Genomic DNA, 72089 nt, shown 5'->3' with positions numbered 1-72089 from the left:
TCCCTTTTTATGAGTTCAGAGGAAGAAACCTGCTTCAGCATTACACAGGTTTTATACTATATAACTCACAGGCACAGGTTGGTAACAGGCATTATATCTTAGTTGGGATCAAGTACAGGTACTGTTTTATTATTACAGAGAAAAGGGAATCATTTAACCATGAAATAAACCCAATAGGGCTGTTCTGCCCCCAATAAGGGGTAATTATATCTTAGTTGGGATCAAGTACAGGTACTGTTTTATTATTACAGAGAAAAGGGAATCATTTAACCATTAAATAAACCCAATAGGGCTGTTCTGCCCCAATAAGGGGTAATTATATCTTAGTTGGGATCAAGTACAGGTACTGTTTTATTATTACAGAGAAAAGGGAATCATTTAACCATGAAATAAACCCAATAGGGCTGTTCTGCCCCAATAAGGGGTAATTATATCTTAGTTGGGATCAAGTACAGGTACTGTTTTATTATTACAGAGAAAAGGGAATCATTTAACCATGAAATAAACCCAATAGGGCTGTTCTGCCCCAATAAGGGGTAATTATATCTTAGTTGGGATCAAGTACAGGTACTGTTTTATTATTACAGAGAAAAGGGAATCATTTAACCATGAAATAAACCCAATAGGGCTGTTCTGCCCCAATAAGGGGTAATTATATCTTAGTTGGGATCAAGTACAGGTACTGTTTTATTATTACAGAGAAAAGGGAATCATTTAACCAATAAATAAACCCAATAGGGCTGTTCTGCCCCAATAAGGGGTAATTATATCTTAGTTGGGATCAAGTACAGGTACTGTTTTATTATTACAGAGAAAAGGGAATCATTTAACCAATAAATAAACCCAATAGGGCTGTTCTGCCCCAATAAGGGGTAATTATTGTTGGGATCAAGTACAGGTACTGGTTTCCTCGCTGAATCCATGGGCAGATACACGGCGCAGCACTGACAAGGTTGTCCGGGTCAAAACCAGACCCTATTGTGGTTTCATTCTTCAGGGTGTGCCCCGGACATGGCCATTTTACCTCTATCCGATGCCCGTGCTTATGCGCAGTGTAGAAATGGCCAATGGCATACATGCGTGCCCAGGAAGACACAGGGGAGGATTGGGAAGAATATACAAAATGGCAGCAGTACACTCAGGCCCAGATTTGTGGACATTAACTTCTACATGAACGACATGAAGTTTTAGCTGGCGAATTGTTGAATTTGGATTTTTAGTCGTATAGATGCACAGTAAATCTCGAAAAAGTTGCAGCGTTGTTTCTCTGTGACTTTTTGCAACTTAAATTCGATTTGAGTAAAAAAAAAAATAAATCAATAGTTAGTAAATGGGCCAATTCATTTATTAACTGTACTTTTTATTACCAACGCAGGAGTGGGACTGTGTAAGAGCGCCCTCTGGTGTCAGAATGGTTCACTTGCAGCCGTTTCATTTATTGTATAAAATCTAATATTATGGCCCAACATGCAGATATAGATTATAGTTTTGTTTGGCCAGTTGTCCAGGGGGTCACGGAATGAGAGACTGGGAGATAAATAGAGATTGGAGCCTCACAGAGCAATATACAGAGGTGGAATGTTCCAAATGGATATAACTTTGTGTCTATTAACGAGAAGTAAATGCAAACTATATGACATTTACGTGTTCTCTCCCTAAGTTGCCCTTTAAAATCAGAGAATCTTCCCATGTGGTTTATCTAGGTGAGAAGTAAACTCCCCATTTACAGATAGTGCCAACATATTCCAGTGAGCTGTACAGAAACTGAATATGATTCCCATCAGTCCCTGCCCCAGTGAGCTTACAATCTAAGGCCCCTATCACATTCCCATCAGTCCCTGCCCCAGTGAGCTTACAATCTAAGGCCCCTATCCCATTCCCATCAGTCCCTGCCCCAGTGAGCTTACAATCTAAGGTCCCTATCCCATTCCCATCAGTCCCTGCCCCAGTGAGCTTACAATCTAAGGTCCCTATCACATTCCCATCAGTCCCTGCCCCAGTGAGCTTACAATCTAAGGTCCCTATCCCATTCCCATCAGTCCCTGCCCCAGTGAGCTTACAATCTAAGGTCCCTATCACATTCCCATCAGTCCCTGCCCCAGTGAGCTTACAATCTAAGGTCCCTATCACATTCCCATCAGTCCCTGCCCCAGTGAGCTTACAATCTAAGGTCCCTATCACATTCCCATCAGTCCCTGCCCCAGTGAGCTTACAATCTAAGGTCCCTATCACATTCCCATCAGTCCCTGCCCCAGTGAGCTTACAATCTAAGGTCCCTATCACATTCCCATCAGTCCCTGCCCCAGTGAGCTTACAATCTAAGGTCCCTATCACATTCCCATCAGCCCCTGCCCCAGTGAGGTTACAATCTAAGGTCCCTATCACATTCCCATCAGTCCCTGCCCCAGTGAGCTTACAATCTAAGGTCCCTATCCCATTCCCATCAGTCCCTGCCCCAGTGAGCTTACAATCTAAGGTCCCTATCACATTCCCATCAGTCCCTGCCCCAGTGAGCTTACAATCTAAGGTCCCTATCACATTCCCATCAGTCCCTGCCCCAGTGAGCTTACAATCTAAGGTCCCTATCACATTCCCATCAGTCCCTGCCCCAGTGAGCTTACAATCTAAGGTCCCTATCACATTCCCATCAGCCCCTGCCCCAGTGAGGTTACAATCTAAGGTCCCTATCACATTCCCATCAGTCCCTGCCCCAGTGAGCTTACAATCTAAGGTCCCTATCCCATTCCCATCAGTCCCTGCCCCAGTGAGCTTACAATCTAAGGTCCCTATCACATTCCCATCAGCCCCTGCCCCAGTGAGCTTACAATCTAAGGTCCCAATCCCATTCCCATCAGTCCCTGCCCCAGTGAGCTTACAATCTAAGGCCCCTATCCCATTCCCATCAGTCCCTGCCCCAGTGAGCTTACAATCTAAGGTCCCTATCACATTCCCATCAGCCCCTGCCCCAGGGAGCTTACAATCTAAGGTCCCTATCCCATTCCCATCAGTCCCTGCCCCAGTGAGCTTACAATCTAAGGTCCCTATCACATTCCCATCAGTCCCTGCCCCAGTGAGCTTACAATCTAAGGTCCCTATCCCATTCCCATCAGCCCCTGCCCCAGTGAGCTTACAATCTAAGGCCCCTATCACATTCCCATCAGCCCCTGCCCCAGGGAGCTTACAATCTAAGGTCCCTATCACATTCCCATCAGTCCCTGCCCCAGTGAGCTTACAATCTAAGGTCCCTATCACATTCCCATCAGCCCCTGCCCCAGTGAGCTTACAATCTAAGGCCCCTATCACATTCCCATCAGCCCCTGCCCCAGGGAGCTTACAATCTAAGGTCCCTATCCCATTCCCATCAGTCCCTGCCCCAGTGGAGCTTACAATCTAAGGTCCCTATCACATTCCCATCAGTCCCTGCCCCAGTGAGCTTACAATCTAAGGTCCCTATCACATTCCCATCAGTCCCTGCCCCAGTGGAGCTTACAATCTAAGGTCCCTATCACATTCCCATCAGTCCCTGCCCCAGTGAGCTTACAATCTAAGGTCCCTATCCCATTCCCATCAGTCCCTGCCCCAGTGGAGCTTACAATCTAAGGTCCCTATCACATTCCCATCAGTCCCTGCCCCAGTGAGCTTACAATCTAAGGTCCCTATCACATTCCCATCAGCCCCTGCCCCAGTGAGCTTACAATCTAAGGCCCCTATCACATTCCCATCAGCCCCTGCCCCAGGGAGCTTACAATCTAAGGTCCCTATCCCATTCCCATCAGTCCCTGCCCCAGTGGAGCTTACAATCTAAGGTCCCTATCACATTCCCATCAGTCCCTGCCCCAGTGAGCTTACAATCTAAGGTCCCTATCCCATTCCCATCAGTCCCTGCCCCAGTGGAGCTTACAATCTAAGGTCCCTATCACATTCCCATCAGTCCCTGCCCCAGTGAGCTTACAATCTAAGGTCCCTATCACATTCCCATCAGTCCCTGCCCCAGTGGAGCTTACAATCTAAGGTCCCTATCACATTCCCATCAGTCCCTGCCCCAGTGAGCTTACAATCTAAGGTCCCTATCCCATTCCCATCAGTCCCTGCCCCAGTGAGCTTACAATCTAAGGTCCCTATCCCATTCCCATCAGTCCCTGCCCCAGTGATCTTACAATCTAAGGTCCCTATCACATTCCCATCAGTCCCTGCCCCAGTGGGCAAAGAGAATTTTCGCCAATGTGAGGTTAATTCTCCAAAACATTTAGTAAACTGGTGATTTTGTGGGGAATTTGCAATTTGGGTAAAAATACTGCAAATCTTCACTCTTACTCGTAAATAGGTCCCTTTATGCAGGTAGAACTCTAGCTGGAATAAAAGCAAGTATTTTCATTGGTGAAACACACTTTGTGATTGCTGAATTGTTATGCTCTGCTGCCCTCTGCTGGAGGATATGGAATCGACGCGCTACACTGCAAACTTGTATCTGCCCATACACCAAGCCAATCACACCAGCGCATTTAGCCAATAGTGCATAAACCTTTTATACTTCAACCTTCACACAGACTGGTGTCTATTTCTACATCACTTCCACAACCCGAGGGGCGCATTTAGGCCCAATGCCTGGGGTAGCACCGGAGCTAAATACACAAGGCCCCGCAGTAAGCAGGGCATTCCATCCGCCAAGGGGGTAGTTATTAGTCCCCTTGTCCCAATGGGCCCAGACAGCACACAGTATAAAGCCTTCCTTACCACACAGTGGGGCAGAGGTTTAAATAGAAAAAGTTTTAGTTGTGTATTGAATGCTCAATGGGAAAATCTGGACCCCGGGGGCCGGAAATAGGGGTAGGCAGAAGAGGCAGTTGCCTTGGGCACAATGGGGGGTGGAAGCGCTGGGCATTCCCTTCGTTTCTGCCCTTCTGTAAGTCCAGGGGACCGAATCTCTCAGCTCATTGATGCACTAAAGGGTTTCCAACTTTTTGGGTGGGGGCGGGCACAAAAGGGGTTGTGATGCAATTGGGTAGGGTTATGACATCATAGCAGCGGAGTAACAGCATCAAAGGGCCTGAGCTGCATAATCCAGTGTGGAATCCAAAGAGCATTAGGTGAGTATGAAAGCTAGAAAGGGAAGAAAGGGTTGGGCTGGGGGTGAATCTGGCGCAGGCTGGGGCCCAATTCACTAGTTTCATTACCAGCACGTACATTGCCAGTAAATTTGTAATTTGAGATATACATCCGGTCTCCATTGCCCTTTCTTGGCAAAACCAAAATGTGAGCTGAAACTTGCAGAGATCCATTCAAACCGACAACTCTCAAACAGTTATTGTAAGGGACTGACTTTCTTTATCATTAAAAGCTACGGGAACCCTACGGAAATCTGACGCATTTACACAAGAAAATCTAGGCAACAAATCAAAATGAATTTTCAAGTTGGAGTAAATCTGCCTCTGTATGTGCCCAAACCATGCACATTTCCAATGTGATAAAGAATAAAAATCTGGTGACTGGACTCTTAAATTGTGGTATGCTGAGGCCATCTAGTGGAATGTTTCATTATTGCTATATAAGAATTGTGGATTATTCATTATATAACCATTACGATTCCTAAGAACTGGGTTTAGAATATATAATGCGCTGCTGCCATCTAGTGGAACATAAAGAATTTATATTCCTGGTTAATCAGCCAGACCCAGCAGAGCCAGATGCTTACACAATGTCACTAGATTTCCCCATTAAGAGAGGAAAAAACAAAGCCCCCAAGTTTCCCAAGTTTTATTTACCATTTAGGCACCCAAGGGCCACACCGCTTGGCACACCATGGCATAATGGAAAAGCAGGGTCGGACTTGGGAATCCAGGCCCACTGGGACTGCAACTTAAAGGGCCCTTTAAGGGGCGTCTGCCTGACCTTACCCTCCCCTGCCCCCCTCGGGTGCCATTATGGTAAATATGGCCCTTGGCAATGCTAATAACCGCATACAGTCAACCTTCTTGCACCTTTGGCATACTGGAAAGGCAGGGTTGGGCGGCCAGGCCCACCGGTACTAAGGAATCTCCATGCATAGGCTTTCCAGCGTCTACCTGACCACCCCTTCCTCTGGGTGCCGCGTATCTCCATTCCATTTGCCTTTACTTTGTGGTTGTAATTAGGGGAGAGGAAACAGGCAGAGTGGGCCTGTTGTACACAAACAAGTACAGGCCCACTGCACATTCCCCAAAGGTATGTGCCGTATTGCATCATATACCCTTGTCAGATGAGCAGAAGACCTTCATAACCAGAGTAAAGGAGATCTTCTCCTCACATGTGAACAAGCTCAGAAAAGAGAGACCTTCTGTAAATTCTTATATCACAAGATAATCAGATGGTCACAACTGCCAATGGTGGGCAGGGCCAGATTTAAAGTTGCAGCACCCCTAGGCTGGTCGCACCCCCTTGCACCTCAATGCTGTTACTGCACCAATCGTCTTTAATGGGGACTCCCCAGTGCAGATGTGGCCATTAGGCCACATGCAACCCCAAGATCTTTGCTGCCCTAGGCCCAGGCCTCTGTGGCCTTCTTCAAAGATGGCTTTGAGGTTCTCCAAGAGAATTCTGCCATTTTGTGCCCAAGGATAAGAGAGATTCATTTTTCGATTGTGCATATGAACATTAAATAAACTAATAATCACTCAGACAAGTTATTTAAACAGCTGTGCCAGCAGCTTATAATTGTTTTTTTATGGAAAAACTGGGGAAACGCCTTCAGCTGGCGTGCCATAACTTTGATCTAAGAGATCCATTCCCTTCAAGTGCTAAGTAAGGATGAATCTAATGACTCTAGCTGCTCTAATGTTTGCCAAGCTTTGCCCATAAGCGACAGTTTAATAAATCATTAGTATCGAATGACATATTCATCCTAAAGAGCAGGATTTGCAGGACTGAATACAATCAGCAGGATAGCCAAAGGCGCCGTATGTCAGGGCGGAGGTGCTCCTATGTTTCTTAAGAAAAGCAAAGAAGAAAAAAGTAAATATCTTAGAGAAGATTGGAAAATTGAAAATGTTGAATGTCCAGATGGAAGAGCGCAACACCTGGTTTGATGGTAGCGTAACACCTACGTATCTTGGTTTTTGATGGTAGCGTAACACCTACGCAGCTTGGTTTTTGATTGTAGCATAATGCTTACGCAGCTTGGTTTTTGATCGTAGCGGAACGCCTACGTAGCTTGGGTTTTGATGGTAGCGTAACGCCTACGTAGCTTGGTTTTTGATGGTAGCGCAACGCCTACGTAGCTTGGTTTTTGATGGTAGCATAATGCCTACGTAGCTTGTTTTTTGATGGTAGCGTAACGCCTACGTAGCTTGGTTTTTGATGGTAGCGTAACACCTACGTAGCTTGGTTTTTGATGGTAGCGTAACGCCTACGTAGCTTGGTTTTTGATGGTAGCGTAACACCTACGTATCTTGGTTTTTGATGGTAGCGTAATGCCTACGTAGCTTGGTTTTTGATGGTAGCGTAACACCTACTCAGCTTGGTTTTTGATCGTAGCATAATGCCTACGCAGCTTGGTTTTTGATCGTAGCGTAACGCCTACGTAGCTTGGTTTTTGATGGTAGCGTAACACCTACGTAGCTTGGTTTTTGATGGTAACGTAACGCCTACGTAGCTTGGTTTTTGAACGTAGCGTAACGCCTATGTAGCTTGGTTTTTGATAGTAGCGTAACGCCTACGTAGCTTGGCTTTTGATGGTAACGTAACGCCTACGTAGCATGGTTTTTGAACGTAGCGTAACGCCTATGTAGCTTGGTTTTTGATAGTAGCGTAACGCCTACGTAGCTTGGTTTTTGATGGTAGCGTAACGCCTACGTAGCTTGGTTTTTTATCGTAGCGTAACGCCTACGTAGCTTGGTTTTTTATCGTAGCGTAACGCCTACGTAGCTTGGTTTTTGATCGTAGCAGAACGCCTATGTCACGCCTATGTTTTTTACTATAGAAGAATAAAAACCAAAGGTGAAAAGTAGAAACCATGGAGAGGCCTCCTGCCCATTCCCAAACCTTACTAGCACCCCCCACCATTACATCCCCTTTTTTGTTAATTGTTGAGAAAAAGCAGGATTGATGCCATCTTGAGCTGAAAGATCTCCTGCAGGTGATTCCTGGACAAGCTGAGCTAACCAAAAGGGTTCTGTGCATAGGGATTGTGTCAAAACATCTGAAACCAACTGCTCAACATCTCCACCTAACACTTTAATGAGAGCTTCTCATAGCCAACATCTATAGTAGATGATAAAGTTAGGAGGCAGAATATTTATATATATGGAAAACTCGTTCGAATAAAAGAACTCAAATACCTCAAATTTTCGAGTTTTCAAACTGGAAAATCTCAAAAATGGCGAATTCAAAATAGGGCTTGACTTTGCCTAGGACAACTCCCATTGGCTTCTACATGAACTTGCAAGCTTTTTAGTTGCTGAATTTTTTAATTAGAGTTTTCCGTGTTTTCTCAATTATAAATACCAAAAAGTTTTTGAACCGTAACTCGAATTTTAGCACTACGAAACGTAGTTCCCGATAATTTTCGTACCATTGCAATCAGTCATTTAGTCGGACAGGTTAGAAAATGTAGGTGGGATAAGGATAAAATCTGCGCACGTATCTGTGTATCTGCCGATCCCCTTGGGGGCCCTACAATGGGAGTCACTTTCGTACGATTGGTGCCTGTAACTATTTCATGTTCAGAACATCCTCCCATTGGTTATAGAAAACAACAAACAAAATGTCTGTGTAATACTGGGGGAAAACAAAGGAAAAAAAAGAGCAAGTTGCTTTGTGTGGCTTTTATACTAAAACATTATAATAAGGAATATACACGTGAACTTTACAAAACTAAAAAAAAAAACTCCACTCAGTGGAAACAGGAGGTTCTAACTAGCCAAGAAGGCAACTCTCTTGGCAACATTATCAGCACCATATTTTTGGATGAGCCTTTTCAGAGTCTCTGCATCATCTTTCTGCAAGTCCAGGTCGTCCTTTCTGACCCATATGGGATAGCCATCAGGCCTAGAGCCAGTCTGAAGGAAATGTCTCGTGGCAGCCAGCTCCCCGTTGTTTTTAAGTAACGCTTGGGTTACATCACACAAGCTGAGTTTGAACTCGGACATCATGCTGAGCAAAGCTTCTTGGAGACCTTCACTCTCAGAAGCATCTGGGCTGGAGGAAACTTCATCTACCTGTGTCTGACTCTGAGAGCTGGGAAGGTCCTCTCCCATCACAAACTCTTTAAGGCCAAAGCTCCTTTTTGGCACCTCAAGCTCTGGGGTATCCTCCACCTGTTAAGAAGAGAGAAAACATTGATTGTAAAAATAAATATAGAGCTATTGTTACATTGCAACCATATAATTTGCACATAGGGAAACCAAAAATTTCACATGCCCCCCCCCCTCAGCAGCCGATCAGCAGAACAATGGGAAGGGAGAAAGATAGCAGCTCCCAGTAGGTATCAGAATAGCACTCAATAGTAAGTAATCCAAGTCCGGCTTGGGACTCCTCCAGTTACATGGGAGTAGGAGAAACAATAGGTTCGCTGAAAGCAGTTCTAATGTGTAGCGCTGGCTGAAAGCTCAGACTCAGGCACACTTTACTGCTGCGCTGCAAGTTGGAGTGATATCCCCCCCTCACCCCCAGCAGCCGATCAGCAGAACAATGGGAAGGGAGAAAGATAGCAGCTCCCAGTAGGTATCAGAATAGCACTCAATAGTAAGAAATCCAAGTCCGGCTTGGGACTCCTCCAGTTACATGGGAGTAGGAAAAACAATAGGTTAGCTGAAAGCAGTTCTAATGTGTAGCGCTGGCTCCTTCTAAAAAACTCAGACCCAGGGACACTTTACTGCTGCGCTGCTAGTTGGATTGATATCCACCCCCCTCTTTTCTAAATAGTAATTACATGAAAGCATTAAGTCAATGGGTGGTTTGTACCCCCAAACATTATTTTGTCGTCACTCTGTGGCGAAAATTAATGGCCTTTGCATAGTGTGTGTGGGTCCTTATTTTGTTTTTTGGTTTTGCCATTAAGACAATTGCCACTGAGATAAAGGAAAAGGATTTCAGTTGTTTTGTCTGCCTCTTACGTGGCCATACACGCCCCGATAGTATCGTTCTTAACGAAGTACATGTATATATACATACAAGGTGAACGATATCGGCCTTGGATATTGGTCACCTCGTCCAATGGTCGCAGGAAAGATAATATTTGTAATGTGTATGGCCCCCGTTACAGACGGATGATCAAAGTCATCGTTTAATTAGTAACTAATCATATCTAGTATAAATAAATTTAAAGCAACTGGACTTGTTTGGTAATCATTGAAGGCGTTTCACTACTCATCCGAGCAGCTTCTTCAGTTCAACTGAGTAGAAGCTGCTCGGATGAGTAGTCAAACGTCTTCAATGATTACCAAACAAGTCCAGTTGCTTTACATTTATTTATTCTAGATATACCATGACCTGGATGAATGAAAATCTTCATAGACAGTAACTAATCATATTGCTCCTCCCCAGGCCCAGTCCTCCTTAGGGTACCTTCCAGCCGCCAACTCTGCCCCCATGGAGGCCATTTAGGCCAGGTAGAACATAAGGGATTACAGTTACTGGGGGTTACCTACCAAATCAGCACCCCCCAAGTGATTTAATGTTTCCTTCTCCTTTAAAACAACAATATTGTGGGAAAATGCGGAGCTTAAGCGAGTTCTACACTTTCAGATAATGGCTCCGTCACTACTTTTCTACATAGTTACATAGTTACATAGGGTTGAAAAAAGACCAGAGTCCATCAAGTTAAACCTTTCCAAGCCAGCTGGGTCTGAAATTACCAGCGATTTTCTACCTCAAATTCCAAGTTGGCAATCTCAAATATGTGCAAATCTGCCCCATCGTCCTGATTCTCTTTAGATGATGCGCTGACCGCTTCCTCGTTCATCTCAGTAGATTTCTTATTCCCTGATTGATAAACAGACAGTTGTAAAGTAAGGCAAGCAGGGGATAGAGATTAGCAGGTAAAACCTGTGAAAAATATTAATTATATCTATTAAACACAAAACACAGACTAGACTGTATTTCACCCACGGACCAACATATTTAAAGGGGAACTCCACACAACAGCTTTTTGAAGAGTAAACATAATCTCAAGCAACTTTGCAATATACATCAATTAAACAATATGCAGCCTTTTCCTGATGTTTAATGTAATAATCTGGTTTGGAACAGTTCCCTAAGCCCTGCCCCCTGTTCCCTAAGCCCCGCCCCCTGTTCCCCTGCTGATCTGGCTGACTACTTTGTGACTCAAATAAACTGTAACAGTAGCGCCTGTCCCTCAGCCTGCCTCCTCCCAATCCCACAATTCCCTGCTGCACACGTGATGTCAATAAGGAAAGGAACATCCCAGTGCAATGCATTGTGGGTTATGTAGTTCCTGCATGCTGTCTGTAAGCTGTGGAGAAGTTGTTACAATTTGCAACATCAGTGTTTTAGTCCCTCCTCCCCTGCCAGGATTACAAATGATGCAGAAAGAGAAGAACAGTTTTGCAGCTGGATTTCAGCATATAAAAATAGTATTTATTCCTACTGTTTGAAGGAACAGATTGCAGGGATAGGGATATTAGGGGTTTTTGTGCTGGTTTGGAAGGTGGAGTTTCCATTTAATTTACTAGGATCCATTCTAGGCAATTTCAACTGAAAAGTTGCAGTTTATATTCAGGATTATTCACTTAAAGTTGCCATTTAGTATGATGCAGACAGGAGCATTTAATGACCATTTGGAATTGCAACTGCTATCTGGTTGCTATGGCTTAATGACCCTAGTAACAGCACAAACGTGTAAATTAAAAAGGAAGGGCAGTAGAAGTGGGCCAGAAAAGGTAAATACAGAACAAACAATAAAACTGAAGCACCAGAAATCTGTTTGTTTATTGGTCGCTCACCTTCTGACCGCTTAATGGCACCCTCAGTAACTTCCTGCCCCCTTTCCTCCACGGGTAAGTTTACATTGCTGGTTTTGGCAGCATCAGATTTTTCTGTAGAGGGCCCTTCCACTGAAGTATCTGTGCTTAATTTTTCACCCGTTTTCTCTGCGACTCCAGGCTTTTCAGTACAAGGGGTTGAATCGCTGATTCGAGATTTCTTTGTTATTGGTTGAGGACATTCCTCTTCGTCATCTGAAGGCTCTTGTGAGGAGGAATCATCAGTAAGTGGCAATACGTAGTTACGTTTGCCTTTCAAATACCTGAAGTAGCGATTTTTAATTGCTTGCCACGTCCTTTTTACTACTTGCTTCTGCTCCATTTCCTTCCATAAGCTTACGCCAGTGCCTCTGTGTGGGGCGTTCTCTCTCACATACAGCAGGATAGCTACATCTTCCTTCTCTGTAAAGACATTTCTTCCTGTGAGATAAAAAGGGGGAGATTTGGGAGGCAAGATTTTCCGAATCACCTTCTGAGCCCCAGAACAGTCCATCTTATTCTCTTTGTTGTCTTTCTCCGGCTGCAGTTTGTTACTGTCGGGTTCCAGCTCGGATTCTGCTGCCTCTTTCTGCACATCTCCCAACTTCTGCCCCACGTTCCCCTTCTCTCCTATGATACATTCTTCCTTCTGCTGCTCACACTCCCCTAAACTTTCTTCATTAACTGGTTCCCCTGGGTCAGATAGCTTATCTCCCTCCTCCAAGTCTCCCCCAACTTTAGCCTGTTGTTTCTGATCACTTTCTTGGCTGCTCTCGCCTACTTTTTGCTGAGGAGCCCTTTCCTCCTTTTTACTGCCCTGGCTCTTCCTCGGCCTTCCGTGACTTCCATCCAGCCGGTAATCATCTACGTCGAGAAGTTTATCTATTCTCACACAATCCATGATGTAAGCAGTGGATACATACTGGGCTCCCTGGGCACTGCCAGGGGCAGAAAGAAGCAGAGCCCCAGGTTGCTGCATCCGACACATTTCCCCACCTCCGTGAGTAATCAGAGGGTACAGCTGCCGCTTTAATGGGCCAGGTGGTACATAGAAACTCATTGGGGTCCCATCGTCATCAACAAATAAAGTGCGAGAATGTGTCAAACCCCCCAAGGCGGCCATTTTGCACCAGAAGGTGTCAGGTGATTCTGCAATAGCAATAGTTGGGGGTTAGCATTAGTCCTACTACATCTCCCAGTCCTTATATTAAATCAGGGGTCCCCAACCTTTCTTACTTGTGAGCCACAGTCAAATGTAAAAAAACTTGGGGAGCAACACAAGCACCATAAAAGTTCATGGAGGAGCCAAATAAGGGCTGTGATTGGCTATTTGGTAGCCTCTATGCACCCTATCAGCTTACAGGAGGGTTTGTTTGGTAGTACATCATGTTTTTTTGCAACCAAAACTTGCCCCCAAGTCTCTTTTTATAACTCATTGACCTGCATAAAGAGCTGCATCTTAATACCCCTTCATTTTTCAACTGTTCCATCCCTAAAACTTACTAAAGATGACTAAAGCAGGCGCTATGGAAAATGATTGCAGTCTGGGGGGGGGTTGAAGGTGGGGTTTCACCACTGTGCAAAACTTTTGTTTCTGCCTCCTGGCCCAGTTGCGTGCATCACATTCCAGGACACGGTCGGGAATTCTGGGAGGGCCATGGCCCTGGTTCCAACACACATGCCATACACATTAAGATCCGCTTGTTTGGTGAGGTTGCCTTATTTTGGCCACCTACATGCTAGGCCAATTAGGGGTGATCTGATGGTTTGACGGTCTGGCCAATGATCAAATCATACGTGGGCCCATCTATAGAAAACATCATCAACCAGCTGATGCGGATCTCACATAATGGGATTTTAATACTGATTTGGAGGTGCTAATACCTGATTTGGAGGTGCTTCAGCAATTATGTATGTGGTGTGAAGTTATGGTTGAAGCCAGAAGAACAGAGACAAGGGTTGTTACCTGTCCAGTTCTTACCCAAACAGCCTGGTTTCGGAAGAACTGTCCGGGTCAAAACTACCTGCCAAATTTGGAAAACAGGGCAGGAGTCTCCGAGATTGATGTGGCGATCAGCCAATCACCATGCCATAGCCCCGCCATGGCAATATCAAAATCCCCCGCCCAGAGACATCATGCCCCACCTCCCTGCCCAGAGATAGCAGTCGCTAAAGGTGGCAACACTGACAGAGCCATAAATAATAACAATGCAGTTGCTGATAAGAGCTATGATTGCGGAAGCCGCTCCCTTACTTTAAGTTCAGAGCAGGGGGAGGCATGCACGCTGAACGGTGCCTCATTTTTGACCACGCCCATTATGTGGCCCACTGTCCCAGATACTTATTGAAATATCCCGCTGTGCCTTTAAGTGTCCTGCTCGTCTTCAGGTCTTCTTAGCTTCCTTCGGGTTTTCTCAGCTCCTTCCGTCACTGCTGTCTTTGGATCTTCACGGCTTCTTCCTGCGCGTTCGTCTTCGGCTCTTTCCGGCTCCTTCAGGCGCTTCGGGTCATCATTTTTTTTTTGTCGTGGGTGCTGGTGCTGCTCAGGCTGTGGGTCACACAGTTCTGCTGGTGCTGCTTTGCCTTTATCTACTACTCTACACGCGCTACTTACTGCTCCATTTTTTTTTTTTTAAATTCACTTGGTGAGTCCCTGACTGTAACAAGAGTGTTTATTAATAAATAATTATGAATTATTACACCTTTGTTACAGTCATGGACTCACCGAGCTTGGTTTATTAAAAAATGGAGCAGTAAGTAGAGCTTGTAGAGTAGTAGATAAAGGCACAGCAGCACCAGCGGAACTTTAGTGACCCACAGCCTGAGCAGCACCCAAACTGTTCCTTCTGAATTTAAAGTGAAATGGCTTGCTGTGCCATACTCACATGTCGTGAGACTTGCAGACAGGGGCAGGCTGAGCTAACCGGGGCACCCTAGGCAACCCAGTCGGCCACCATGTCCCTGCACCTGCTCTATCGCAACCCCCCCCCCCCCCCCCCGGAGCACAGACAGGGGGTAGGTAGGAGAGGTTCCTGCCTGGCGCCCCCCAATCGTTGCGCCCTAGGCAGCTGCCCCCTAGTTCAGGCCCTGATTGCAAACATTCAGAGAACGACGAAAAGGACCGAGATGACCCGAATCGCCTGGAGGAGCTGGAAAGAGCAGAAGACAAACGCGCAGGAAGAAGCCGTGAAGATCCAAAGACAGCGGTGACGGAAGGAGCCGAGAAGACCCAAAGACGAGCGGGACACGTAAAGGCACCGCGGGACATTTTGATAAGTATCCAAGAGAGCAGTTGCGACCTATGCAGTATAATTGAAATAAGAAAGTGAGTAGCAGAGTAAGGGAAATATATATATATATATATATAGCAAGACAATGAGCCGCACACACAGGGACACACAGATCCGTTTTTTTGTTTTCTAACAAAGTCCCTGTGTGTGCGGCTCATTGTCTTGCTATATACATGGTTGTTGCAAGCACCCGGGGCATTTGATTATTATTAGGGTGTGCTCTGATCTTTTCTGTATATATATATATATATACAAAAACAAAAGGAGCACACCCTTCAGGCAACCAAATGCCCTAGGTGCTGGTCAAAAATGTGCAATAAACAAACAGAGTACCGCACACATAGGGACTTTTAGAAAAAACAAAAAGGATTTATTGAAAAAGATCCAACGTTTCGAGCACCAACTGTGCTCTTCCTCAGGGACAAACCAGTTGAATCCTGGTCCCTGAGGAAGAGCACAGTTGGTGCTCGAAACGTTGGATCTTTTTCAATAAATCCTTTTTGTTTTTTCTAAAAGTCCCTATGTGTGCGGTACTCTGTTTGTTATATATATATATATATATATATATAATTATACACTGTAACAGTCTGATTCCTCATAACTAATTAGCAGCCTGTTCTGGGATCATTTACTCAGTAAACCATTAAGGCTGCAGTGTAAAATCATCCTGATATCCCTGAGATGCAATAAACAGCAACACTCACTTCTGTGCTGCAGGGGAATCCAATATGGCTGCTGCTCTAGCTTCAGTCACATGACTGGGGAAGAGGCTCATGGGATATGAAGTCTTTTGAGTCGAATGGGAGTGACTCCAATGGCTGGATACGCTGATAGTCTGAGCCTGTGTACTGTGCAGAAGCAGTTTTGATATCCTGATATGCAATAAACAACGACACTCACTTCGGTGCTGCAGGGGAATCCAATATGGCTGCGGCAGAGGCTGGCTCTAGCTTCAGTCACATGACCGGCGAAGTGGATTATGGGATATGAAGTCTTTCTAGTGCGGTGGGCGTGGCTCCAATGGCTGGATACGCCGTTACAGTAACACAAATAGTCCGCCTATGCCTCTGTACTGTGTAAAACCAGTCCTGATAGCTCTTGCTATGCAATAAACAGCGACACTCGCTTCTGTGCTGCAGGGGAATCCCAATGTGGCTGCGGCTGGCTGTAACTTTAGTCACATGACCGGGGGAAGTGGATTATGGGATATGAAGTCTATCTAGTGGAGTGGGCGTGGCTCCAATGGCTGGATACATTGATATAGGGGCATAGATAGTCAAACTGAGCCTCACAAAAAGTTTCTGAGTAAAATCATATTTATTCACATATGTTTATAGAAGATGGCTCCAAATTGCTTGAGGACTATATCTGAAAGTTGTTTTATTTGAAATAAACCTTCTAATGTATAGAAGAGAAAGATGTTGCCCCTTATCACCTAACTGCACCTTTGTGCCTCATAAACCAGTCCCTGCAGTAACCGCCATGGGCCTTCTGTAAGGCCAGTAACATATTCTCTGCAACATTTGTCAGTCAGACTATGGCTCTTTAGCCTTCATTTCTACTGTCAAACGTGTGTTTTCTGACAGAAGTCCAACCGCCATGCCGCTAGTGACAGCCAATAAGCTGGGCAGCACCCGGCTGTGGTAATATTTTACTCACCTCTAGGATTGAAATATTACAGTAAAATTTTTACTTCTGTATCTATATATATATATATAGTATAGTATAGTAAGCTTTCCAAAAGTTACAATAGTGCACATGTGCCTGCCCATAGAAGGCTCACCGGGGCTAGTGCCTCAGGGGCCCCCACCACCCGTCCAACCTCTTCCCCTGAGTGTGCCTAAATTAAACTTAACTTTAGCGCATCAGGGGAGGGAGACCAGAGGCCCGGGTGTGCCCTGCGGGGATCAGGTCTGGGCCATTGGGGCCCACCAGGTTTTATCCCAGTGCCCCGGCGGCCCAGTCCGACCCTGCTTGGGATAACGATCCAACACACCTGCACAGATCCAGGGTTGGCCACCGGGACACCAGTGAAAAACCCGGTGGGCCCCCGGGGCCAAGACCCAACCCTTGCCTGCACTCCCCCAGCTAACGTTCCTTCCCTGATGCGTTAAACTTATGCACGCTCAGGAGAGGACAGGTGGGGGTAAGGGAGGCTCTGTGAGGGGGTAAGGGAGGCTCCGCGGGGGACGCGGCCGGTGGGGGCACCTGCAGGGCCCCTGGGGCGGTATCCCTGGTGGGCCCTGCAACCCCCAGTCTGACCCTGCACAGATCCCTAGAACATAGTACCCTGGACCAGTGCAATTTTTTTTATAAAAGATGCACACCAGTGCAATGCATTGTGGGTTATGTAGTTCCTGCATGCTGTCTGTAAGCTGTGGGGAAGTTGTTACAATGTGTAATATCAGTGTTTTAGTCCCTCCTCCCCTGCCAGGATTACAAATGATGCAGAAAGAGAAGAACAGTTTTGCAGCTGGATTTCAGCATATAAAAATGGTATTTATTCCTACTGTTTGAAGGAACAGATTACAGGGATAGGGATATTAGGGGTTTCTGTGTTGTGTGGGGCTCTTTAAAAGGAACAGTAACACCAAAAAAGGAAAGTGTATAAAAGTAATTACTATATAATGTAATGCTGCTCTGTACTGGTACAACTGGTGTGTTTTCCTTAGAAAGACTACTATAGTTTATATAATAAAGCTTCTGTGTAGCCCCGGGGGCAGCCATTTACAGGACAAAAGGCACAGGTTACTTAGCAGATAACAGATAAAACCCCATTATATTCTACAAAACTTATCTGTTATCTGCTATGTAACCTGTGCCTTTTCTGCTTTTTCCCAGCTTCAATGGCTGCCCCCGTGTTGACATAGCAGCTCATTTATATAAACTATAGTAGCATTTTTGTTGCAAACTTACCAGTTTTACCAGCGTAGGGCAACTGTACATTATATTTCAATTACTTTAAAATACTTTCATTTTTTTGTGTTACTGTTCCTTTAACAAAGTTTGGTTTGGAACCCAAAGTTCCCCTTTAAAAAAAGAGTGTACATAACTAAAATAAAAATGGGCATCTAATATACACTCTAACAATACATTTATTATTCCACAAATAAATACATGTACTAGTGGTTGACTAGTCTTCCTATATAAATAAAGCCTTATATACATAAACAAAACAAAATGTCTATTAATATTTCATACTATCCTTTAGAAAAGAATCCGTTTATATCACAATAACGGACAATGGCAGATGGGGCATTTTGCCTTTAAAGGGGTTGTACCCAAGTCAAAACCTCAGTCCTACAGCCCAAAAAATGACTTCTTTCAGTAATATAAGTGGAAAGTGACAGCCAGACAGAGCATTGCAACCACCTCTATTTTCCACTAGGTGGCAGCAGGGATCATTATAGCGTCTCTTTGCCAAATATCTTTATCTAAATACCCTTCTGGCAAGATAAACACATCCATGGGACAATATATGGTGCAATATAAACCATTTCCACAAACTGAAGAGAACTCATATTCTCTATTAATGGACTACATTGGGTGTTCCGGATAAGGGATTTCCTCCATAATTTGGATCCCCAAATTGCTGCTGCAGGGGTGTGGAGGCCACTATGGGGGCCCCTGGGGTGGCAGCCCCGGTGGGACCTGCAAAAACCCCAGTCCGACCCTGGGAAATGTCTATACCTGGTGGGAAAAAGATCTATTTTTGACCTCATATCCCAATATTTGTCAATTTCATTATACAGTGCATTCACTGTTACTCGAGCATATCAACATTTTCATAGAACTCTGTATAATTCCATTGTCACAGAGGGGAAATAAAACAAGAAGGAAAAAGTTGTTTTAACTTAGAATTCTTTATTTGGATGCATTGTCCCTGAGGAAGAGTTAAACACAAACAGCCTAGGTTTGCATTACATGACATTTATTTTGCTAATTTCTCTTCTGCTTTCATATCTTCTCTGTCATATTAAACATTTACGTATAGGCTACATTTTAAAATGAAGCTTCTTGGTTGCCTTCAAGACTATGTTATTTCAACTCTTCTGCTGCCCTTTCTCAGGTACAGGCTCTTAATTCTTAAGATTCTTTTTAGGATTTCTCAGTCACTTCCTCGACCCTAGAAGAGACCACTTTCCCGTCGACTACTTCTTCGATCACCGTCTTCACCTTTTTGATGGAGCTCTTGCTTTGTTCCTTACTGACGATGGTAACAGCTGCAACAAAGGAAAGGAAGGTCAGTGTTGATCTGATTTTGCTTTGAGTTGAACTAAGTCAAGACTAAAGTGCCATGGCGTTCTACAAACTGTAATATAAAGCAGGTATAATTCTCATTGCCTCAGAGGTGCTTCTAAACGAGAATATTCAAGAGACAATGCTCAACAATTCACTATAAAAACCTCATAAACCTTGTACATGTTATTGGAGCACAATATGGAGCACTGGCTCCATATGTATTGGAGCATCATAGTTTTACATTAATGGTCCCAATGACTTCAAAAGGGTTGATGAAAAATTCACTCTGGAGAACCAAGTCACTTATTCAGTCATATGTTTATTATGTGTTTATTGTGTACTGCACAACATGTTTTGGATTCAACTGATCCTTCATCAAGGCCTTAATCCAGTAACTGGATAAGTAACTTGGTTCTCCAGAGTGGATTTTTCATCAACCTGTGAAGTGTGGAGGATCTGACAGTGCCTCCAGATGAGTTTACTATTGGGAGGACATCACCGGCAATCGGTGGGTTCTTTTGGCAAATGCCAGAGGGCCTGCTGTAAGATGCCATAGACAGGCACTATTTATTGGACTGCTGGGGGCCGTTTGGGCCTCTGTGTACTTGAAATGCCAGGACCTATTTTGAATCCCAGTCCAGGCCTGGCCAGAGGGATCTTTTTGAACATGCTTGGTGACGTATGAGGGACATCAATAGGCAGAATAGACTTCTAACAACTTTTCAGAAGATATTTACAGGTACCACTTGGCACTTTACAGATGTCACTTGGCACCTACTTATTACAAATATGTCAGCCCAGCTTAAGCAGCAGCAAAACATGGCAATTTGTCCCAAGTTGGAAACAATGAAACCTATTCAATAAGTCAGATACAATTATCCAGACTTGACCATAGCTATAAAAACAGATGTTACTTCTCAGGATTATCTTTTTTAGCTTTATTGCATTTAATGTGGCCTACAATTTAATATAAATATCAGGACATGCATCCTTACTATAAGAAGTATTGCAAAATAGCTTACCTTTCTGTGTTTCAGTCTGGGAAAATCTAAAAACAATAAAAAGAACAATATAAGTGTGATATACTGAGTAGTTCTATCAATAAAACAAAAATGGTGTATGGCTTTTTCTACCCCAAGAAATCATTTTTATTGTACTTTTTCCTTTTAATAACAAATTATGGGGCTCTCAATGTTAAATTATAATATTCCATTCATGCAGTAGGATATAGATAAGGTGCTAACGGTTAAAATAAAGGCAGTCAGGGGCCCCTACCTGGTGTCTTCTCCTTCTAGCAGGCGTCTGTAGGTGGAAATTTCCATTTCCAGCCTTGTCTTGGCATCGAGCAACAACTTATACTCCAAAGACTGGCGCTCGGCATCTGACCGTAAGTTTTGAAGGTCTAATTCTATTTGCGTGATCATGGCCTGAAGGTGGTTGAGCTCAGCTCCATATCGGGCCTCGGTTTCTGCCAAAGTGCCTTCCAGTGCTCCTTTCTACAACCAAGACAATTATTATTAGAAACATGTAATATAACACATGAAGTTGGGTAGAGGCAAATATTATACATACTAAAGGCAAGCTTCAATAACAAAAACAACTGTCTCACATCTCATAAACCAACAGTATCAGGCATAGAGATTTTTTTTTGGTTGCGATATATTGATGGAGCAATTCTACTGGACACTCACCATGCTCAAGAGTGACTGAAGTTCAATCTCCAGGCTCTGTATTGTGCGCTTCAGGTCTGTAATCTGCGACTTAGATGTCTGGAGAGCAGCTGTGTTGGTGGCAACTTCTTTGTTGAGATTTTCGCTCTGTTAAATAAAAAGGAAACTTCAACACCACGAATCAAAAGAAAAGATTGCTAACCCCACAGACATTACACTTCTGCAAGGAGCCATTAAAAATGTCTTTGGATAGAATTTTAATATAGACTGCATGTGTACCCTTCTGGCTGAAACTAACTCTGTGATTTCTGGAAAATAAAATTCACACCAGCAGTCCACCAATTGGTATGAGCTACATCACGACCCCCTAAGCATCTAAAGCCAACCACCATCTAGCTCCCTGTAACAAGAATAAGTTTGGCGGATGAGCCCTAAATGCTGAATGGAATATAGCTTATTATTCTTTGTTTCCACTGTTAATATGTTGTGACTCTGTATCCAAGTCACTGGTCCTAACCCTCAACTCACACTCAGACTTATGGAAGGCAGCTTTCTGCTCCCCTGTCAGAATGGAAGAACCAGTTCCAGGTATTGCTAGTGAAGGGAACTTCACTTTGTAAACTTTCAGTTTCTACATCAGAAGGAAAACTAGAAATATTACAATACTGAGGCTTTCCAAAGCCTTCTTACCTGTCCTCTGTACCAGGCTTCCACCTCCTGGCGGTTCTTCTCCATCATGCCTTCATACTGAGCCCTCACATCAGACATGATCTGTGACAGGTCAACAGGAGGAGCAGAATCAACCTGTACATCAACTTGGCCTCTGGCACTGGCCCTAGCAACAGCAAGTTCCTGGAAGAGAATCAGAATAATAAAATTAAAGAAATGTTGATAGAAATTCTCTCTCTTTTTATCCAAATTTTTTTTATATCTATGTAAGTGTTACTAATTTTTGAAGACTGAGAACATTTTCACCAGTATAGTGTCTTCTAAATCAAGATGAAGGAGCTCATGCTACAACATCATGTTGGCACATCACATGACATCATGATTCCACGGTTGGGTGTGAAAATTCAATATATAGACACCACAGACCCGGGTTCAATGCCCACATAGGTCTTACTGTGAGTTGCTGGGTGTGTCTAAATTTCTATTTTGGCTCGATCTCGACTTTCTGCTTTGGCCATATTGATTGCTGCCTATCTCGATTTATTGCCTGAATATGACTTTGAGCTTTCTTAACCCCTTACCACGAATTGGACTTTCAGTATGCAGCTTCCTCATTGGTCCAGACATAACCCTGTTAAGGGCCCCTGGGCCTTGACATATAGTTACCCATAGTAACAAAAATGGGTAAAAGCACAAAGATATCATAGATGAACCAATCATACCTCTTCATGATTTTTCTTTAGGTAAATCAGCTCTTCCTTCAGACTTTCAATCTCCAACTCCAGGTCTGTCTTATTGAGGGTCAGCTCATCGAGGACTCTGCGCAGTCCGATAATGTCGCTTTCGACTCCAGTCCTAATGGCCAGCTCTGACTCATACCTGGAGTGGGTACAATATGTGGTTACTGGGGGCCAGTCCTGTGCTTATGGGCTTATTTAGCAATTTTTGACTTTCTAAATCGAATAAACTCGCATATCGAATGCTCGTTTATATATATATTTCGTTCAAACGAAAAACTTTTGAATTTACGAGCCCTAAAAACTCGAAATATTCGAGCTTGAGAATATATCACCCCCTTACTGTATAATATATTGAATGGCTATCTCTGCTTTCATTTCATTTATAAGTCTATTTATTTGTAATAAACAGCATTATGATGCCAAGTCACATGGTTTCCCAATCAGTACCTATCCGACTGGTTTTCTGGGTTGTCCTGCTTTTCAAACCCAGAAACCCCTTGCAGAATCACACTGAAACTAGTCTACCTTGTTCTAACCTTGGCAACTGGTAGGCCTACATAAGAACGGTTCTAATCCCAGACACTATACATGGAAATAACAATTTGTGTGGCTTGCAATCCCCTCTCCCACTGAAATGAGTAGAGTAGATCACTTACTTGATTTTGAAGTCATCAGCTGCCAGCTTGGCATTGTCGATCTGGAGGACCAGCCTGGCATTGTCAATGCTTGCATCATTGATCTGTAAGGGGAAACAAAAAACACTGTTAGTTTGGCCCCAAAAAGTACTGAAACACATAAAAAAAGCCTAAGGGGGGTAATTTAATGACTATATAAAAATACAACAGATGATATAGCAACAGGCAAGACATGCAGCTATGAAGATAAAGGATATACAATATAAAGGCATCTATAAGCATTAGGGTGAAGGCACACAGAGCTACTTAGTAGCAGCTACTACGACAATACTGAGAATTGCCTCTGCTAAAACACACATAGAGACAGTTATCAGTAAATGATCAGCATTGTCTATTTCTGTAGCTGCTACTAGTAGCTCCAGCTCTTCACCCTTAAGGGGGCTATGTAATAAAATTCACTAAGTTTTTAAACCATAGCAACCAATCAGCATGTAGCATTTACTGACCACCTGTTTAAAAGCAAACATTTTATTGGTTGCTATGGGTTACTTCTCCTGGGCAAACTTAGTCCATTTTATTACACATAGGAGTAAACCTTTTCATTAACACTATTCTCGGCATTATTCATTATTCTACATTCAGAAACTTCTACAAAGAATTTAAACAGTGCTCCGTACTGAGCAAAGCGCTGGAGTGGAAAAACCAACAAGGGAACAAAGCAATCCAAGTTACCTGGGAGCGCAGTAAGTTGATGATGTTATAGTAACCGCTAACATCAGGGGAGCCAATGGCAGCTTTCTTCTCACAGTACTCCCTGATCTTCAGCTCCAGCTCATGGTTGGCTTGCTCCAAGGAACGGACCTGAGGGGATCAAACACTCACAGTCACTTACATTATAACAACTTGGTCTGCAGCAGCCATAACAAACACATTCCCAAAGGTTTAACTGTAGTTTATCTGGAACGGCAAGAGAGGTTTGTTTCCCACTGAATAGTTAGACTACATGTGGAACTGGAAAGAGGAATTTATGAATACAGGTATGGGATCTATTATCCCATACCTACCCATAGACTCCATTTTAATCAAATAATTCAGATTATTTTAAAAAAAGATCTCCTTTTTCTCTGTAGTAATAAAACAGTACCTGTACTTGATCCCAACTAAGATATAATTACCCCTTATTGGGGGCAGAACAGCCCTATTGGGTTTATTTAATGGTTAAATGATTCCCTTTTCTCTGTAATAATAAAACAGTACCTGTACTTGATCCCAACTAAGATATAATTACCCCTTATTGGGGCAGAACAGCCCTATTGGGTTTATTTCATGGTTAAATGATTCCCTTTTCTCTGTAATAATAAAACAGTACCTGTACTTGATCCCAACTAAGATATAATTACCCCTTATTGGGGGCAGAACAGCCCTATTGGGTTTATTTCATGGTTAAATGATTCCCTTTTCTCTGTAATAATAAAACAGTACCTGTACTTGATCCCAACTAAGATATAATTACCCCTTATTGGGGGCAGAACAGCCCTATTGGGTTTATTTCATGATTAAATGATTCCCTTTTCTCTGTAATAATAAAACAGTACCTGTACTTGATCCCAACTAAGATATAATTACCCCTTATTGGGGGCAGAACAGCCCTATTGGGTTTATTTAATGGTTAAATGATTCCCTTTTCTCTGTAATAATAAAACAGTACCTGTACTTGATCCCAACTAAGATATAATTACCCCTTATTGGGGGCAGAACAGCCCTATTGGGTTTATTTCATGGTTAAATGATTCCCTTTTCTCTGTAATAATAAAACAGTACCTGTACTTGATCCCAACTAAGATATAATTTATCCTTATCAGAGGCAAACCAATCCTATTGGTTTAATTAGTATTTACATTTTTTTTTTGCAGACTTAAGGTATGGAGATCCACATTAATGAAGGACCCCAAGCATTCTCATACCTATATACTGTCCAGAGGAGCTGTGTATATATATATATATATATATATATATATATATATATATGATCTCTTCCATAAATGATGATAAGTGCTATATTTCTAAAAATGAGTCTATAAATCTAACGTGATCTATTTATGGTAGAGGTTTATGGCTCAGGATGCCCCATTTCTACTTACCCGTTCCAGGTAGCTGGCCAGACGATCGTTCAGGTTCTGCATTGTCTCCTTGCCATTGTTGCCAAAGGAGCTAACATCAAGGGCAGAGGGTCCGGCAAACGCAGAGCTGGTCAGTTTAGCAGAGGACATCCGGACAGTCTGGGCACCCCCTGCCACACTTAGGGCCCGATTCACCATGGGTGATGCCAGAACACCATAGCGGGAGGATTGAGAGACACTTCGGGTAGAGAAACTCATTGTGATGCTGTAATGTTAAGGGGCCCAATGTAGCAGTGATGTGTTCCCCTGTATGAGCTGATACTCTGAGCTCTGCTTGCCCCAAGTTATATACCCAATCCAGGGGGAGGGTCTCCCAGTGTAAATGTCCTGGGGCCAGGGGGGGAAACCTGCGTAACAACAGCAAATGTTTATACAAAAGAAAATTCCTGCAGGTAAATATGCATGACATTTCCTCCCTTATCTGTGGGGCCATAAAAAAAAATCCTGTCGTGCGAGAAACAGTCCCTTTACATAGAACTGGGGAGTATTCACTAGAAGCCAGGGTGGGACGTCATTAAATATCTTTAAGGGAGATTTAAATCATTAAATGCTTTTGGGGAGGTTTAAATCATTAAATATCTTTAGGGGAGATTAAGGCATTTACTTGAGGTGACACCAAGCATCCAATAGTCTTCATTCCACAAGGAACAATATATAATAGGAATAATGAAAATGTTGAATGTGTTTATTATAAATATACCTGGGAATCCAACTATCTCTGTTCATATAAGAGGTGGGAGAGGCAAGGTGACATTCGCTTTATTTTTATATAACTGTTAGTGACTTTGGTTTGCCTGCAACTGGTTTATTGCTATGACGAAGAGATGCCATAGGAGCTACTAGTAGCAGCTATTCGTTGCTGCTACTAGTAGCCCAGTATGTCTTCACTCTTAGGGGCACATTTACTAATCCACGAATCCGAATCACGAATGGGAAAAAATCGGATTGGAAACGAAAATTTCTAGTCACGATAATATCATATTGGCGATCCAAAAGTCACGAAATTTTCGTACCAAACAATTGTAAACAGAGATAAAACCTTTCTGATTTTTTCGTGCAAACGTCCGAAAAAGTCGTGCGGCGTATGAAAAAGTTGTACGGCATACAAAAAAGTTGTGCGGACGCCCGAAAAAAATCGGCAAAAATACGCTCGGAGCGTTCGTGCTTTTGTAAATGTGGCCCTTAGTGCTTTGAGATATATGTGTTCTTATGAAAAACTGAGACGCTCCTTCCTTCCCTTGTCGCGGGCGACTAATCTCCCCGAAATGCCATCCCACCGGCTAGAATGTAAATCGCCGGTGGGATGGCATACGCGGCGCCGAAGTCGCCAAAGTTTCCTCTCAAAGCAACTTCTGCGATTTTTGGCAAATCACCGCACCGCGTATGCCATCTCAACGGCGATTTACATTCTAGCCGGTGGGATGATATTATGGGGAGATTAGTCGCCCGCGACAAGGGAGATTTGTCGTGGGCGACTAATCTCCCCATCAGTCACAGCCCTTAGGGTGAAGACACACTGAGCTACTAGTAGCAGCTACTTTTTTTTCATGGCTATTAGACTCCAGAAAATCCCCTGCCATAGACAATACTGAGAATTGCCTCTGCTAAAACACACGTAGAGACAGTTATCAGTAAATGATCAGCATTGTCTGTTTCTGTAGCCACAACAAGTAGCTGCTACTAGTAGCTCTTTGTGTCTTCACCCTTAAGGGCTCTGGCACACGGGGGACTAATCTCCCCGAGTTGCCTACCCCTGCCATCCCGCCGGCGACTTACATGTTCGCCGGTGGGATGGCAGGGGTAGGCAACTCAGGGAGATTAGTCGCCCGCGAACAGGGAGTTAATCGCGGGCGACTAATCTCCCCCGTGTGCCAGAGCCCTAAAGTGCAGGTTATGTAGTCACTAAAGATGGCCATACACGGGCAGATCCGCTCGCTTGGCGATGTCTCCAAGCGAGCGGATCTTCACCCGATATCCCCACCTACGGGTGGCGATATCGGGGAGGCATGTCGGTGAATTCTGCAAGCGGCAATGGGGCAGTCGGTTCGGGGACCGCATCAATGAGCTGATGCGGTCCCCGATCCGACGGGATTTTCTAACCTGGCCGACCGATATCTGGCCAATTTCAGGCCAGATATCGGTCGGCCAGTCTGATTGCTTTTGCCCCTACACGGGCCGATAAGCTGCCGAGTCGGTCCAAGGGACCCATATCTGCAGCTACAATCGGCCCGTGTATGGGGACCTTAAGGCTAGTGTGGATACCACCCAATGCTGTCCCATGTCTCTAAAGGTGGCCATACACGTTACAATTACCCCTATCTGACGAGTCAACCCTAAACACATGCCTGTGCAACATTTTCTGTCCTGCCCAATCAACTAGACGACAGATATCCAGGTCCTTTGCGTTATGAAACGCCTCTTCATACATGCACTGAATACTGTACAAAACCTTGTTTCGTGGGATAATATGGGTGCGTGTATGGCCACCTTGTACCTGTTAATACCTATTAGTTTGTAGAAAACTTGGTCTGTAAAAAGGAGGCTCAATGGTCTGTTTAGTGAGTACAGTGGTGTCCAACTTATTATATTTAGTGGGCTGATTATTTCTCATTCAGCATGACTGAGGGCCAGATTATATTAAAATGGTGGCAAATACAGGCAAGTCTGTAGAGCCCTAGGGCAAACTGGGGGTCATAAAAATCCTTTAGAGGGCCACATCCGGCCTGTGGACAATGGCCATATAAAACTTAAGCTATACTACTTTTCATTACCCCTGCTTCTTAACTTTGTTCTTAAAGCAGTACATGATTTGACTCATTCCATCATCTGAGGGGGTGGAGACAGTGGGGCAATTAGTTAAGCTTTTTTATATTACAAAACAGCTTACTTACCTCTACAATATTTACAGATTCTGTTGCAGAGCAACCCCATAAGGCTCCATTAGCTAAAAGAGAATCTCTGCCGCACTCCATTGGATTTGCTGGGTGTAAAGAGTTAATGTTTGACGTAGAACTGCACTTTTGTTCAGCGATCCATTCCTTTGGGCCATTCAAATGGGTAAGATTACGCCCGTGGCCAGCCGGCATTAGCCTTCACCATCAGGCAGATTATACTGAAACCAACTAGCTGATGTACAGTATTTAGGTGCGCTCATACCTGCATCTCAAGTGTTCATCAAACGTATAAATAAAGCCCAAGTGTAATAAGCTTTATGCAGTATTTCCCTGTGTATAAAAATATATAGATATGGGACCTGTTATCCAGAGTGCTCGGGATCTAGGGCTTTCCGCATAAGGGATCTTTCTGTAATTTGGATCTACTAAAAAGCAATTCAAACATTAATTAAACCCAATAGGATTGTTTTTCCCCCAAAAAGGGGTAATTATATCTTAGTTGGGATCAAGTACAGGTACTGTTTTATTATTACAGAGAAAAGGGAATCATTTAACCATTAAATAAACCCAATAGGGCTGTTCTGCCCCAATAAGGGGTAATTATATCTTAGTTGGGATCAAGTACAGGTACTGTTTTATTATTACAGAGAAAAGGGAATCATTTAACCATGAAATAAACCCAATAGGGCTGTTCTGCCCCAATAAGGGGTAATTATATCTTAGTTGGGATCAAGTACAGGTACTGTTTTATTATTACAGAGAAAAGGGAATCATTTAATTATTAATTAAACCCAATAGGGCTGTTCTGCCCCAATAAGGGGTAATTATATCTTAGTTGGGATCAAGTACAGGTACTGTTTTATTATTACAGAGAAAAGGGAATCATTTAACCATTAAATAAACCCAATAGGGCTGTTCTGCCCCAATAAGGGGTAATTATATCTTAGTTGGGATCAAGTACAGGTACTGTTTTATTATTACAGAGAAAAGGGAATCATTTAACCATGAAATAAACCCAATAGGGCTGTTCTGCCCCAATAAGGGGTAATTATATCTTAGTTGGGATCAAGTACAGGTACTGTTTTATTATTACAGAGAAAAGGGAATCATTTAACCATTAAATAAACCCAATAGGGCTGTTCTGCCCCAATAAGGGGTAATTATATCTTAGTTGGGATCAAGTACAGGTACTGTTTTATTATTACAGAGAAAAGGGAATCATTTAACCATTAAATAAACCCAATAGGGCTGTTCTGCCCCAATAAGGGGTAATTATATCTTAGTTGGGATCAAGTACAGGTACTGTTTTATTATTACAGAGATTACATTATAAAAATTTGAATTATTCAATGAATGGAGTCTATGGGAGACAGCCTTCCTGTAATTCAGAGCTTTCTGGATAATGGGTTCACGGATAACAGATTCCTGTATTCATTTCTTTTCTGGCATTGTTAATGAACTGCCAGCTAAGTAGGTTTTTGATGTTTCTCATCTTCTTGTGTATTTATATTTCTGTGTACAAAATGGGTTGTTCGCAAAACCTCAGTAAAACTATATATTCATATTTTTTGCATATTTAAGTGTTTGCAATTTAGTCCTAAGAGTCAGGAAGAAAAGCAGCTAAAACTTTCATTATTAAAATACACTAGAAATTCCATAGGAAATTGCCTTTGTTTCCGCCAGTGGCCTAAGGCTCTGTACAGTGCAGCCTGTCAGACCAGCGGGACCAGAACCATTACAGCCACCTGTGCATCAAAACCGTTAGGATTCTTGAAAGGGAATGACATTCTTTTTCCTCCTTCCCCTCAGGCAAAACCTTTTTATAGGAATGGCTTTGTAATAATAAAATGTGGACAGTCCCCAGGACTTTATTGTGAGAAAACATGTTGGCAGAGTATGTTCCCTACTTCATGTACTGTACATACGCAAGAGAGAAAAATCTTTGTATTATTTTACAGATATCCTTTATGAAAGGGGTTGCTTATTACAGGTATGGGATCCCTTATCCAGAAACCCGTTATCCAGAAAGATCCAAATTGCGGAAATGCCATCTCCCATAAACTCTATTATAAGCAAATCATTTTAATTTTATAAAATGATTTCCTTTTTCTCTGTAATAATAAAACAGTACCTGTACTTGATCCCAACTAAGATATAATTACCCCTTATTGGGGCAGAACAGCCCTATTGGGTTTATTTAATGGTTAAATGATTCCCTTTTCTCTGTAATAATAAAACAGTACCTGTACTTGATCCCAACTAAGATATAATTACCCCTTATTGGGGGCAGAACAGCCCTATTGGGTTTATTTAATGGTTAAATGATTCCCTTTCTCTGTAATAATAAAATAGTACCTGTACTTGATCCCAACTAATATATAATTACCCCTTATTGGGGGCAGAACAGCCCTATTGGGTTTATTTAATGGTTAAATGATTCCCTTTTCTCTGTAATAATAAAACAGTACCTGTACTTGATCCCAACTAAGATATAATTACCCCTTATTGGGGCAGAACAGCCCTATTGGGTTTATTTCATGGTTAAATGATTCCCTTTTCTCTGTAATAATAAAACAGTACCTGTACTTGATCCCAACTAAGATATAATTACCCCTTATTGGGGCAGAACAGCCCTATTGGGTTTATTTCATGGTTAAATGATTCCCTTTTCTCTGTAATAATAAAACAGTACCTGTACTTGCCTGGAAATTATTTTCAAATGTTGCAATGAAATAATTGTACCTATTCTGCTATTTAGTTCTGACAGTTGGCTTCATATTTCAATATTTGGTTTAGAATTAATTATCTATGGCATTTGAATCACTTGTCACCAATGTAGGAGAATATCTCACTGTACTAAAGGGATTAATATGACCAGGTCTGGACTGGGATACAAAATAGGCCCTGGCATTCCCAGTACCCAGAGGCACAAACAGCCCCCCCCCCAGCCCAATAAATAGTGACTGTCTGTGGCACCTTACAGCCCCCCTGGCATTCCCAGTACCCAGAGGCACAAACAGCCCCCCCCCCAGCCCAATAAATAGTGACTGTCTGTGGCACCTTACAGCCCCCCTGGCATTCCCAGTACCCAGAGGCACAAACAGCCCCCCCAGCCCAATAAATAGTGACTGTCTGTGGCACCTTACAGCCCCCCTGGCATTCCCAGTACCCAGAGGCACAAACAGCCCCCCCAGCCCAATAAATAGTGACTGTCTGTGGCACCTTACAGCCCCCCCTGGCATTCCCAGTACCCAGAGGCACAAACAGCCCCCCCAGCCCAATAAATAGTGACTGTCTGTGGCACCTTACAGCCCCCCTGGCATTCCCAGTACCCAGAGGCACAAACAGCCCCCCCCCCAGCCCAATAAATAGTGACTGTCTGTGGCACCTTACAGCCCCCCTGGCATTCCCAGTACCCAGAGGCACAAACAGCCCCCCCCAGCCCAATAAATAGTGAGTGCCTATGGCACCTTACAGCAGCCCCTCTAGCATTTGCCAGAACCCACAGATTGCCAGTCCGGGCCTGAATATGACCCACCTCAAACAGCATGATGGTCTATAGTATTTTGGGTCCAGAGGTCCAGCTCAATACATTAGAAAAAAAACATTTGTTCCCAGACTTCTCTTTATAGTCCATTTTTGCTCCACATAGTGTATATAGCTATTATATCAGATTAATGAAAATTGCTAGAGCTCCAAAACAGTTGGGCTACATTCTAGAGGTAACTGGTGAACAGAACAAAAGAGACATATGAAACAGCATAGCACAGTATACTACAATTTTGTTGTTTTTTCCATGTAATAATAGTATAATCGGTATCAAAACAATTCTATGTACATGTATGAATATGCTATTTCAGCGCATTTCAATGGACAAAAGAAGCTGTTTTCCCACCCAACAGTCCTGTCAGATTGCACCCCCCCCCCCCCCCCCCCCGTCTAGTTTACGTTTCTCAGTGTCCATAGAAACATATTGTGTTCCTGATAATGCGTTTCTATGGGTTTTGTTACAGGAGACTCGTTTATAATGGAACAAAATGCTTTAAATCTGTTTTACCAGATCTCCATTGAATGATTGGTGTAGCATAAGCGATACACACAGAAGCCTAGACTCAATAAAGGAATCATTAGCAGCTAAGGAAATTCTCTACTGGAGAAGCAGGTTTCAAAATCCCCTATTGCGGGCCAAACCAGTGTGACTGGAGAAGGGGTGGGACATTATTATAGGGGTGGTTCAGCTTTAAGCTAAATATTAGTATGTTACAAAATGCCCTATTTCTAGCAACTTTGCAATTGGTTTTCATTATTTATTATATATAGTTTCTGAATTATTTGCCTTCCTCTTCTGCCTCTTTGCAGCTTTCAAATGGGGGTCACTGACCCCGGCAGCCAAAAGCTATTGCTCTGTGAGTCTCCAGTTTTATGGTTATTGTTAGTTTTTGTAACTTTCTTTTCTATTCAGCCCCTCTCCTATTCATATACCAGTCTCTCATCCAAACCACTCCCTGGTTGCTAAGGTTACTTGGACCCTAACAACCAGATAGCTCAAGGGTCCTCAAACCTTTGAAGCAGGGGGCCAGTTCATGGTCCCTCAGACTGTTGGGGGGCCAGACTTAAGTCCTCCCCCCATGTCCTAACAAAATAAACTTCCTTCTGCCCATGGAAAAAACGGCAATCTGGGGGCTCAGCCAAATCTTTCATGAAGGATTCGGGGTACGGCTGAATCCCAAAACAGTGGATTCGGTGCATCTCTAGTCATCACTGACTTCTCCCTCTCCACCCCCTTACTTCTTAGTGCCAATAAAAACCATCATGTTGGGTTGCCATAGCAACTGCACCGCATTTCACCGCTTGAGCGTAATGCACAGGGGACATACGGGAAGAATTATTTCAGTGCATGTGTGTTTTGGTTGCAGGGGAGACAGGAATTGACTTGGTGGAAGTTTAGCCCACAAAGTCTGGATTGAAATACAGGTATGGGATCTCTTATCCGGAAACCCGTTATCCAGAAAGCTCCGAATTACGGAAAGCCCGTCTCCCATAGACTCCATTTTAATCAAATAATTCAGAATTTTAAAACTGATTTTCTTTTTCTCTGTAATTATAAAACAGTACCTGTACTTGATCCCAACTAAGATATAATTACCCCTTATTGGGGCAGAACAGCCCTATTGGGTTTATTTCATGGTTAAATGATTCCCTTTTCTCTGTAATAATAAAACAGTACCTGTACTTGATCCCAACTAAGATATAAATAATCCTTATTGGGGCAGAACAGCCCTATTGGGTTTATTTCATGGTTAAATGATTCCCTTTTCTCTGTAATAATAAAACAGTACCTGTACTTGATCCCAACTAAGATATAAATAATCCTTATTAGATGCAAAACAATCCTGTTGGGTTTAATTAATGTTTTATTGATTTTTTAGTAGACTTAAGGTATGAAGATCCAAATTATGGAAAGACCCCTTATCCGGAATACCCTTGGTCCCAAGCATTCTGGATAATGGGTCCAATACCTGTACTTACATTTTAATACAGCATTTCAGGAGGGGGCACCTAACTAACATATAGGGAGGATCTTGTATTAAGACTTTTTGTTTTCCTTTAGGCTGATGTTCTAGGCCAGTGATCCCCAACCAGTGGCTCAGGGGCAACATGTTGCTCCCCAACCCCTTGGATGTTGCTCTCAGTGCCCCCAAACCAGGGAGTTATTTTTGAATTCCTGACTTGAGGGCAAGTTTTGGTTGAATAAAAACAAGATTTCCAACCAAATAAAGCCCCTGTAAGCTGATAGGGTGCATAGAGGCCCCTAATAGCCAATCACAGCCCTTATTTGGCACCTCCATGAACATTTATGGTGCTTGTGTTGCTCCCCAAGTCTTTTTACATTTGACTGTGGCTCACAAGAAAGAAAGGTCGGGGATCCCTTTTCTAGGGGGATAGAAGTCACTCGTCTCTGCTACCGAGGGCAACTGAAATACCTTCCCACCGACAATAATGTGAATCTTTATTGGGAAAGCATACGCATTGCGAATGAAACTTTGGGCAACTTTGCCTTTCCACTGGCACTTTATTGTTAATGGAATGGCATTTTGGGTAGATTAGTCACTCCCAGTAGCCAAGATTAACCACAAGCGACTAATCTCCACCTGGAAAAGGCCAGATTAAATAAAGCATTAATTAAGGGAATAATTAAAACCAGCTAAGGCAATTCTCCAATGAAGCTTCCCTAATTGTTCCCCAATGTTACCGTAGAAGCAGGTTTTAAAACACTATGTTGCTGCCCAAACCAGTATAACTAGAGAGGGTGTGGGATCTAGAACCTTTATTTACCAAACAACACTAATTACTGAAGCACATTTAGTGACTCTGTATTTAATTTACTGTTTTAATAGAAACCGGGCAAATAGCGCTTCCTTGAAAGAAGAAATACATTACTCTACATATGAAAAGCATCACCCAAAACTCAAACTTTACTGCTGAAGTCGTTAAATGTATAAACACTGAGCTTCAGATTCACTGTTCATAGTTTCCAAACGAATGGGAAGAGTCAGTGATCCTGGTTTAATAGGGAAAAAATGTTACTGCTTGGAAAATCTTACCATTTATTAATATTGAACTAAATCTAGTCCAACACAATGTGAGTGTACAGCTTAATACATAAAAACTCACCCACGTTCTATTCATTCCTATAGGATTTCTTATGGGATTATTGTCATCAGACATTTGGGTTTTTTAAATGATTCCCTTTTCTCTGTAATAATAAAACAGTACCTGTACTTGATCCCAACTAAGATATAATTACCCCTTATTGGGGCAGAACAGCCCTATTGGGTTTATTTCATGGTTAAATGATTCCCTTTTCTCTGTAATAATAAAACAGTACCTGTACTTGATCCCAACTAAGATATAATTACCCCTTATTGGGGCAGAACAGCCCTATTGGGTTTATTTAATGGTTAAATGATTCCCTTTTCTCTGTAATAATAAAACAGTACCTGTACTTGATCCCAACTAAGATATAATTACCCCTTATTGGGGCAGAACAGCCCCATTGGGTTTATTTCATGGTTAAATGATTCCCTTTTCTCTGTAATAATAAAACAGTACCTGTACTTGATCCCAACTAAGATATAATTACCCCTTATTGGGGGCAGAACAGCCCTATTGGGTTTATTTCATGGTTAAATGATTCCCTTTTCTCTGTAATAATAAAACAGTACCTGTACTTGATCCCAACTAAGATATAATTACCCCTTATTGGGGGCAGAACAGCCCTATTGGGTTTATTTCATGGTTAAATGATTCCCTTTTCTCTGTAATAATAAAACAGTACCTGTACTTGATCCCAACTAAGATATAATTACCCCTTATTGGGGCAGAACAGCCCTATTGGGTTTATTTCATGGTTAAATGATTCCCTTTTCTCTGTAATAATAAAACAGTACCTGTACTTGATCCCAACTAAGATATAATTACCCCTTATTGGGGCAGAACAGCCCTATTGGGTTTATTTCATGGTTAAATGATTCCCTTTTCTCTGTAATAATAAAACAGTACCTGTACTTGATCCCAACTAAGATATAATTACCCCTTATTGGGGCAGAACAGCCCTATTGGGTTTATTTCATGGTTAAATGATTCCCTTTTCTCTGTAATAATAAAACAGTACCTGTACTTGATCCCAACTAAGATATAATTACCCCTTATTGGGGCAGAACAGCCCCATTGGGTTTATTTCATGGTTAAATGATTCCCTTTTCTCTGTAATAATAAAACAGTACCTGTACTTGATCCCAACTAAGATATAATTACCCCTTATTGGGGGCAGAACAGCCCTATTGGGTTTATTTCATGGTTAAATGATTCCCTTTTCTCTGTAATAATAAAACAGTACCTGTACTTGATCCCAACTAAGATATAATTACCCCTTATTGGGGGCAGAACAGCCCTATTGGGTTTATTTCATGGTTAAATGATTCCCTTTTCTCTGTAATAATAAAACAGTACCTGTACTTGATCCCAACTAAGATATAATTACCCCTTATTGGGGCAGAACAGCCCTATTGGGTTTATTTCATGGTTAAATGATTCCCTTTTCTCTGTAATAATAAAACAGTACCTGTACTTGATCCCAACTAAGATATAATTACCCCTTATTGGGGCAGAACAGCCCTATTGGGTTTATTTCATGGTTAAATGATTCCCTTTTCTCTGTAATAATAAAACAGTACCTGTACTTGATCCCAACTAAGATATAATTACCCCTTATTGGGGGCAGAACAGCCCTATTGGGTTTATTTCATGGTTAAATGATTCCCTTTTCTCTGTAATAATAAAACAGTACCTGTACTTGATCCCAACTAAGATATAATTACCCCTTATTGGGGCAGAACAGCCCTATTGGGTTTATTTAATGGTTAAATGATTCCCTTTTCTCTGTAATAATAAAACAGTACCTGTACTTGATCCCAACTAAGATATAATTACCCCTTATTGGGGCAGAACAGCCCTATTGGGTTTATTTCATGGTTAAATGATTCCCTTTTCTCTGTAATAATAAAACAGTACCTGTACTTGATCCCAACTAAGATATAATTACCCCTTATTGGGGCAGAACAGCCCTATTGGGTTTATTTAATGGTTAAATGATTCCATTTTCTCTGTAATAATAAAACAGTACCTGTACTTGATCCCAACTAAGATATAATTACCCCTTATTGGAGTCAAAACAATCCTATTGGGTTTATTTCATATTTAAATGAATTTTAGTAGACTTAAGTTATGGTGATACAAATTACGGAAAGATCCCTTATCTGGAAAATCCCAGGTCCTGAGCATTCTGGATAACAGGTCCCATACTGTACTTATCCTTCTATGTATGGCCTCCTCTATTGATATTCCCGTTTCTTTTTCAACTCACTGCCTGGTTACTAGGTTAAATTAAACCCTAGCAACCAGATAGCTGCTGAAATTCCAAACTGGAGAGCTGCTGGACAAAAAGCTGAATAATTCAAAAACCACACATAAAAAACAATGAAGACCAATTGAAAATTTACTCAGAATACCACTCTCTACATTATACTAAAAGTTTAATTGAAGTGAAAAACCACTAATGTTTAATTTGAACATGTATGGCCACTATGGGATGTGTGTCCGGGCACCAATACCTATAATGTGTGGCTGTAAATAAGGAATACTGGGTGGGTATGATAAAGAGCTGTGTAATTAAATAGTTAAAGATCTTCCCAACCATCAAACAATATACAGTCAGCCTGGAGGGGGAATGTCACTGGGTTTAAAAGCCAAATAAACATGAAGGGAAGTTGTAAGCAAATCCCCCCCCCCCCCCCCCCGGAGACAACAGTATTTAAGATACAGGTGTGTCAGATGGTTACTTGGTAACTAACCTAACCAGTATTCTGCATATCAAAGGGACAGTTCACCTTTACTTTTAGTATGTTATAGAATTCCCTATTCCTAACAACTTTGCAACTGGTTTCCATTATTTATTTTTTATAGTTTTTTAATTATTTGCCTTTCTCTTCTGCCTCTTTGCCGCTTTAAAATGGGGGTCACTGACCCCGGCAGCCAAAAACTATTGCTCTGTGAGGCTACAATTTTATTGTTATTGTTAATGTTTATTACATATCTTTCTGTGCAGGCCCTCATTATTCATATTCATATTCCTATCTTGTTTAAACCACTGCCTGGTTGCTAGGGTAAAAAAAATCCTAGCAACCACGTATCTGCTAATATACCTAATGGACAGCTGCTTGAACAATAATCGAAATAACTGAAAAACCATAAAAAATGAAGACCAATTGCTAATTGTCTCAGAATATCAGTGTCTACATCATATTAAAAGTTAATTTACACACCAACATGCAAAGTTCTCTCTGCATAAAGCACCCACACACCTAATTAATTACACCCTAACATATTCTGATAAACTTCACTCACACTTTACTGCTGCGCTGCAAGTTGGAGTGATATCCCCCCCCTCACCCCCAGCAGCCGATCAGCAGAACAATGGGAAGGGAGCAAGATAGCAGCTCCCAGTAGGTATCAGAATAGCACTCAATAGTAAGAAATCCAAGTCCGGGTTGGGACTCCCCCAGTTACATGGGAGTAGGAGAAACAATAGGTTAGCTGAAAGCAGTTCTAATGTGTAGCGCTGGCTGAAAGCTCAGACTCAGGCACACTTTACTGCTGCGCTGCAAGTTGGAGGGATATCCCCCCCCTCACCCCCAGCAGCCAATCAGCAGAACAATGGGAAGGGAGCAAGATAGCAGCTCCCAGTAGGTATCAGAATAGCACTCAATAGTAAGAAATCCAAGTCCGGCTTGGGACTCCTCCAGTTACATGGGAGTAGGAGAAACAATAGGTTAGCTGAAAGCAGTTCTAATGTGTAGCGCTGGCTCCTTCTGAAAGCTCAGACTCAGGCACACTTTACTGCTGCGCTGCAAGTTGGAGTGATATCCCCCCCCCTCACCCCCAGCAGCTGATCAGCAGAACAATGGGAAGGGAGCAAGATAGCAGCTCCCAGTAGGTATCAGAATATCACTCAATAGTAAGAAATCCAAGTCCGGCTTGGGACTCCTCCAGTTACATGGGAGTAGGAGAAACAATAGGTTAGCTGACAGCAGTTCTAATGTGTAGCGCTGGCTCCTTCTGAAAGCTCAGACTCAGGCACACTTTACTGCTGCGCTGCAAGTTGGAGTGATATCCCCCCCCCCTCACCCCCAGCAGCCAATCAGCAGAACAATGGGAAGGGAGCAAGATAGCAGCTCCCAGTAGGTATCAGAATAGCACTCAATAGTAAGAAATCCAAGTCCGGCTTGGGACTCCTCCAGTTACATGGGAGTAGGAGAAACAATAGGTTAGCTGAAAGCAGTTCTAATGGGTAGCGCTGGCTGAAAGCTCAGACTCAGGCACAATGCACTGAGATGGCGCCTACACACCAATATTACAGCTACAAATACATTTGTTGGTTCAAGAATAAAAGGTTAAATGGCAGAGGGAATTATTTGCTGTGTAACAGTGTCATTTAGAAATAAAAAGTACCCCATAAATATCATGGCAGTATCCCTTTAAAGGACAAGTAAAGCCAGTATCTCATACTTTTCACATAGCATACCTACCCCTTAGACCTACTCGGTCGCTAACGTATTTCCTCTACAACATGCCTCCTTCGCTTGCTATAAGAGAAAACTGAACATTTTCCTATTTCTATAACAGCCGCAGCCATTATTTTGTATGAAGGATACATATACCTTGAAATAATGTAATGTAAAATGACTCAGGGTGCTCTTCTAACCAATTCTGCGATTTATTTTCTGTGTTTGTTTCAGAGCTATTTAAGTTCCTATTAACTACCAATATAATGAATTTTATAACAACAGCACCACCTGCGGGTCAGTTCCTGTAACTGTAGAGTCAAAGAGTTTTTTGGTTTTTTTTTACATTCAGAACAATAACAGAGAAGTGTTCTGATGTTGTTCTGCTCAGGAAGGAGATAGGAAAGGGGCATCTGAGGCTTCTGATCTTTTTTCTCTGTAATAATAAAACAGTACCTGTACTTGATCCCAACTAAGATATAATTACCCCTTATTGGGGCAGAACAGCCCTATTGGGTTTATTTAATGGTTAAATGATTCCCTTTTCTCTGTAATAATAAAACAGTACCTGTACTTGATCCCAACTAAGATATAATTACCCCTTATTGGGGGCAGAACAGCCCTATTGGGTTTATTTCATGGTTAAATGATTCCCTTTTCTCTGTAATAATAAAACAGTAGCTGTACTTGATCCCAACTAAGATATAATTACCCCTTATTGGGGGCAGAACAGCCCTATTGGGTTTATTTCATGGTTAAATGATTCCCTTTTCTCTGTAATAATAAAACAGTACCTGTACTTGATCCCAACTAAGATATAATTACCCCTTATTGGGGGCAGAACAGCCCTATTGGGTTTATTTCATGGTTAAATGATTCCCTTTTCTCTGTAATAATAAAACAGTACCTGTACTTGATCCCAACTAAGATATAATTACCCCTTATTGGGGGCAGAACAGCCCTATTGGGTTTATTTCATGGTTAAATGATTCCCTTTTCTCTGTAATAATAAAACAGTACCTGTACTTGATCCCAACTAAGATATAATTACCCCTTATTGGGGGCAGAACAGCCCTATTGGGTTTATTTCATGGTTAAATGATTCCCTTTTCTCTGTAATAATAAAACAGTACCTGTACTTGATCCCAACTAAGATATAATTACCCCTTATTGGGGGCAGAACAGCCCTATTGGGTTTATTTCATGGTTAAATGATTCCCTTTTCTCTGTAATAATAAAACAGTACCTGTACTTGATCCCAACTAAGATATAATTACCCCTTATTGGGGGCAGAACCGTCCTATTGGGTTTAATTAATGTTTAAATGATTTTTCAGTAGACGTAAGGTATGAAGATACAATTTATAGAATTATCTGGAAAACCCCAGGTCCCAAGCATTCTGGATAAGGGCTCCCATACCTGTATCTCTGACTGTACAGTTACAGGAACTGACCAGCAGGTAGCGCTGTGTAATAACAATATCAAAACCAGTCTTTGTTAAAGGAACAGTAACACCAAAAAATGAAAGAGCTTTAAAGTAATACAAATATAATGCATTGTTGCCCTGCACTGGTACAACTGGTGTGTTTGCTACAGTAACACTACTATAATTTATATAATAAGCTGCTGTGTAGCCACGGGGGTAGCCATTCAAGCTGGAAAAAAGGAGAAAAGGCACAGGTTACATAGCAGATAACAGATAAGTTCTGTAGAATACAATAGTGTTTTATCTGTTATCTGCTATGTGCCTGTGCCTTTTCTCCTTTGAATGGCTGCCTCCATGGCTACATAGCAGCTTATTTATATAAATTATAGTAGACTTTCTGAAGTAAACACACAACTTTTACCAGTGCAGGGCAGCAGCACATTATATTTTAGTTACTTTTATACACTTTCATTTTTTGGTGTTACTGTTCCTTTAATAATTACAGCTCTTGCTGTAAATAAAGAAATAAAGCTTAACTTCAGAATCAGGGCAGTAATATTGTATAATATTATATTGCAATAATATTGCATCATCAATGTTTGTAACAGGTAAACTGATGTTTTGCTTCACAATTTCTGACAACCCCTAAACTCAGCTTCTCAACAATTGCAGAGAGCATACTGAGCATGTGCAGTGTCACTGACACTCCTAACACAATCACAAGTGTGTGGCTCCTGTAATGTCTTTCACATCCTGAATCATTACTTTTATAGAGATGGCTAATGCAATAAATTCATATTTAATTCAATTAATATTTACTATACAATTTTTTCGTGAAAAAAACCTTTTTCCAACATTTCTTATGCATCAAAACTAGAGACTAGTGACTCTGTCCTGTTTCGTTTCGCCAGGAAATTCACAAATATTTGAAAAGATTTGCAAAACAATGAAAAATTAGCAACATTTCTTATGCATCAAAACTGCAACAAATAGAAAAAAAAATAAATAAATAATACAAGTCTAAAAGCTGTGGAGATTATGTAGAAGTCAATGGCAGCTGTCCTTTTTCTATTGGAGCTGATATCTATATTTGAGAATTGTTTCACACAGCACTATGGGAAATGTAGTGTTTGGAGAAATGGGTGGAGTATGTTTACCCCTCCCCCTTTTACACTGATTTATAGCGAGTGTGTTATACAAGTAAGTAGCCTTGATAAAGGGCAGTTGCCCAAAACGTTGCCTAGTCTTTGGCACAAATAAAATTCACCATTTCGGTGCGCTGTACCCGTATTATACTACATTGATTGCCCCTGGGGAGGAGCATGCACGCGATCATACACAAAGGGGCACATTTATCAAAGTACGATTGCTTCAGAATACAAAAATTTATTTATTTTTTTTAATTTATAGAACTGTGTGTATTTTCAGCATTTTTTTAGTTTATTTGTGCAACTTTTTTGACAATTTGTGCGACAAAATCGTATTTGTTGCAACGAGTAGGAAAGTTTTGGATCCATTCAAGCTTCGGTATGGTGACTTTCCTTGGGCCGGGTTGGAGCTGCAGAGTGCCATTGAGCCCTATGGGAGGCTTTCCTTGGGCCAGGTTGGAGCTGCAGAGTACCATTGAGCCCTATGGGAGACTTTCCTTGGGCCGGGTTGGAGCTGCAGAGTGCCATTGAGCCCTATGGGAGACTTTCCTTGGGCCGGGTTGGAGCTGCAGAGTGCCATTGAGCCCTATGGGTGACTTTCCTTGGGCCGGGTTGGAGCTGCAGAGTGCCATTGAGCCCTATGGGAGGCTTTCCTTGGGCCGGGTTGGAGCTGCAGAGTGCCATTGAGCCCTATGGGAGCTCAAAGTCAGAAAGGTTTTCATGGCGTTTACGATCGTTCGAATACAAAAATTTTGTGACTATCGGATCGCCATTTGAAACCGATAGTTTCAATACGAAAATTTCGGAAACTTTCGGATCGTAAGTACGAAATCTTCCTATTCAAACAAACGTAATTTTCGTGGCTTTTGCAATCATCAGAAATGATCGGATTTCATGATTCGGATTCGTACTTTAATGAATCTGGCCCAATATGTGGACTAATCAGGATTGCACTTGTGAAGATACATGTCTAGTTATATCAGTGGTATTTGCAGTATGAAAATTGTATTTTTATTGAAGTTGATATTTTGCAAAAATGAGTGTGTGATATTGTTGGATAACTCGGATGGAGCTGATACCTATACATGAGAATTGTTTCACACAGCACTATGGGAAATGTAGTGTTTGGAGAAATGGGTGGAGTATGTTTACCCCTCCCCCTTTTACACTGATTTATAGCGAGTGTGTTATACAAGTAAGCAGGCTTGATAAAGGGCGGTTGCCCGAAACGTTGCCTAGTCTTTGGCACAGATAAAATTCACCTTTTTCGCCATTTCGAAGCGCTGCACCGTATTACACTTTGTGAATCGTCGATTGCCCCTGGCAGTGGGGAGGAGCTTGCACCGAACGATACAGAAAGCGTGATACAGTGAAAGCAACTTTCTTTGAATTCCGTCATCTCTACATGAAAAGCAACCCCGGAAAGCTCAATACATGAAGTAATGTTCATTTCTATGGATTGATAAAGGGCTGGGTTGAAGCCCGAAACGTTGCCTTGTGCACTTGAGTAAAAGTCAGTTTTTTCTTCAACATTACCGGAGTGCTGCTGTTTTTCATGTTATCTTGTTCATTTCTATGGATCTTTTCGCTAATCTCCGCAACTTTTTTGAACTTTGCGACAATTTGCTCCAAAGTACAAAAGTTTTGGATCGTACCACGATGTTCGTTGAAACCAACATGAGAAAACTGAAAAAGATATTTTGTATTGATGTAAGATGCAAATGAAGATTCAATTTCTTTTTCCTACCCTAAATTACTACCAGCACTCAAAGACAAAAAGATATGAAAGATTAGAAATAAATCAGTGTGCAAGGCCATTGTGACAGCCCTGGCTTTATTGCTTAATACCGTGCATATGACTTCTTAGTGTAAGCCTCTGCGGGGTCTTGGCTGCCAAGAGAGCAGCTCAGACGCTCTTCACTCTTTCATGCTATTACTTTTGATTTCTTCTGGCTTTTCCTTTCTGTTCCAGCAGTCTTATTGGTGGGGTTGGCCAGCCAATCAGGACTGACTCTGCCCTATATAAGCCCAGCCCACCTCACATCCTGGGCCTGAGCATTGGATCTTGGTTAACTGAGCTCTGTGGGACGCCATTGGCTCTTGTTCCTTTGTTCTGACTCCAGTTCTTCACCAGTCCTACTTGTCCTCTCCATCTGACTCCTACTTGTCCTCTCCATCTCACAGATTCTTAGCCCACTCTGCCCCACACTTGCCTGTCCCAGACCTTATGTCCTCTTCATCCCTTCTGATGTCTCTAGTTCTTCGCCCGCTCCATCTTGCGCCTTCCTGTTCCTGGTTCTTTGCCCTCTACACTTCAAATGTCTAGTCTCCCCTTTTTTGTAGCCGTTGGCACAAAATCATTCCTCAACTGTAAAAACTTACACTTAGATCATCAACCAAAAATAAGAGTTAAGAGTTGACTAGGTTTCCCCTGATGCTTCATCTGTTGCACTACAGAAGAAAAACCAAGCAGTTCTTGGATGAGCATCTTGTCAAAAAGCTGAATACCTGGTATTTTTAACAGGGGCCATGTTATAGCAGAAATACAATTAGGGGCACATTCATTAAAGTACGAATCCGAATCACGAAATTCGATAATTTCTGATGATTGACAAAGTCATGATAATTCAGTTTGTTTGAATGCGAACATTTCGTACTTACAATCCAAACGTTCTGAAATTTCGTAAACAGCGGGAAAACCTTTCTTTGTGCATGATTTGGAAGCCTCCCATAGGGCTCAATGGCACTCTGCAGCTCCAACCCGGCCCAAGGAAAGTCTCCCATAGGGCTCAATGGCACTCTGCAGCTCCAACCCGGCCCAAGGAAAGTCTCCCATAGGGCTCAATCGCACTCTGCAACTCCAACCTGGCCCAAGGAAAGTCTCCCATAGGGCTCAATGGCACTCTGCAGCTCCAACCCGGCCCAAGGAAAGTCTCCCATAGGGCTCAATGGCACTCTGCAGCTCCAACCCGGCCCAAGGAAAGTCTCCCATAGGGCTCAATGGCACTCTGCAGCTCCAACCCGGCCCAAGGAAAGTCTCCCATAGGGCTCAATGGCACTCTGCAGCTCCAACCCGGCCCAAGGAAAGTCTCCCATAGGGCTCAATGGCACTCTGCAGCTCCAACCCGGCCCAAGGAAAGTCTCCCATAGGGCTCAATGGCACTCTGCAGCTCCAACCCGGCCCAAGGAAAGTCTTCCATAGGGCTCAATGGCACTCTGCAGCTCCAACCCGGCCCAAGGAAAGTCACCCATAGGGCTCAATGGCACTCTGCAGCTCCAACCCGGCCCAAGGAAAGTCTCCCATAGGGCTCAATGGCACTCTGCAGCTCCAACCTGCCCCAAGGAAAGCCTCCCATAGGGCTCAATGGCACTCTGCAGCTCCAACCTGCCCCAAGGAAAGTCTCCCATAGGGCTCAATGGCACTCTGCAGCTCCAACCCGGCCCAAGGAAAGTCTCCCATAGGGCTCAATGGCACTCTGCAGCTCCAACCCGGCCCAAGGAAAGTCTCCCATAGGGCTCAATGGCACTCTGCAGCTCCAACCCGGCCCAAGGAAAGTCTCCCATAGGACTCAATGGCACTCTGCAGCTCCAACCCGGCCCAAGGAAAGCCTCCCATAGGGCTCAATGGCACTCTGCAGCTCCAACCTGGCCCAAGGAAAGCCTCCCATAGGGCTCAATGGCAGGGATTCACTGGGGCAGGGACTGATGGGAATGTGATAGGGACCTTAGATTGTAAGCTCACTGGGGCAGGGACTGATGGGAATGTGATAGAGACCTTAGATTGTAAGCTCACTGGGGCAGGGACTGATGGGAATGTGATAGAGACCTTAGATTGTAAGCTCACTGGGGCAGGGACTGATGGGAATGTGATAGGGACCTTAGATTGTAAGCTCACTGGGGCAGGGACTGATGGGAATGTGATAGGGACCTTAGACTGTAAGCTCACTGGGGCAGGGACTAAGGTCCCTATCACATTCCCATCTGTCCCTGCCCCAGTGAAGCTTACAATCTAAGGTCCCTATCACATTCCCATCAATCCTTGCCCCAGTGAGCTTACAATCTAAGGTCCCTATCACATTCCCATCAGTCCCTGCCCCAGTGAGCTTACAATCTAAGGTCCCTATCCCATTCCCATCAGTCCCTGCCCTAGTAAGCATACAATCTAAGGTCCCTATCACATTCCCATCAGTCCCTGCCCCAGTGGAGCTTACAATCTAAGGTCCCTATCACATTCTCATCAGCCCCTGCCCCAGTGAGCTTACAATCTAAGGTCCCTATCCCATTCCCATCAGTCCCTGCCCTAGTAAGCATACAATCTAAGGTCCCTATCACATTCCCATCAGCCCCTGCCCCAGTGAGCTTACAATCTAAGGTCCCTATCACATTCACATCGGTCCCTGCCCCAGTGAGCTTACAATCTAAGGTCCCTATCCCATTCCCATCAGTCCCTGCCCCAGTGAGCTTACAATCTAAGGTCCCTATCACATTCCCATCAGTCCCTGCCCCAGTGAGCTTACAATCTAAGTTCCTATCCCATTCCCATCAGCCCCTGCCCCAGTGAGCTTACAATCTAAGGTCCATCTCACATACGCCAGGGATCCCTAACCTTTTATGTGTGAGCCACAATCAAATTGAAAAAGTGTTAGGGAGCAACACAAGCATTAAAAGAAACTTCTGGGGAGCTAAATAAAGGCTGTGATTGGCTATTTGGTAGCCCCTATGGGGACTGGCAGCCTACAAGAGGTTCTGTTTGGCAGTACACCACCAAAACTTGTCGCCAAGCCACGGCATTGGATGTTGGGTTTTTAATCAGTCATTGAATAAGTAATAACCTTGCGCCACGGATTTAACCTTCACATTGATTGACAGCGATGCTCTACATAAACTATAGCTTGTTCCTTCCAGGCCAGAAACAGTTCTGAGCAGGAAAAGTGGCACCAAAGGGGCAATAGTTTCTTATTAGGTCCGACGAATAAGTAACTAATGATTGAAAGGGTTAAAGGACGTTGGATCCCTGATTGGTACAATGGGTACCCTGCCTCTGTCAATCAATGGGAACTTGTACATCCATGTTCCAAGGTCATTTATGTCTTTAAAACACCAGTTACGTATTCACTAATAAAACCAACTGACCAACTGCAGCGCTGCAATGCAGATTTTCTTTAATGAACATTTCACCCATTCTTTCCCCCCCCATGAGTGTTTTTATGTTGCTAGGCAACCCCACCCCTGTGTATTCCTCCCATATCACGGAACCGGTCGGCTATTCTACACACCGGGACCAGATCCACACGAACCTAAAGTCAATTTCCGGCTAAATCTGCTCTTTTCTGTCCTCATCTCACTGTTTTTATCTCCATTTCTATTAAATCCCCAGCAATGTTCTATTCCAAACAACTACAAATTATACTGCGCCATAACACCGCGCCCTTCCGCCCCACCCACATTGGTTTCTACCAGCCGAACGCCTAAAAACTACAACTCCCATCATCCCTCCACTACCGCTGCCAAGCAATTGCATTCTGGGAATTGTTGTTCCGTAATCTCTCCCCCCCCTAGCGCCGGAAATGGGTAATTCCTGTGTTTTGATTGGTGGGGTGGGGCCATGCGTCAGAGCTGTCTGACACTGACGTAACTCGGGTATATAAAGCGGCGCAGCTGAGCCTCTGCCTACGTGTCTCCCCAGCTGTTGTCGTTGAATCTGCTATTGTGCTGAACCAATTCTACTTCACATCTTTCCCCACCGAGGAAACGCAAGCTTATCGTATGTCAGCTATCCAGAACCTCCAACCTTTCGGTAAGCCTTATCCCTTCCCGCTATATAGCTTACAAGAATGCCGCTTTTTGAGAGAAATGGGGTTTAATGCTTTTATTTTTGTACCATTTACAAGTAAACTTCTAGTTTCTCTTTTAACGCTATACTTTTTGTCGGTAATTATGGAAAATAATGTGTTTTTTTAAAGTCTCCACTTGGGGGCGGTGTTCTACGCCCAGCGGCGTTCCAAGCAGTCCATAAGATGGCGGCTATACCTTTGTGTCGCAGTTGTTTTGCTTGCTATGTAACAGGGCGGGACGGCTGCCATGGCAACAGTTTAATATGTCAATCACACAAGGGTTTTGTTTTTTTTTTTCACTGAAGAGCATTAGAGCCACCAAAAAACAAATATTCTGGTGAATTATGACTTTTAAAACCCATAATTATAACTCAATCTCATAATTATGACTCTCAATCTCATAATTATGACTTAAGTCAAAATTGAGTTTTAACAGCAGGTTTTGTAGAAACAGAAAAAAATTGATTAAATAAAGGATTTATATATTTTTTAACTATTTTGGCAGTTAAAAGGCCTTTGTTCACATCAGTTTAGTTAAGACATCTTATAACCTACTCCTGTTTCTGTAGAGAATTACTGACTGGCTTATGTGTCTGGCATCAAGTTAATTAAATTCCTGACTGGTGGGTGGTAATTACTGGCTGGTTGCTATGGGTTACTAGACCTAATGCTAGCGCCTGTGCTTAGACTCTATCCTGTGTGCTTTATGACTTTACAGTGATGTCTCTAACTATATCTTTTTGTTTCCAGACCCATTTGCTAATGCTAGTACCGGCGGCATCTGGCTCCCAGCTGGGTCAGAGGATTCCATCCATATAAGAATACAGCAAAGGAACGGCAGGAAAACCCTCACCACCGTACAGGGCATAGCCGATGCCTATGATAAGAAGAAACTAGTGAAGGCCTTTAAAAAGGTGAGAACTACTGTGTAGGGATGAGAGATGGGCCGTCATTGCCCGTAGGGATCTGGGAAAGGGAAAACCTTACATAGGACAGACTGCTCAAAATATAAAATGTTTACAGTAGTTGGGCAAAAATGTAATCTCTGAAGGCTGGAGTGGGCAGATGTCTAACATAATACCATACCTCTGCAAAAACCAGGACAGTTGGGGACAGTCCCTCTTTTGACAGCTCAACGTCCTGAATTCTTACTGAAAAGTCCCTCATTTCCCTTTGATCTCCCGCACTGAAGCTACAAAAGATACAAATTTAATTAAGTTGCTTTTGGCAGAGAGCCCAGAAATCCTAACGAGCTTCACCTGCACTTAGATACATTGTTTCTTACATTTAATTAAATAAGTGGCAGAGAGCCCAGAAAGGTAAAAAGCTCCCCCCTGCACTGAGATACAATTGTGACTAACGGGTCTCTTGGGGGGGAACAGACTCGCAGCTTAAAGGGCAATTTCACCTTTTCCAGCAAAGCTGTAATAACACAACAGGACCCCAGAAATGTGTTCAAACTTTAAATAACCTGTCAAATGGGAGTGGTATTAGGGGGTGTGGTCAAAAAATGGGAGTGGTATTGTTTTTCTTTTCAAAATATTGGGAGGTATGTAATAGCCAGAACACTACTTCCTGCTTTTAGCTTGCTAAACTTAGTCAGTGACTTTAGAGCGGGCCACATGGGACATAACTGTCAGTTTGTGAGCACCCAGGTCAGATTCAATAGCAAACTTATTGAGCAGTTATGTTCCATATGCCCCCCTCAGATCACTGATTGGTTACTAACTGCTAACTAGTCAATTAGCTTGAAATTGAAAGTGCTATATCCTATTGAGTGAATTGGGGTTTAAAGAGCAGTGTGGGCTTAAACACAGGCGCACCAGTTGGGCGCAAAAATGGGGTTGAGAAATTATTTCAGTTAGGAGCAAAACTTTGGATTGGGCAATTTCAGCAAGGGCTAATGGCAGTCAGATGGTGGCACTTACAGGGTCCCTGGGGCGTCCTTTGTAGGAGGAATCCATGCAGGGATATAGGGCCCAAGTGGAGAAAGTGTTTGGGAGGTTTGTGTTGCAAGTTCTTATATTTTTTTTTTTCTTGTAGAAATTTGCCTGCAATGGTACCGTGGTTGAACACCCAGAATACGGAGAGGTGATCCAGCTGCAGGGAGACCAGCGCAAAAATGCCTGCCAGTTTCTAACTGAGGTAAGTGTTAATGTCGTCCATCGGAATCTTGTAACCTGTCGGCTTGTGGCTTTGTATTGAGACGTTTCTCTTCCCCAGGTTGGGCTGGCAAAGGAAGACCAGTTGAAGGTCCATGGATTTTAACGTCTGAGTATTTGGAATTGAACACACGGCTCCCTGCTGCAGTGTGTAGTTGCCTCCGGCTCCCTTATCACAAGCTTATTCTCCAGTCACTCCTTTTATATGAGAAATAACTGTTTTATGGACAAATTGTGGGCGCACAGTGTGTGGTTATAAGCCTGAGAATGTCTGTACAGCTGCCTGCCCCTACAGGGGCAATGCTTTCCCATTGCTGCCACAGACCCACCGTAACTAAGTATGACTTCTATACACACCAGACTGGGGAGGTAAGATGAGGCTAAATCTTGCTTTCCTGGTTATGGCTTACAGTAAAGATGGCTAATATTGTGCTGGCCAAAGCAGCAGGAGGTGGCCCATTGAGACTTCAGTCCCCAGTAATGTCCAGTATGAAGTGGCTGTTCAGTATTAAACTTATGACAAGGGAACTGCTGGGCTATAACATTGTTTTATGGTGAGAGCCCAATGCAATTTTAATGCACTGAGAAACCAAGCTTTGACTTTTTAAATGTACATTTGTAACGGTATTTAATAAACCTGTTTAACTCAAGCCCTTGGTCTCCAACATCCTTTGTTTTCCGCTGGGGGGTGATTTACTTTTTTCCCTAGTAGTTTGCGGCCTTGTGCCTTTTATATGGACTTGTGACTCCTAAAATCTGAAAAGACTTTGAAGAAGATGTAAAATTCAACGCAGTTTGCCATTATATTGTCTGACACTTTCCCTCTCACCTGAGTCGCTAACAAACACCTAGAACTCTACTACTTGGTTATTTATGAGAAAAACATGAAAGAAGGCACATACAGTTTCTGTTCTGAGCAGCAGCAATTGAGTTATTTGGTACAAAGGCCCAGCAATGTGAAACTTACATGTTTACTGAGCTGGCAAGGGACTCTGGGGGTTGTAGTTAAACAATAACACTGCAATTTGCCTTTTGTATAACCTATAAATAAATGTTGTAGGAACAGTAACTGGTGCCACTGTTGGTGCAGTAACATGGAGTCACTATATGTATGGGAGCTAATTAATAACAGAATATATGGGCATTTCTTATACAGGGACTGACTATAGGAGTAAGGGCTACAGACTGGCCAGGTGGAACGGAATAGACTCAGCTGGCCAATCAAGAAGCCTGAAAGCCTGGCTAGACAGTCTACAGGAGAGCTGTCTATGAATCCAACATACAGGAGCCTATGTGCCTGTACACACACATCACTTCAGTAAGCTAAAGTCCTCCTGCAGGCAACTTTGGAGAACAAAGCGATATGAAGGGTTTTTCCCCGGCGACTCCCTTTTGCAGTGTTTCGTCGTCTGCGATAGCAGAGATCTATCACGGGCAAATCAACTGCTCCGTGGGTTTTTGCCCTTAAGGGCAGACCGAGAGGGTGTTTCAGAGAGGTGGGATGGCAGCCATGTTGCAATCAATCACATACAGTATTTTGGGTGTGTATATAAGGTTATAACAAGATGGGAATTGGGGAGATGTTAGGATGAAGCAATACTTTACAGGGTTATACTCGTTAGTGACATAAAGAGATAGCAGCTAATAAGTGAGCCAGGCATTTGGGCACTAGGGCACAGCTCAGTGATGGTGCAGCTTTATCCTGTGTGATGATTCATTGGACATAAGGGCAATGTAGCAATAATGCACACCGCCAGCCCAATTGCACCACCTAATGGTTCAGCCCTTGGGAAATGGGATTAGTGGGAAGCAAATGTGACGTGCCAGAGGGCTGACCAAACATACGCACAGAATTCAGTCCAAAATCCACCCAGATGGGCATACAGTTCCAATGGCAGTGCCTTTACGTGGGGCTGTTATTAGTAGCTCTGGGTTTCATGTGGCCAAGCAGTCTCCAGTCACTTCCAGTTGTGCACTGCCTAACTGTCACCTAAATGTGACACTGGTGCAGCTGTGGCCTGCATTGGCCAATTCTAATAGGCTTATTTATTAATTATTGAGTTTATGAATTAAGTGCATAAACACTGTCTGAACTGAAATAAATATAAATTGCACACCTGATTCCACAGATTGGAGGGTAACCATGACAGTCTGCTTCTGCTCGAAAGGACCATTTCCCCATGAGCACAGTTATCCAGCTCCTCCCACACCAACAGAGGGACTTCAGAATCAGTCCCAGAATCCACCAGGTCACAATGGAACAAAATGAGGGAAGGGGTTGCCTTATTCAGCATTACTCTGGTTCTTATGATTCAAGGAAACACCTATCATGGTTTCCTTTAATCTGTGGGATCACGTACAATAAAATATATTTATTTCTGTAAGTTCAGACGGTATTTGGCAGCTTGTCTACATAAGCCCAACTCATGCTCACAAAGTGTTATCCCTTTACAATGGTTCTGGTAAAGGGACCTGCAGCGGGCCGGTTACCCACAAGAAAAGGGGACTGTGGGCCTTATCCATATTTATTATATTACCTATATTATCTATATAAGCATTTACTTCTGATGATGTCACTTCCTGTTTACCGGTGGTCAGTGTGTCATGGATCGGGTTGCAGATAAGGCAGTTGCGGTTCCGGCAGCGGGTCAAAAAGGAGTGAAAATGTGGGTCTGGGTCTCAAAAATTAGCAGGATTAGGCGACATTAGTTCAATTCAGCCAATAGCTAAACTGCAGTGATCTAACAGATCAGTTCATACCTATGGGATATCGTTAAAAGGAATACCCACAGTGCAATGCTTTCTGGGCAGTAAAGTTGCCATTCTGGAGTTTTTTTATAGCCTTATTCAGGATCAACTAGAAGTTCGATGGGCACTATAGGAGCATTGGGGTGCGCCCAACTATAATGCTTTTCACTCTATGTTCTGTTCTGCCTTCCCTTAATTATTCCGCCAAAAGGAGGGTTTCATTCACAGCCCTAAAGGTCCCCATACACGGGCATATTCTATCTGCCGATATCAGTCCCTTAGACAGATTCGGCAACTAATCGGCCCGTGTATGGGCACTACCGACGGGCCTGCCCGACCGATATCTGGCCTGAAATCGGGCAGATCTCGATCGGGCAGGTTAGAAAATCTAGTCGGATCGGGGACCACATCGGCTCGTTGATGCGGTCCCTGGACCGACTTTTCCTATACCCGTTGTTATAATTCGATCGTTTGGCCCCAGGGCCAAACAATCGAATTATCCTGGATTCTCCAGATATCGCCCACCAGTAGGTGGGGATAACGGGAGACAATCCGCTCGCTTGGCGACATCACCAGGGAGCAGATCGGCCGTGTACGGGGACCTTTACTCCCTGATTATATTGACCTTTGTTGGACAGACCCAATGAGGTGTTCTTATCTCCAGCCTTGTATCTTTACCCATCAATGATAGAGAAACAATAGCCCCTAAAAGCACCACAAAGGATCCTATGACGACACCCAGGTTTCCCCCCTGCTGCCCAACTTCTCATTTCTGCCCCATTAGCTTGGTATAATCTCAGAGCAATTTGTTTGCACGGAGTCAGAGCGGCAATCAATGCAGAAGTTCCGCTTGTGTCAATATGGACAGTGTGTTCATTAGGCACTTACAGAGGGGCAGGATGACAGCTCCCACTGCTCCTTATAATAAATTCATATGCAAGAGCTTTGTATCCCATAAACAAGTGCTTTAGACAGAACATGGTTGACAGATCGACATAAACACGTTTTATTTATATAGGAACAATTATTCGCAAAATATTGGGAATGTTCATATCGATAAGATATATAATATATATATATATATACTGTATATATAACTATGTACAGAAATATACACACATATTACACTAACATTTCGTTTACACGTAGAGCATTTTGTCTTTGTACCCAAAACAAACAGTAGAAAAACAAATTTAGTTACTGGAAACCCAAAAGTTTCAAAAATATGGTCTTTGTACCCAAGAACTAACTGCAGAAAAAAGTATTGTACATTTTAGCTTTGAGTCAGTTTTTGGAAACTTGAAGAAGCCCAAAAGTTTCAAAAATGTGGTCTTTGTACCCAAGAAATAGTGGGAGAAACAACAGAGTAAAGCTCAAAATTTGAGTCAATTTTTGGAAACTAAGAAACCCAAAACTTTCAAAAATGTGGTTTTTGTACCCAAGAACTAGTGGGAGAAACAACAGAGTAAAGCTCAAAATTTGAGTCAATTTCTGGAAACTTTAAGAAACCCAAAACTTTCAAAAATGTGTTTTTTGTACCCAAGAAGTAGCCATAGATAAAAGTTTTGTTTTTTCAATTTTAGCTTTGAGTCAGTTTTTGGAATCTTGAAGAAACCCAAAAGTTTCAAAAATGTGGTCTTTGTACCCAAGAACTAGTGGGAGAAACAACGGAGTAAAGCTCAAAATTTGAGTCAATTTCTGAAAACTAAGAAATCCAAAAGTTTCAAAAATGTGGACTTTGTACCCAAGAACTAGTGGGAGAAACAACGGAGTAAAGCTCAAAATTTGAGTCAATTTCTGGAAACTAAGAAACCCAAAACTTTCAAAAATATTTGTACCCAAGAACTAGTGGGAGAAACAACGGAGTAAAGCTCAAAATTTGAGTCAATTTCTGGAAACTAAGAAACCCAAAACTTTCAAAAATATTTGTACCCAAGAACTAGTGGGAGAAACAACGGAGTAAAGCTCAAAATTTGAGTCAATTTCTGGAAACTAAGAAACCCAAAAGTTTCAAAAATGTGGACTTTGTACCCAAGAACTAGTGGGAGAAACAACAGAGTAAAGCTCAAAATTTGAGTCAATTTTTGGAAACTAGGAAACCCAAAACTTTCAAAAATGTGGTTTTTGTACCCAAGAACTAGTGGGAGAAACAACAGAGTAAAGCTCAAAATTTGAGTCAATTTCTGGAAACTTTAAGAAACCCAAAACTTTCAAAAATGTGGTTTTTGTACCCAAGAAGTAACCATAGATAAAAGTTTTGTTTTGTCAATTTTAGCTTTGAGTCAGTTTTTGGAATCTTGAAGAAACCCAAAAGTTTCAAAAATGTGGTCTTTGTACCCAAGAACTAGTGGGAGAAACAACGGAGTAAAGCTCAAAATTTGAGTCAATTTCTGAAAACTAAGAAACCCAAAAGTTTCAAAAATGTGGACTTTGTACCCAAGAACTAGTGGGAGAAACAACGGAGTAAAGCTCAAAATTTGAGTCAATTTTTGGAAACTAGGAAACCTAAAACTTTCAAAAATGTGGTTTTTGTACCCAAGAACTAGTGGGAGAAACAACAGAGTAAAGCTCAAAATTTGAGTCAATTTCTGGAAACTTTAAGAAACCCAAAACTTTCAAAAATGTGGTTTTTGTACCCAAGAAGTAACCATAGATAAAAGTTTTGTTTTGTCAATTTTAGCTTTGAGTCAGTTTTTGGAATCTTGAAGAAACCCAAAAGTTTCAAAAATGTGGTCTTTGTACCCAAGAACTAGTGGGAGAAACAACGGAGTAAAGCTCAAAATTTGAGTCAATTTCTGAAAACTAAGAAACCCAAAAGTTTCAAAAATGTGGACTTTGTACCCAAGAACTAGTGGGAGAAACAACGGAGTAAAGCTCAAAATTTGAGTCAATTTCTGGAAACTAAGAAACCCAAAACTTTCAAAAATATTTGTACCCAAGAACTAGTGGGAGAAACAACGGAGTAAAGCTCAAAATTTGAGTCAATTTCTGGAAACTAAGAAACCCAAAAGTTTCAAAAATGTGGACTTTGTACCCAAGAACTAGTGGGAGAAACAACAGAGTAAAGCTCAAAATTTGAGTCAATTTTTGGAAACTAGGAAACCCAAAACTTTCAAAAATGTGGTTTTTGTACCCAAGAACTAGTGGGAGAAACAACAGAGTAAAGCTCAAAATTTGAGTCAATTTCTGGAAACTTTAAGAAACCCAAAACTTTCAAAAATGTGGTTTTTGTACCCAAGAAGTAACCATAGATAAAAGTTTTGTTTTGTCAATTTTAGCTTTGAGTCAGTTTTTGGAATCTTGAAGAAACCCAAAAGTTTCAAAAATGTGGTCTTTGTACCCAAGAACTAGTGGGAGAAACAACGGAGTAAAGCTCAAAATTTGAGTCAATTTCTGAAAACTAAGAAACCCAAAAGTTTCAAAAATGTGGACTTTGTACCCAAGAACTAGTGGGAGAAACAACGGAGTAAAGCTCAAAATTTGAGTCAATTTCTGGAAACTAAGAGACCCAAAACTTTCAAAAATGTGGTTTTTTTGTATTCAAAAATTTTTGTACCCAAGAACTAGTGGGAGAGACAATGGTTTAAAGTTCAAAATTTGTGTCAATTTCGGGAAACTTTAAGAAACCCAAAACTTTAAAAAATGTGGTTTGTGTACCCAAGAAGTAAGCGTAAAAAAAAAGTTTTGTTTTTTCAATTTTCGCTTTGAGTGAGTATTTGGAATCTTGAAGAAACCCAAAAGTTTAAAAAATGGAGTGTTTGTACCCAAGAACTAGTGGGAGAAACAACGGAGTAAAGCTCTAAATCTGAGTCAATTTCTGGAAACTTGAAGAAATCCAAAAGTTTCAAAAATGTGGTTTTTGTACCCAAGAACTAGTGGGAGAAACAATGGTGTAAAATTCAAAATTGTAGTCAATTTCTGGAAACTTTAAGAAACCCAAAAGTTTCAAAAATGTTGTATTTGTACCCAAGAACTAGTGGGAGAAAAAACGGAGTAAAGCTCAAAATTTGAGTCAATTTCTGAAAACTAAGAAACCCAAAAGTTTCAAAAATGTGGACTTTGTACCCAAGAACTAGTGGGAGAAACAACGGAGTAAAGCTCAAAATTTGAGTCAATTTCTGGAAACTAAGAGACCCAAAACTTTCAAAAATGTGGTTTTTTTGTATTCAAAAATTTTTGTACCCAAGAACTAGTGGGAGAGACAATGGTTTAAAGTTCAAAATTTGTGTCAATTTCGGGAAACTTTAAGAAACCCAAAACTTTAAAAAATGTGGTTTGTGTACCCAAGAAGTAAGCGTAAAAAAAAAGTTTTGTTTTTTCAATTTTCGCTTTGAGTGAGTATTTGGAATCTTGAAGAAACCCAAAAGTTTAAAAAATGGAGTGTTTGTACCCAAGAACTAGTGGGAGAAACAACGGAGTAAAGCTCTAAATCTGAGTCAATTTCTGGAAACTTGAAGAAATCCAAAAGTTTCAAAAATGTGGTTTTTGTACCCAAGAACTAGTGGGAGAAACAATGGTGTAAAATTCAAAATTGTAGTCAATTTCTGGAAACTTTAAGAAACCCAAAAGTTTCAAAAATGTTGTATTTGTACCCAAGAACTAGTGGGAGAAAAAACGGAGCAAAGCTCAAAATTTGAGTCAATTTCTGGAAAGTTTAAAAAACCTAAAAGTTTCAAAAATGTAGTCTTTGTACCCAAGGACTAGCGGGAGAGACTTTGGCGTCTGCTCATTTAGTGAGGTGACCAAACGAGTGGATGTTTCTCCCCATATGCTCACATAAGGTGGGTTATATCTGGCTAATTCAATCGGATGACGAGTATAGGAGCCATCAGAGCAGGGACCATATCAATGAGCCGATGTGGACCCCCAATCTGATGGGAAAATCAAACCTGCCTGGGGGAGGCTTGTGGGGGTCCCCATACACTGGCAGGTAAGCTGCCGAATTGGCCCAACCTATAATCTCAATTTTTGAGTCCATTTCTGAAAACTTTAGGGCAGATTTATCAAAATGTAAGATTAGAGAAAATTTCACCCACTTTCTATTGATTCCTATGGGATGGGTGGCTCTAAGTTTCACCCGTTGATAAATATGCTTCTAAAAATCCCATAGGAATCAATAGAAAGGGTGTGAAATTTTCTCTAATCTCACATTTTGATAAATCTGCCCCTTGGCGAAATCCAAAAGTTTGAGGTTTTATTTACTAATTTTCGAATTTGTGAAAAGTGTAAAGTAGTAAATATGGGGCTCTGTGAGGTCTGTAACGGAAGTTCTTACTACAATGTACCTGGGAACGTAGTAGGGGGTTAATGTGTATGATATACACAAGCCATTTCACCCTCATGAGGAGTCGGGGGAGTACTGACACAACTGGCTTTTGTTTATAGCAGGTGTGCATATAGTAGGTATCAGGAACTCCTGATAAATGGTACAATCCACTGACGGGCAAAGTGGTTTATTCCTATAAAGTCCAGAACAAAAAGTTTAATCATAATCATGCCTATCATTAACTGCCATCAGGCACAAAACGCGTTTTATTGAAACCACTTGACCTATCTATGGGTGGCCTTTGGGGTGCCAGCCTATTTGTATTTGTACTATAAAATCTATTGTTCCAAAAAGAAAATGTCACTTATAGGAGAAGGAAAGGCATTTTGGCATTTTATTGCCAATAGATCAGCCACAATAGTGCAAGCAAAAAGCTTTACCATACCTGAGTAAACAGCCCTATAAGCTCCCTCTGTTTGTTTAAGACAGGAGCTGCCATTTTAGCTTTGTCTCGGTAACTTCTGTGCTGCAGCTTTGGCTGCTGGTAGCTCAGATTACAGCATAGTTGAGAGGGGGAGAGATGATGGGAGGGGGAGGAGGAGAAGGGAGGGGGAGAAAGGAGAGAGCAGACTCGTGCCGTGCCCTGAAGGATTTTTCTGAGGGCAGGCAGTCTGACACAGAAGAACATGTATACACAAAAGGAGACAAGAAATCCTGTGTTTCTTTTGATAGAGGACTCAGTGCAGCGTTTCTGTGAGTGCTTATGGCTGTAGTTACATAGACCTTTCTGATAAAGCTTACTGAGTTTATACCTTTCCTTTGCAATATTCATGATATTTGCTGCACTTTCTCTGTGTCTACAGATACTCAGTGTCACTATACTATGCAGCGCTGTCACTATAGCCCAGTTTCCAGTATCATTATGTCTTTCAGCATTGGCTAAGTGGGAGAGAACATATCATTCCCCCGTAAGAAGACGACTCATAGGAGACTATTTTGGGGCTGGAAAGTATCCAGATGTTCTCATCTCTCCCTTCTGCCATTTTTGGCTCCAGCCAATCGCTATGTTCCGTATCACGGGCAGGGAATGAAAGCGTCTCCTTCAGCAGATAATAAACAGGACACAGATCGGCCTCTCATTAATCATGGTATGCCGTATTACAAAGGCGGCTGAAATTCTCATTACATCCATTCCGCTTACCTATTGCATCACGCGCGGCCTCGAAGCTCTCGTCTCTCCGTCCAAATAAATTCTCCGATTTACCTGAGAAAATATTGGCCCGAAAGCTTAACCCATGCTTTTCCTTATCGTTTAACTCTCCTTCCTCCTCCCCTATAAGAAAGGGTGTATTTATTAACATTGGAGACAAACATCACCAGTGGTGTTGCCCATAGCAACCAATCAGAGCCGTGCTTTTGTTTTCTAACTTGTAGGTGACCGTTCCAATCTAATTGCTATTTGGTTTTTTTGATGTTTGTCTCCAGTGTTAATAAATACAACCCTAAAGGTGCCCATATACATTAACATCCGCTCGCTTGGCGAGGTCGCTAAGCGAGCGGATCTTCTCCCGATATCCCCACCTACAGGTGGGCAATATCGGGGGAATTCAGGCTAATTTGGTTGTTTGGCCCTGGGGCCAAACGATTGAATCAGAACGACGTTAATAGGCGCAGTCGGTTCGGGGACCGAATCAACGAGCCGATGTGGCCCCCGATAAATTTTTTAACCTGCCCGATCGATATCTGCCCAATTTCAGGCCAGATGTCGGTCGGGCAGGCCCATCGTGCCCCTACATGGGCCGATTAGCTGCCGAATCAGATATCTGCAGCTAGAATCGGTCCATGTATGGCCACCTTTAGTCTTCAACAAGTTACACTGATTGTTCATTATTCCCTGCACCAGTGAAGCTTACAATCTAAGGCCCCTACCACACCAGCAACTTGGCACTGGAAGGGAACGAATACTAACCCGCAAGTATCCCCCCTATTCACAGAAGCCTCACCTTGTAGCTAATACCAGTTACTTGCCAATACAAAATGCCATTTCTAAGAAACACCCTAAAAGTGGTGCCATGTCATTGGCTGTCTCCATGGCTATACCCTCTGAGTGTCCTATATTAACAGGAAAAATGTACCCCTGGAATTAATACGTAACCAACAGACAGTTTATATCATATTAAGGGGCCTATTAAAAAATCTCACCAAACTGGAATATATATATCAGTAAATATTGCCCTTTTATATCTTTCCCTTGAGCCGCCATTTTGTGCTGGGCTGTGTGTTCCCTCAGAGATCAGCTGACAGGAAGTGATGCAGCTCTAACTGTAACAGGAAGTAGTGTGGGAGTAACAGGCAGAACTCTGCCCATTCATTGGCTGATGGGGCCTAACATGTATGTGTGCCTTGGCTTGTTTGTGTGCACCGTGACTCCTATGATCCCAGGGAGCCGACCACCAAGCCCACCAGATTGGAGTTCCGCCCATGAGCATAAGGAAGTGAAGAGAAGCCGCAGCCCCTTTTTCAGGAACAGAACTGGGGTTGCCGTGTTTTGTAAACAAAAATACTGGCCTGTTTGTTAGGGGGCGGCTATGATGTATATGAGCATGTCAATCAAAAATTAACTAAAATCACTGGGGGGCATGTAAGAAGGTGCTTCTCAGGTATAGCATCCTGCATCCTCCCATTCCCACAATTCCCTGCTGCACACGTGATGTCAATAAGGAAAGGAACATCCCAGTGCAATGCATTGTGGGTTATGTAGTTCCTGCATGCTGTCTGTAAGCTGGGGAGAAGTTGTTACAATGTGTAACATCAGTGTTTTAGTCCCTCCTCCCCTGCCAGGATTACAAATGATGCAGAAAGAGAAGAACAGTTTTGCAGCTGGATTTCAGCATATAAAAATGGTATTTATTCCTACTGTTTGAAGGAACAGATTACAGGGATAGGGATATTAGGGGTTTCTGGGCTGTGTGGGGCTCTTTAACACATTTTGGTTGGGAGCCGGAGTTCCCCTTTAAAGAATATGTCTATGAATAGAGTCTCGCAGTGTATCCAGGAAGTTATTTGGCTTAAGATATTGTAGTTTTGGGCCGATATTAATCTCTCTGTTTGAGATTGACGCGCTAATGTGTTTGGCTACATACGGCCCCACGTGTTGGAAGAGAAGGGGGCAAGTAAGTCGGTACAAAGGCTACACACAGGCCTAACAGATTCCTTTTTAATTCTCCCAGAGACCTTTTTAAACTGCAATTTTTACCTCTCTGCTCATCTGCCCGGGGACAGCTAATGGCTTCTCAATAGCGGGAGAGATCCAATCAATCCCAGTTACCAGGGCAGGGTTAATGTACTGATTAACTCCTAGGGAGCCGGACCCAGAGCAAACACTGGGGAGGGCCCGGCAAACACAACAACAGTTTAGGAAGAGCAATAGATCAAGGCTTCTCATATACAAATATAGAATATATTCCCTACAGACCTGTTCTTCTCCATCCACTTCACTCACATAGATCTTTCCAATCTCATTCAGCCCCCAGACAGGAGGTTGCCATGATCTCCGGCACAGAGAGGCTCTAAGGATAGAATGAGAAATTAGCCAGGGAGACCTTGAAGTACTTATTTCCGGAGAAGATGGGGGGGAATAGAAAGCAGCAGGAATGGTGGGATTACTCATAGATCCCTATTTGAGCTTCTTGCCCTCGAGAGAACCTTATAGTCTCATAGGAACCCCAATAAACTGAGCGCAGAAACTGCACCAATCAGGATCCCCCAATAACACGATCTCGGGAGCAACTGCTGGGACATTTGGTTGAACGTGATGGACGTACGTCTTTTTTCAACCTAACTTACTATGTTAGTATGTAGTTCTAGCCCTCGGCTACCAAAGGGGGCCTCCATTGGCCTCAAACGTTGGGATCCATAATGCGGTTCAGCAAATGGTTGACTGAGATTTAGACTGCAGATGCGGGTTAGGCAACCTTGACTAAAGGCCATACACGCTAAGATCCGCTCACTTGGCGAGGTCATCAAGTGAGTGGATCTTCTCCCGATATCCCTACCTACGGGTGGGCGATATCGGGCTAATTCAGTCGTTTGGCCCTGGGGCCAAATGATCGAATTAGAATGACGAGTATAGGTGTCTGTTGGTTTGGGGACCATATCAACGAGCCAATGTGGTCCCCGATCCAACTAGATTTTCTAGCCCACAGTTCAGGGACCCCAGGGGGATCAGCCCCACAGTTCAGGGACCCCAGGGGGATCAGCCCCACAGTTCAGGGACCCCAGAGGGATCAGCCCCACAGTTCAGGGACCCCAGGGGGATCAGCCCCACAGTTCAGGGACCCCAGGGGGATCAGCCCCACAGTTCAGGGACCCCAGGGGGACCAGCCCCACAGTTCAGGGACCCCAGGGGGATCAGCCCCACAGTTCAGGGACCCCAGGAGGATCAGCCCCACAGTTCAGGGACCCCAGGGGGATCAGCCCCACAGTTCAGGGACCCCAGGGGGATCAGCCCCACAGTTCAGGGACCCCAGGGGGACCAGCCCCACAGTTCAGGGACCCCAGAGGGATCAGCCCCACAGTTCAGGGACCCCAGGGGGATCAGCCCCACAGTTCAGGGACCCCAGGGGGATCAGCCCCACAGTTCAGGGACCCCAGGGGGATCAGCCCCACAGTTCAGGGACCCCAGGGGGATCAGCCCCACAGTTCAGGGACCCCAGAGGGATCAGCCCCACAGTTCAGGGACCCCAGGGGGATCAGCCCCACAGTTCAGGGACCCCAGGGGGATCAGCCCCACAGTTCAGGGACCCCAGGGGGATCAGCCCCACAGTTCAGGGACCCCAGGGGGATCAGCCCCACAGTTCAGGGACCCCAGGGGGATCAGCCCCACAGTTCAGGGACCCCAGAGGGATCAGCCCCACAGTTCAGGGACCCCAGGGGGATCAGCCCCACAGTTCAGGGACCCCAGGGGGACCAGCCCCACAGTTCAGGGACCCCAGGGGGATCAGCCCCACAGTTCAGGGACCCCAGGAGGATCAGCCCCACAGTTCAGGGACCCCAGGGGGATCAGCCCCACAGTTCAGGGACCCCAGGGGGATCAGCCCCACAGTTCAGGGGCCCCAGGGGGATCAGCCCCACAGTTCAGGGGCCCCAGGGGGATCAGCCCCACAGTTCAGGGACCCCAGGGGATCAGCCCCACAGTTCAGGGACCCCAGAGGGATCAGTCCCACAGTTCAGGGACCCCAGGGGGATCAGCCCCACAGTTCAGGGACCCAAGGGGGATCAGCCCCACAGTTCAGGGACCCCAGGGGGACCAGCCCCACAGTTCAGGGACCCCAGGGGGATCAGCCCCACAGTTCAGGGACCCCAGGAGGATCAGCCCCACAGTTCAGGGACCCCAGGGGGATCAGCCCCACAGTTCAGGGACCCCAGGGGGATCAGCCCCACAGTTCAGGGACCCCAGAGGGATCAGCCCCACAGTTCAGGGACCCCAGGGGGATCAGCCCCACAGTTCAGGGACCCCAGGGGGATCAGCCCCACAGTTCAGGGACCCCAGGGGGATCAGCCCCACAGTTCAGGGACCCCAGGGGGATCAGCCCCACAGTTCAGGGACCCCAGGGGGATCAGCCCCACAGTTCAGGGACCCCAGGGGGATCAGCCCCACAGTTCAGGGACCCCAGAGGGATCAGCCCCACAGTTCAGGGACCCCAGGGGGATCAGCCCCACAGTTCAGGGACCCCAGGGGGATCAGCCCCACAGTTCAGGGACCCCAGGGGGATCAGCCCCACAGTTCAGGGACCCCAGGGGGATCAGCCCCACAGTTCAGGGACCCCAGGGGGACCAGCCCCACAGTTCAGGGACCCCAGGGGGACCAGCCCCACAGTTCAGGGACCCCAGGGGGACCAGCAGCGCTATCATTACTCAGTATATTACAGAGGAGATGAAGCAGCTGCCAGATGAACACGGGGCCCTTGCCGTCGCTCGGAAGCTGCGCACACTTGTCTATGAGAAGCAACTTGACACAAATCTCTGGGTCACAGTGAATGGAGGGAGACGAGGGCTGCGCAGAACAGGAATTGGATTTCAGCAGCCAAAGGGTTAACGATGCCTCGCTGATTAATCTGCAATATGGATACATTTTACATTTTATTGTTTGTATTTATTTGTTATTTACATGATAATACTGCCCATTCTATAGACACAATAACACTAGATAGTGCCGGGGGCATTAAAGGGGAGATTGACCTAAAACAAAGAAATAAACATTCTGTAATATTCTGAGGGGCCCATTTATTATACTGAGTAAAACAAAATTTGCTGATAAAAATGGCGAATTTCACCATCCAAACGCCAAATTTAATGCTATTTTCCACAAGTTCCGGCTGAAGAAAAAACAGATTTATAATAAACTAGGGGTGAAATAATTTCAGAATTCAGTTTGGGATCTGACCTGCACTTTTTGAGGATTTGGTCCAAATTCTAATGTTGTAAAATGTGGGCACAATCAGTACAGGTTTGGTGCATCCCTAAATACATACAGAATATAGATTTAATAGAGATTATAAACAATAGGCACTGGGCTGGCAGCAGGTCTGATACCCCATAAGCAGAAATGATACACAGGTATAGGATCTGTTATCGGAAATCCATTATCCATAAAGTTCCAAATTTCAAGGCCATCTCCTATAGGCTCCAATAATTCAGATTAATAAAACAGTACCTGTACTTGATCCCAACTAAGATATAATTACCCCTTATTGGGGCAGAACAGCCCTATTGGGTTTATTTAATGGTTAAATGATTCCCTTTTCTCTGTAATAATAAAACAGTACCTGTACTTGATCCCAACTAAGATATAATTACCCCTTATTGGGGCAGAACAGCCCTATTGGGTTTATTTAATGGTTAAATGATTCCCTTTTCTCTGTAATAATAAAACAGTACCTGTACTTGATCCCAACTAAGATATAATTACCCCTTATTGGGGCAGAACAGCCCTATTGGGCTTATTTCATGGTTAAATGATTCCCTTTTCTCTGTAATAATAAAACAGTACCTGTACTTGATCCCAACTAAGATATAATTACCCCTTATTGGGGGCAGAACAGCCCTATTGGGTTTATTTCATGGTTAAATGATTCCCTTTTCTCTGTAATAATAAAACAGTACCTGTACTTGATCCCAACTAAGATATAATTACCCCTTATTGGGGCAGAACAGCCCTATTGGGTTTATTTAATGGTTAAATGATTCCCTTTTCTCTGTAATAATAAAACAGTACCTGTACTTGATCCCAACTAAGATATAATTACCCCTTATTGGGGCAGAACAGTCCTATTGGGTTTATTTAATGGTTAAATGATTCCCTTTTCTCTGTAATAATAAAACAGTACCTGTACTTGATCCCAACTAAGATATATTTACCCCTTATTGGGGCAGAACAATCCTATTGGGTATTTATTGGGCAGTAAATACTAGGCAGGTGTATATTGGGCAGTAGCTATTGGGCAGTAGTTATTGGGCAGGTATATTGGGCAGTAGCTATTGGGCAGGTATATATTGCGCAGGTATATTGGGCAGTAGCTATTGGGCAGGTATATTGGGCAGGTATATTGGGCAGTAGCTATTGGGCAGGTATATTGGGCAGTAGCTATTGGGCAGGTATATATTGCGCAGGTATATTGGGCAGTAGCTATTGGGCAGGTATATTGGGCAGTAGCTATTGGGCAGGTAAATATTGGGCAGGTATATTGGGCAGTAGCTATTGGGCAGGTAAATATTGGGCAGGTATATTGGGCAGTAGCTATTGGGCAGGTAAATATTGGGCAGGTATATTGGGCAGTAGCTATTGGGCAGGTAAATATTGGGCAGGTATATTGGGCAGTAGCTATTGGGCAGGTAAATATTGGGCAGGTATATTGGGCAGTAGCTATTAGGCAGTAGTTATTGGGCAGGTATATTGGGCAGTAGCTATTGGACAGGTAAATATTGGGCAGGTAAATATTGGGCAGGTATATTGGGCAGTAGCTATTGGGCTGATAACATACAGCACTGACAGGGTGGATAATAGAATACAGACTGGGGCTCATACACTGGCACTAAGGTGGGTACAGGACTTCTCACTGTGCTGCTGCTTAGCAAAGGGTTAATGCCCATCCTGGCAGGGTTAAGGGGTGCATTGACATCATGGGCAGGATTACCTGGGGAGGGGGCATAGGGGGAAGAGCAGGCAGTGGGTGGAGACACCCTGAGTGCCCATTATATTAAGTGCAGCGGAGCTGCTGAGAGCCAAAGGCACCCGTAGTAACCTGCACCGCCGTCTGGACTCGTCCCCTGCAAAACTACAGGTAAGGGGGGGGGCACGTAGCTATGGGCAACCAAACTCATTCTTTATATACTTGCATGGGGCAAGTCACTTTATTGTCACTTTATTCATTCCTATCTGTGATTTCATCTATTTGCCCTGGGGATGCAGAACTACAGCTCCCCGCATCCTCCACCACTGCTTGAAATCCTCAATATTCTGTATATACAGATCTACATTGGTTACTGAGCTACCGCTTCCCATATTCTCTACTTGGGTCGGCATTGCTGAACTACACTGACTAACACTCAGCAACACAGTGACAGGGGCAACTCAACTTGTTCCCGATGTACAAACCTAGTTCAAAATTAGCCCTTATGTGTTATAAAAGTTTGCCCAGGAGCAGTAACCCATAGCAACCAATACGTTTGCTTTTAAACAGGTGACCAGTAAATTCTACTTGCTGGTTGGTTGCTATGGGTTACTGCTCCTGGGCAAATTTAGCACCTTTTATTAAATACCCCCTTAAGTATACTAAGTGCCTGCAGATTTTAGGTATATTTTTGCACATAGGAAATTCTCAATGGCGTCTCAATGGTCTTTAGGTTCACTGAGCCCTAACGCAAAGGGGCTTATTTATTAATTTAATTTGCCTTTGCCCAGGACCAACTCCCATTGACTTCTATAGAAACTCCCAAAGCTTTTAGATGGCAAATTTTTACATTCAGATTTTTGTTTTTGTTTTTTTTGCTCTTAATAAATACCCGACATAATTATCATGGGGAAATTAATTGGATCCACTTTCTAAATGAATAGGAAAACGCCAAGGGGCAGATTTACTAACAATCCTTATTTCATTTGTGGTTTTATCGGTTTTGGGAGGGGATTTCATTTAACAGCCCATGAATATTTTTACAAAAATGTGAGGTTTTTGTGTTCTTTTAGTTTTTGTTTTTTCAGTTAGGACTTTACATTTGTGGTTTTAGAGTTTATTGGCGGTTTCATAAACCTCTAAAACCATGAAAAACAGAATGTTGATAAATCCGCCTCTATATACGAGAGATTCTAAAGCACAATATGGCGAGATTTGGTCAGTTTGGCCAATTTCATCTACACTGCCCCATGTACGGGTGTTGGGATCAGGAATCTGGGGATCCTTGTGAATTGAGACTTACTGGCACTGATGGAGAGTTTTTCAAAAATGTTTGTGTTTGTAAAATGAAAATGATGAGTAGAGTATGAATTCTAGGAGTTTTTTCATGGTTTTACAGGTATGGGACCTGTTATCCAGAACGCTCAGGGCCTGGGGTTTTCCAGATAAGGGATCTTTCTTTAATCCATACCTTAAGGCTCATGCCACACCAGGCGTATGGCTGATTTTTTCGGCAAGCGGAAAAACGCTTGCCGAAAATTCAGCCCTACGCCTGCTACTTGTGCCTGCACCCGAATGAATGGAATACGCTCGGGTGCAGGCACATGTAGCCGATATACGCAAGAAAACGCGAGACTTTGCATTCTCGCGCGTTTTCGTGCGTATATCGGCTACATGTGCCTGCACCCGAGCGTATTCCATTCATTCGGGTGCAGGCACAAGTAGCAGGCGTAGGGCTGATTTTTCGGCAAGCGTTTTTCCGCTTGCCGAAAAAATCAGCCCTACGCCTGGTGTGGCATCAGCCTAAGTCTGCTAAATAATCATTTAACCATGAAATAAACCCAATAGGGCTGTTCTGCCCCAATAAGGGGTAATTATATCTTAGTTGGGATCAAGTACAGGTACTGTTTTATTATTACAGAGAAAAGGGAATCATTTAACCATGAAATAAACCCAATAGGGCTGTTCTGCCCCAATAAGGGGTAATTATATCTTAGTTGGGATCAAGTACAGGTACTGTTTTATTATTATAGAGAAAAGGGAATCATTTAACCATGAAATAAACCCAATAGGGCTGTTCTGCCCCCAATAAGGGGTAATTATATCTTAGTTGGGATCAAGTACAGGTACTGTTTTATTATTACAGAGAAAAGGGAATCATTTAACCATGAAATAAACCCAATAGGGCTGTTCTGCCCCCAATAAGGGGTAATTATATCTTAGTTGGGATCAAGTACGGGTACTGTTTTATTATTACAGAGAAAAGGGAATCATTTAAACATGAAATAAACCCAATAGGGCTGTTCTGCCCCAATAAGGGGTAATTATATCTTAGTTGGGATCAAGTACAGGTACTGTTTTATTATTACAGAGAAAAGGGAATCATTTAACCATTAAATAAACCCAATAGGGCTGTTCTGCCCCAATAAGGGGTAATTATATCTTAGTTGGGATCAAGTACAGATACTGTTTTATTATTACAGAGAAAAGGGAATCATTTAACCATTAAATAAACCCAATAGGGCTGTTCTGCCCCAATAAGGGGTAATTATATCTTAGTTGGGATCAAGTACAGGTACTGTTTTATTATTACAGAGAAAAGGGAATCATTTAACCATTAAATAAACCCAATAGGATTGTTCTGCCTCCAATAAGGGGTAATTATATCTTAGTTGGGATCAAGTACAGGTACTGTTTTATTATTACAGAGAAAAGGGAATCATTTAACCATGAAATAAACCCAATAGGGCTGTTCTGCCCCAATAAGGGGTAATTATATCTTAGTTGGGATCAAGTACAGGTACTGTTTTATTATTACAGAGAAAAGGGAATCATTTAACCATTAAATAAACCCAATAGGATTGTTCTGCCTCCAATAAGGGGTAATTATATCTTAGTTGGGATCAAGTACAGGTACTGTTTTATTATTACAGATAATGGATCCCATATCCCGTATTCAATTACATTTTTTATATACTAATTGGGCGGAATTCAGAATGATCAGCGCCTTCCTAGAACAATAAATAGCTCTGTGGGCAATGAAACTCTGCAGTATAATAAAGAATAGAATTCTGGGAAATGGGGATTTTAGCTCTGATTGGTACAATGTCGTTCCGCTCGTTGCAGACATGCACAATAAGGGGTATATCAGCGTGCTGCTCGCCGTACTCGCCACAGCGTCCCTCTGCCGGCCAATGGCGGACGTAGAATCGTCACATCACGGATCCCCCCGGAAGTCGCCCGTCACTTCGGAACTAAACAGGCGGGACCTCATGGCGTCCCTTTCCCATGACCAGAGGCAGCTGATATCCCAGCTCCTCCCTCACTTGTATGCAGGTGATGTGCACCATGTACAGTATTGCCAGACGTTGTCATTGGGCCTATTTAAAGGGATATCTTGGACTGTTAAAGGGGCTGTAAATCCAAATACTAAACAAGAACATGAAGCCAGTTTCACTTTAGCACTTCCTGTTCCCTCAGAACTTCCAAGGAGCTAATAAAACTAATTACCTGTCCATAGAGATGCCCCTGATAATGAGCCACTCAAAGGCTGCGGCTTAGAGATGGGAGGGGTTTGTTTATTCAAAGGTAGATAGAACTAATTCCCCTGTTTATAAGAGAAGGGGGAGGTGAGTTCAGTGAACATAGCCCAGCTTTCAAATTAGAGCTTAATAATGGTGTAAAAAAATAAAATTATGTTTTTTTTTTTAATTATAACAATATAATTGTGTAATTTCAACACAAGTCCTATTTATCGTGTTCATTTTTAGCATAGGTATGTTTAGGTGTATACTTTTCCTTTAATTGACCATTATCAAAAGTTTTACTTTAAAGGGAAACTATACCCCCAGAATGAATACGTAACCAACAGACAGTTTATATCATATTAAGGGGCCTATTAAAGAATCTCCCCAAACTGGAATATATATATCAGTAATTTTTGCCCTTTTACATCCTTTCCCTTGAGCCGCCATTTTGTGCTGGGCTGTGTGCTTCCTTTAGAGATCAGCTGACAGGAAGTGATGCAGCCCTAACTGTAACAGGAAGGCAGAACTCTGCCCATTCATTGGCTGATGGGGCCTAGCATGTATGTGTGCCTTGGCTTGTTTGTGTGCACTGTGAATCCTATGATCCCAGGGGGCGGCCCTTAGTACTTAAAGTGGCATTTAGGATTCCCCAATGGCACGTAATGTCTCTCCTGGTGACGGTTGCTATAATCCCAGCACACACTATTCTAACCCGGATCACCGCTTCTATTCCACAGAGCTTTCCAACGGTGAAGCACATTTCCTACCCGTGCAGGACCGGGACTATGCCGGATGGATGGACTTTGGGCGCCGGAGTTTGGAAGAACCCGAGTCTTAAATACCCCCCCCTCATTCCTTTAACTTTACCGCCAAGGGTGCCCCTCGACACCCACCCCACCCAATTCTGATATGTGACTTCTTTAGCAGCCCGGGGGGGGTGGGGGGGGTTCAATAAACAATGGGGTTCCACTCAGGATCGTTTGCCGAGGAGCTCGTAGCGCTCCATCCTGGGGGGCAGAGGGGAGAAATACACTAATATTCCTAATAAAGTAACATCCACATTTCATATATTGTCTGGGAGTTTTCTCTTTCCATTTCCATGAAATAAACCCAATAGGGCTGTTCTGCCCCAATAAGGGGTAATTATATCTTAGTTGGGATCAAGTACAGGTACTGTTTTATTATTACAGAGAAAAGGGAATCATTTAACCATTAAATAAACCCAATAGGGCTGTTCTGCCCCCAATAAGGGGTAATTATATCTTAGTTGGGATCAAGTACAGGTACTGTTTTATTATTACAGAGAAAAGGGAATCATTTAACCATGAAATAAACCCAATAGGGCTGTTCTGTCCCAATAAGGGGTAATTATATCTTAGTTGGGATCAAGTACAGGTACTGTTTTATTATTACAGAGAAAAGGGAATCATTTAACCATGAAATAAACCCAATAGGACTGTTCTGCCCCCAATAAGGGGTAATTATATCTTAGTTGGGATCAAGTACAGGTACTGTTTTATTATTACAGAGAAAAGGGAATCATTTAACCATGAAATAAACCCAATAGGACTGTTCTGCCCCCAATAAGGGGTAATTATATCTTAGTTGGGATCAAGTACAGGTACTGTTTTATTATTACAGAGAAAAGGGAATCATTTAACCATGAAATAAACCCAATAGGGCTGTTCTGCCCCAATAAGGGGTAATTATATCTTAGTTGGGATCAAGTACAGGTACTGTTTTATTATTACAGAGAAAAGGGAATCATTTAACCATGAAATAAACCCAATAGGGCTGTTCTGCCCCAATAAGGGGTAATTATATCTTAGTTGGGATCAAGTACAGGTACTGTTTTATTATTACAGAGAAAAGGGAATCATTTAACCATGAAATAAACCCAATAGGGCTGTTCTGCCCCCAATAAGGGGTAATTATATCTTAGTTGGGATCAAGTACAGGTACTGTTTTATTATTACAGAGAAAAGGGAATCATTTAACCATGAAATAAACCCAATAAGACTGTTCTGCCCCAATAAGGGGTAATTATATCTTAGTTGGGATCAAGTACAGGTACTGTTTTATTATTACAGAGAAAAGGGAATCATTTAACCATGAAATAAACCCAATAGGGCTGTTCTGCCCCCAATAAGGGGTAATTATATCTTAGTTGGGATCAAGTACAGGTACTGTTTTATTATTACAGAGAAAAGGGAATCATTTAACCATGAAATAAACCCAATAGGGCTGTTCTGCCCCAATAAGGGGTAATTATATCTTAGTTGGGATCAAGTACAGGTACTGTTTTATTATTACAGAGAAAAGGGAATCATTTAACCATGAAATAAACCCAATAGGACTGTTCTGCCCCCAATAAGGGGTAATTATATCTTAGTTGGGATCAAGTACAGGT

General features: G+C 42.9%; 4 protein-coding genes across 6 annotated transcripts; 2 read left to right on the top strand and 2 right to left on the bottom strand.

The window, feature by feature from the left end:
• Positions 1-8783: 8783 nt before the first annotated feature.
• On the bottom strand, positions 8784-16426 carry terf2ip (TERF2 interacting protein). 3 transcript variants are annotated; one of them, NM_001143923.1, is given in 5 exon segments: positions 8886-9290; positions 10844-10956; positions 11937-12483; positions 12600-12617; positions 12619-13077. In NM_001143923.1, coding segments are annotated over 5 exon segments (1542 nt in total).
• Positions 16427-19091: 2665 nt separating this feature from the next.
• krt70 (keratin 70) lies at positions 19092-25615 on the bottom strand. The gene is given in 9 exon segments (NM_001006686.1): positions 19092-19467; positions 20509-20534; positions 20762-20982; positions 21178-21303; positions 21847-22008; positions 22548-22704; positions 23222-23304; positions 23933-24061; positions 25342-25615. Coding segments are annotated over 9 exon segments (1266 nt in total). The 5' UTR covers positions 25579-25615; the 3' UTR covers positions 19092-19342.
• Positions 25616-47641: 22026 nt separating this feature from the next.
• Positions 47642-50617, top strand: eif1 (eukaryotic translation initiation factor 1). Its single transcript, NM_001005114.1, is given in 4 exon segments — positions 47642-47768; positions 48556-48719; positions 49849-49950; positions 50029-50617. Coding segments are annotated over 4 exon segments (342 nt in total). The 5' UTR covers positions 47642-47737; the 3' UTR covers positions 50074-50617.
• Positions 50618-66221: 15604 nt separating this feature from the next.
• Positions 66222-70773, top strand: gast (gastrin). The gene is made up of 3 exons (XM_012952834.3): positions 66222-66323; positions 69279-69488; positions 70417-70773. The coding sequence occupies exons 2-3, from the start codon at positions 69281-69283 to the stop codon at positions 70515-70517; spliced, it is 309 nt and encodes a 102-aa protein (XP_012808288.1). The 5' UTR covers positions 66222-66323; positions 69279-69280; the 3' UTR covers positions 70518-70773.
• Positions 70774-72089: the final 1316 nt, after the last annotated feature.

The sequence above is a fragment of the Xenopus tropicalis genome, chromosome 10 (genome assembly GCF_000004195.4).
Source record: "Xenopus tropicalis strain Nigerian chromosome 10, UCB_Xtro_10.0, whole genome shotgun sequence".
In the NCBI taxonomy this organism is placed as follows: domain Eukaryota; kingdom Metazoa; phylum Chordata; class Amphibia; order Anura; family Pipidae; genus Xenopus; species Xenopus tropicalis.
The sequence above is the reverse complement of the archived record's forward strand: the minus strand, read 5'-3'. Positions and strand labels throughout refer to the sequence as shown.

What these genes read in the sequence shown, in the direction of transcription:
- terf2ip (XM_012952542.3), bottom strand. Translation starts at nt 13,077, where the DNA reads ATGGCCGCCTTGGGGGGTTTGACACATTCTCGCACTTTATTTGTTGAT. An exon ending in TGCCATTAAGCGGTCAGAAG is followed by an intron (nt 10,957 to 11,936) that starts GTGAGCGACCAA and finishes TTTATCAATCAG; the next exon opens with GGAATAAGAAATCTACTGAG. An exon ending in TTGCCAACTTGGAATTTGAG is followed by an intron (nt 9,291 to 10,843) that starts GTAGAAAATCGC and finishes TCTTCTTAACAG; the next exon opens with GTGGAGGATACCCCAGAGCT.
- gast (XM_012952834.3), top strand. Translation starts at nt 69,281, where the DNA reads ATGCACAATAAGGGGTATATCAGCGTGCTGCTCGCCGTACTCGCCACA. An exon ending in CCTCCCTCACTTGTATGCAG is followed by an intron (nt 69,489 to 70,416) that starts GTGATGTGCACC and finishes TCTATTCCACAG; the next exon opens with AGCTTTCCAACGGTGAAGCA.